General features: G+C 32.0%; 5 protein-coding genes and 2 long non-coding RNA genes across 14 annotated transcripts; 4 read left to right on the plus strand and 3 right to left on the minus strand.

The window, feature by feature from the left end:
- Positions 1–6618: 6618 nt before the first annotated feature.
- On the minus strand, positions 6619–10343 carry LOC146921764 (Pentatricopeptide repeat (PPR) superfamily protein). 2 transcript variants are annotated; one of them, XM_085715053.1, is made up of 4 exons: positions 8630–10343; positions 7942–7991; positions 7556–7846; positions 6619–6898 (listed from the first exon to the last, which is right to left on the minus strand). In XM_085715053.1, the coding sequence occupies exon 1, from the start codon at positions 10271–10273 to the stop codon at positions 8750–8752; it is 1524 nt and encodes a 507-aa protein (XP_085571179.1). In that variant the 5' UTR covers positions 10274–10343; the 3' UTR covers positions 6619–6898; positions 7556–7846; positions 7942–7991; positions 8630–8749. The 2 variants fall into 2 exon arrangements, with proteins under 2 accessions (XP_085571179.1, XP_085571180.1); XM_085715054.1 differs by lacking the exon at positions 7942–7991.
- A 6738-nt stretch (positions 10344–17081) lies between these two features.
- On the plus strand, positions 17082–17857 carry LOC146921765 (uncharacterized). Its single transcript, XR_015012230.1, has 2 exons — positions 17082–17412; positions 17513–17857. It is a non-coding gene; the product is annotated as an uncharacterized LOC146921765 (long non-coding RNA).
- A 419-nt stretch (positions 17858–18276) lies between these two features.
- LOC146921766 (uncharacterized) lies at positions 18277–23818 on the plus strand. Of its 2 annotated transcripts, none has more exons than XR_015012231.1 (2): positions 18277–19048; positions 22380–23818. It is a non-coding gene; the product is annotated as an uncharacterized LOC146921766 (long non-coding RNA). The 2 variants fall into 2 exon arrangements; XR_015012232.1 differs by having other exon boundaries at positions 23534–23818.
- Positions 23819–27446: 3628 nt separating this feature from the next.
- On the plus strand, positions 27447–31049 carry GRF12 (general regulatory factor 12). Its single transcript, XM_085715057.1, has 7 exons — positions 27447–27605; positions 28398–28704; positions 29397–29484; positions 29586–29695; positions 29782–29930; positions 30426–30472; positions 30701–31049. The coding sequence occupies exons 1-7, from the start codon at positions 27533–27535 to the stop codon at positions 30704–30706; spliced, it is 780 nt and encodes a 259-aa protein (XP_085571183.1). The 5' UTR covers positions 27447–27532; the 3' UTR covers positions 30707–31049.
- A 1560-nt stretch (positions 31050–32609) lies between these two features.
- On the minus strand, positions 32610–34076 carry LOC146921768 (putative fasciclin-like arabinogalactan protein 20). Its single transcript, XM_085715055.1, has one exon. The coding sequence runs from the start codon at positions 34035–34037 to the stop codon at positions 32913–32915; it is 1125 nt and encodes a 374-aa protein (XP_085571181.1). The 5' UTR covers positions 34038–34076; the 3' UTR covers positions 32610–32912.
- Positions 34077–36571: 2495 nt separating this feature from the next.
- LOC146921769 (chromatin modification-like protein) lies at positions 36572–39283 on the plus strand. Its single transcript, XM_085715058.1, has 5 exons — positions 36572–36849; positions 36935–37007; positions 38645–38696; positions 38803–38872; positions 38976–39283. The coding sequence occupies exons 1-5, from the start codon at positions 36733–36735 to the stop codon at positions 39060–39062; spliced, it is 399 nt and encodes a 132-aa protein (XP_085571184.1). The 5' UTR covers positions 36572–36732; the 3' UTR covers positions 39063–39283.
- Positions 39284–43146: 3863 nt separating this feature from the next.
- Positions 43147–50987, minus strand: LOC146921770 (uncharacterized). 6 transcript variants are annotated; one of them, XM_085715062.1, is made up of 18 exons: positions 50897–50987; positions 49379–49522; positions 49160–49297; positions 48767–48904; positions 48588–48680; positions 48079–48219; positions 47867–48001; positions 47565–47705; positions 47355–47489; positions 46732–46872; positions 45686–45820; positions 45363–45595; positions 45040–45258; positions 44872–44961; positions 44381–44485; positions 43972–44268; positions 43800–43893; positions 43147–43457 (listed from the first exon to the last, which is right to left on the minus strand). In XM_085715062.1, exons 2-17 carry the CDS (start codon positions 49515–49517, stop codon positions 43813–43815), a joined length of 2361 nt encoding a protein of 786 aa, XP_085571188.1. In that variant the 5' UTR covers positions 49518–49522; positions 50897–50987; the 3' UTR covers positions 43147–43457; positions 43800–43812. The 6 variants fall into 6 exon arrangements, with proteins under 6 accessions (XP_085571188.1, XP_085571185.1, XP_085571190.1 ...); XM_085715059.1 differs by having other exon boundaries at positions 45686–45823; XM_085715064.1 differs by having other exon boundaries at positions 50754–50987.
- Between the last annotated feature and the right edge of the window lie 3122 nt (positions 50988–54109).

Below are 54109 nucleotides of genomic sequence, written 5' to 3' on the forward strand. Positions count from 1 at the left end.
GTTGATTATCAATATTGCGAAGACTAATTTCTTCTTTAAGAAAACATATTTGTTTTTCTTTTTTGTTAAGAATATCCTTAACTTCATTAATCATCCTAGTATGAGGATTGGTGATAAATTCAAAAGTAATTTCTTGATTATCAATTAAAGTAGTAATTCCTCTTTGATCAATATTTTTGATGGGCATAATATTATGCAAAAAAGGGGTTCCTAATATAACTCTATGAGTTAAATTCTTTACCAAAATAAAATTAGTTGGTAAACAAATATTTTGATTGCAAATATAAGTATTAGAAAGTTTATAGTTAACTTGAAGTTTATCTCCTCCCGCTTGGGTTAGAGATTGAGTGGTTTTAGAAAAATATTTTGTAGGAATAATCCCTTCCTGAATGCAGTTTAAATCTGCACCACTATCAACTAAAGCAATTTCATTTTTTAGAACATACTCTTTGTTAATGACTAAAGTAATTTTTATAAACCACTTTTGAGAAGTAACTCTTTGAAGAGTAGTTAAAAAGGTATTTTCAGATTTTTCTTCGGAAGTAGGAGAATTAGAATTTTCAATCTTAGGAATGTCCTGAATAATTTCCTCAATTTTTAAAGTTTCTAATTTAGAAACTCGCTGAGATAATATATTATTATCTCTTTTTATCTGAGATATTTCTCCCTTTAGAAGATTAATTTCTCTTCTTAAATCATTCGTAGAGATAGGTGTTTCCTTAATATTAGTTTCGCGAAATCTAGATAAGACTTCACTAATATTATAGGGTGCCTCAATAATTTGAGGTCCTTTATCCTTATTAGAACCATCTTTGATAAGAAATTCTAACATTTTTCTCTTCAGATTATTATCTGAAATATTATCAATGGCCTTTAAAGCTTCATCATGTTCTTCAGTTAGAACATTTAAACCATTCATTTCGACTATATTTTTCCAATAATCTCTCTCCTCATTGCAGGGACAATCTGACTCTGAACTATTATCAGAATCGTCATCAGTGGTGGAATCATTAATTTGATTTATAACTTCATTGTTATCTTCTGATTCATTATCAGAATATTTAAATAGGACTTTCTCTAATTGAGAACGAAGGTTATCGTCTTCAATATCATTAAGTTGTTTCTTAGTCCAGCATTGAGTGGCATAATGACCACTTTTGCCACATTTATGGCAAGTAATATTTTTTGAAAACTTATCAGCTTTCCTTTTATTTTTAGTGCTGGGAAAACTTTCCCTAGTCTTTCCTTTAGAGAAATTTTCTCTATGTTTTTTCTTATTAGAAAACTTATGAGATTTCCTTCTCTTAATTTGAGAAGTATCATTAGAAGAACTAATTTTCTTCTTACTCTTTTTATCCACAGTAGGTTTTCCTAGATCAAAGGCAAATTGTTCACAAAATTCCCCTAATTGGTGTTTTTCGGTTAATTTCTGTTTTTTAAGTTGATTTTTTAACTTTATGTCATTACACAAAGAAAGACCTTCTTGAATACAAGTATTAGAAATTTGACCATAAGTAAGATTTGGGTAATTTATATTTATCCCATCATTTTTATTTCTCAAAGATTGCCTAACTTTCTCGGCAAAAAGATGAGGTAAACCATCAACAAATTTGGCTTTCCAGTGATTACTATTGGGGTCTTCAATCATGAAAACTCTGGATAAAAAGGTATCTTTATACCATCTAAAATGTGTTAAAGAAGGACAACGTAAATTTTGTAAAAGAGTGCAAATACGCTCTCCAACAGGTATTCTGGTACCAACAAAATTGTTTATTATAGAAAGACTTAAAGTATAAACTGCGTCTTCTTCGTTAGTATTAGTCACAGATCCTGTGGCTTCATCTTTAACAATTTTTTTATGAGAAAGAATTTCTTCTCTTTGGGCAGCTGTGAGATACGAATCCCACCATCCTCTCAGTTGACCGACAAATCCCACGGTTATAAAACTAGCAATATTTCTATCGGTATTACCTTGTTGCTTACAAATAGTAGAATACATGAGCATCTTTTGAATGACAGTAACAATTTGTCTATCATTAAGACCGTCAATATTCCATTCGTAAATGGATCTACCCGAATAAGAGGTTTGAATAATGTCATCATTTTCTTCAAAAAGCAAGTCATGTGGCGAGGGTCTATCGTAATAGATTTTATCAACTCCTCTTTTAGTATAAACAGTATTAATTTCAGTTTTTTCATTAAGACTAGAGTCATTGAACATATTAGCAAGTTCATCAACATCTTTACTCTCTGATTCGCTATCAGAATCTTCATTTTTGGAAATAACATTAAGATTTAATTTCTTAAGTTTTTCTTGCAACGTATTCAAAAATTCATTCGAATTATCATCAATTTTGAAATCCTCAATTTTAGTGGGAGGCTGAACAATAGGAGATTCACTAATTTGGTCATAAAAACCTTTTGACTCCGATGTTGAAGTTGAAGGAATATCCTTCTTTTTTAAATGGTTAATAATAACTTCTTGATTGTGTATATTTTTCTCAACCAAAAATTTCAAAAAGGCGATATCTCTATCTAAAGATAAAAGCTGGTCTCCTATCCGAGTTAGATAAGCATTAGAAAAATTTTGCGCTTTGATTATGGAGTTTAACTCATTAAGGCTGTTAAGGGTATTCCCTACCTTAGATCCTATGTTAGTGTGCGAATATGCAACAGCTTCAACGTTAGTTCCCAACGTTAAACTTTCTTCCGGAGGAAAAGGGGATTGAATTGGATCGTTACGTCCAATAATATTCCAAGATCTGGATTTTAGAGTACAAATTTCTTTTTCAGTTTGACTGAGAAAATATGTTATAAACCATTCAACAAATCTGATGAACTCTTGAGTTATGCCAAGATGTTTATAGTAATCATTTTTAATTTTTTCTCTCTCCCAATCTGGGATTTCTCTGAAAAACCATTTTCGAAAATCAGAGTATTTTTCCATCATAAATTCATCATTTATGAATTTTCTCCAAAGACTATTAGGCGTAAGGTCCATTAAAAGTCTGACGGAGTTGGGGAAGTTTTTCCTTCCTTTTGACTATTATTAGCCTCATAAACTCCAAAAGGAATTTTGTTGTCGCTCATAATTATGTGTTCGACAGTTTCGGATTCATCTTTAGTTTTAGATGTTGAAGCTTCTGAGAAAGATTTCCTAGAAATATTACTGGGAACAGAATAAAAGTTGTTGGAAGAATATCTAGAAGATATACTTCTTGGTATTTTACAAATTCTCTGAGGATTAAAACGAATTTCAACATCTCCATCAGTAGTTTGAACAATTTGTTCAACATTTCTATTCATGATAGGTTCCGGGTTAACGATACGAGGAAGATTCCAATTATCAGGGAAATCTAATTCGTCCCATCTTATAAGTCTATTGGTGGCTACCTTAGAGGTCAATAAATTAGTATTAACCAAAGTAGTGGTTCCAGGATGACTTATTTGTCTAGCCTTAGGATTAAGGGTATTTAATACCTTAAAATATATCCTATAACAAACAGTCATAATTTGACTTCCAGTTTTAAAATCATAACCGTTAGTATGAATATTCATTTGTAAGGCTTCGAATAAATGTTTATCAGATAAAGATAAACTTAAATTAGGTGCTATATCAAAATAGACTGGTCCGTGACATAAACTGGACTCAATAACAGCAGCTAAAGATTCTTTAAAATTATTGCATCTGCCATCTCTAACGTATGCCATTATACTGGTATTTAAGCCAAGCAGAGTTAAAGGTCTAATAGCAATTTGTATTAACCCAACATGTATATATTTATACTCTTTAAAGGATTCTAAATCCTTTTTACATAACATAAATATATCTTGAGAATCTTTTGAGATTCTAACATTTTGTTCAATGGTCTTAACAGCCATTCTAGACTTAAAGTCAAACATCCCAAAATTATAAATTTCTTTTTTAGGAACAGAGGGTATTACCCATTTATTTAAGTTTTCCAAATTGTTTGGGAATTCGACCAATTCTTGATTGGTGGTAAGATCATTTTGATCTGGTTCTTCCATGAAGAAAACAAAGGGCGAACAGTGTTATGACATAGTTAAATAACAAAGTAAAGCAAAGTATCCTAACTTTCTCATGATCATAATACCAGATAATTTGAACTTAAAAAACTTTTATAAAAGTCTCTAAACCTATCAACCCGCAGGGATAGAAGAGCAAAGCTCTCAACGAGACATCGAACGCAGTAATCTGACAAAAATTCTCATCAAAACAGACATCATATATCTCTCACTCCCTCCCCGGGAAAAAAACGAGATTTTTGTCTGAAACAAGAATCACCAGATCCGTCCCAAAATTCTTTTATGTTTAAAATAAAAGTTATTATGATCATGACAATGTTTTAATACTTATAAATACTAAGTTAAAAACTAAGTCATAACCACAGTTTAGCCTCTAATTGTCATTCAATTAGAGTTAGGTAGAAGAGGTACCTGGATCTATATATATATATATATATATATATATATATATATATATATATATATATATATATATATATATATATATAATCCGGCAAAACCCATAGACATTTTTGTAAAAATAAAATAAAAAAATGCGTGAGAAGATAATAGGTATTTTTTTATTTTATATTTCTCCTTTTGTTGCTTTTTTCTCTCTCAATTCAAGTATTCATTCACTTGACTTTCTATGTGCCGAAATATATAAAGGCTCTGTTTGGTAAAAATAGCGGATAGTTTATAAGCTAGCTGATAAGCTAGCTGATAGCTTTTAGCTGATAAGCTAGCTGATAGCTTTTAACTGATAGGTTGTAGCTGATAAGCTAATTAGAGTGTTTGGTAAAAATAGCGGTTGAACTAGCTGATAAATGTAAAATTACATAAAAGGACATTATTAATTCATATAAAATTTATACTACTATAAATTAATATTTAAGATATTTGATAATTTAAATATTTTAAATTTAATAACTGTTTATTTTATTTTAGTTTTTATACTTTATATAAAAAAAATTAAGCAAATCCTTTCCAAAATAAATTAAACAAAAGTTGCTTGTGACCATCTTAAAAAAAAGTTAATTGCGACAACAATATTTTTTTAAAACGTAGTGTAATTTTTTTAACTAAAAAGTAACATTTTTTTTTTAAGGGAAATGTTATGTAAAAGCAAGTCTATTTTGTAACCAAAACATAACGTGAGCATGTAATTTTATTATCAGCCTTTTTTAAAAAAAAAAATATTATCAGCCAATGAAATCTGAAATTTAATTAAACATAAGTACATAACATGTTTTTTTTAAAATAGCTATTTATTACAAAGGGTAAACATGGGATTTAGTTAAAGTGGTAAGGGTATAAATGGAATAAAACATGAAAAGCTATAAGCTATAAGCTCAAACGCTACTTGAAGTAGCTTCTGAAAAATAGCTTATAAGCTCCTGAAATAAGCTATAAGCTCGTTGTAAAAAGCGTTACCAAACAGAGCTATTTTTTGTCAGACGAGCTTATAAGCTAAAAGCTCTTTTTTGAGCTTACCAAACAGAGCCAAAGTTTGTTCCGAAACATGGCGATTCCAGATCCTCTTATTGGCGACCAAACTTAATTCTGAGCACTTGGAATCGAAACCTTGCCAATGTACCTCTGCTGGAGAGTATATTTGAACTCGCACATTCTTCACAATGCTCACTTCAAAATAATTTCCTATAATAAAAACAACCACACCAAGAAACGGACAAGAAACGCAAGAATATACACGTGGATTACTGTAAAGAGCTTAAAACGTTTATCTCCTTGTTTAACGGAAATCATGCGGTGGGTCTGTATAAATAGACATCTCTAAATTTCATATACTCGTTCTGTCGTTTAACATTTCATTTTCTCTCTATCTTTCATTCCTATCACATCAACAAACTATCACATCGATCACATCTTTTTCTATCTTTTTTTTCTATTTGTTTCAAGTTGTATACACCCACACGGTGTGTACACAAAACATTTCCCATTGAACGAAACTCATATAGTAGAACTTGAGTTGCAGGCTCCAGTAAAACAAATGAAGTCCTAACTTTCTCTCCTCCAGGCTCTAGTATAATCCAGTCAATTTTCTGGTTCAAAAGTGAGACAAATCTCGCATCATGCACAAGCTAGTTTTCACCATTGGATCAATAAATCTCACAAATATGATGTAATATTTTGATGTGACTTTTTGATAAAATTTAGAGCAATATTTGTAGAACAATTTGCAAACCTGCCTCCTTGAAAAACTATTTTGCTCATATGCAAACAAAGAGACTAACTACTCATAGTTGAGTCCAACAATCTCCCCAGATTCTCCAACAAGTGGTACCAAAACTAGATTTATAATTTTTGACCAAAAAAAAAACCTAAATTTTAATCTTGAGACTTCTGGGTTATGGGCCCATGGGACGAAAAATAAAATGTGCAACACTTATTTCCGTGTTGCAAATAATTGTAAATAGTAACATTTATTTTCATTTGTTACCGAAAAAATGTTCCATAAGAGCATATATGTAGTAGTGTACCTTGATGTTGCCCTTTGTTGATTTCAGGGAATCACTTGACTTAATGGGTAGGCCAATCAACAAGAAGAAAAACAGTAATCACTTGTGTTACTTTTCCTTATAGATCTAGATCTATTAAAGAATATAGACTTTACAATCGGTTCAGTTTCATTTCATCCTGATATGTGTGTGAGAAAATTTTATCAACAATTGATCAAAGGATATACGATTTTGATGTCTTTTCTCCACATCCACACATTTGCTAGCAATGGTTTATGATCATGACATATCCAACCATACCACATTTCTCTCTGCATTTACTTCATCACATTCACAGTTCATCTGCTCATTTTCTGTTCTTCATCATCTGAATTTGGTTAGTTGCTTCAAACCTGAAAGATACATCAAAATTATTTAGATAGTTTCCCAAAGCCGATGCACAATATATGAAATGGAAAGGACAAGAATCCTGAAATGAATTACTTTAGTAGCTTGCCCCCCCACCCCACCCCCCCCCCCCCCCCCCCCCCCCCCCCCCCCCCCATAGCTAGTTTTTAAGGTATCAGAACTGATTGTGATCAGTGACTTAGAAAGGGCTACCAACTAAGGGGGTGACCACTGACCAGAAAGGGCTGCAATTTTGAAGTGTTACTAAATCTAGCTCCAAGTATTTAGGTGCATATCAACTTCTCAGCATTATTAGCAACTTTGTGCATACCAAGATTTGAAGCAAATTGATTACATTACTACAAGGATTTAATCGGTATGCATTGTTAATTTAAAAATAAAATTACGCATGCTTTTAATCATATCTCACTATTCTGGCACTTTTGATAATTGTTCCTAAAATGTCTCTACAAACACCTACATGGTAAGATGTGATTAAATGTGTGTAATACTTGTTTACATTGACAATGCACACCAATTAAACTATTAATATAAAATTTTACAAACTCTTATGTCCAATATACAAAGTCATTACCTTCATCCAAAGTTTCAAAATAACTATAACTATAATATGTATAATAAAGCAGGAAAAGAAGCAATACCCATCCATTTCTAGCATTTGAATGTCCATGAAGCAAGCATCAAATTTATGAGGCAATTGAAGCATTTCAAGTGCAGCTTTGCCGCTTTCAACACACTTCACATCAGCTCCAAACTTTTTTAATGCATCTGCAGCTGCAGCTACCTTCTGGTTTATGCAATTGTCATCGACCACCAATATTTTCTTGCTATGGAGAAGGCTTTGTAGAAAAGAGGAGCTATTTTCTTTCCCTATCTTCCTTTTTTACCCCATTCCAAGAACTTGCTGAAGGCAAGCAGCCACCATACTAGCCCTATCAAATTCAGTGCTGTTAATATTGGTTGCTAGAAGAATCATTTTGGGAATTTTAAATATATTTTCATTCTGTTTCAAGTCTTGTTTACATACATTGAAACCACCATGTGTCCTCAACCATGACAATAATGGGCACGAACATTCTGCCACATAGACAAGTATATTGATTCAGCGAATGAACAGAACCAAATTTGTGAACTAAATTTTGTTACAGCAGCGTGTTGCAGCTTATCTGTACTCTGAACTGCAATATCCTATTGATTTTCCAATCTCAAAGAAAAGAACTGATTCTGAGAAACTTGTTGCAGCAACAACACTCAAGTAGTTATTACATGACGGTGCCAATCCTTGGTGTGGAATGGATTTAGCAAACCTATCAACAAGAAAGCCTCGCATGTACCATGATTCAGTGAGCAATGACAAGAAACTAATACGCTTCCTTCTTTGCTACATGCCAATTCAAGTGCAATGTTTGACATTGAAATTCCTAGAACTAGCTTCATGTTAAACTGGGCTACTAGAATTACAGCTACAGCCAAAGTAAAATTGCACTGCTCTGGAACCTTATCAAATATGGCTTTAATCTTCCAAAGCAATGAAACTAAGAAAATTGGCGAACTTCACCAATCAATTAACATCTCAACTTGAAGCTTGAAATATCCAGCAATCAGATAGATTTGATGAATAAGAGAATAAATAAAGTTATCTATATAACATTGAAAATCCAATGATAACACGCAGATATATAAACTTATAAAGGCAATATACGTTGATCATATACCTCTTTCAAGTCAGATTTCTCCACTACCACTAAGCTTAGAAAATGCTGACATTTCATAAATCTAATGCTTCATTTCCAACCAACTTTGGTTTCTTTACATCAATCGTATAACCTTTATATTTACATGACCTGTTTGTCATCCATTACATTAGCAGCGTCAATTATTGGAAATCTATTTCTCCTCCTATCTCTAGTTGCCATCTTCTGTCCATACCTCTCAAGTATGTCTGCCAAATCAACCAACCCTACTTCCCTCAACTTTTTCGCTACCTCCTCAAACATAACAGCACCTTCCTCATTTGAAAAGTAGTGCAAAAATTTGTTATAATCAAACCTCGGCACCTCCATCCCTCGGTTCATCACCCTCTCCACATACTTAATAGCTTCCTTTGAATGTCCAACTTTCACCATACCACCCACAAAAATAGAATCAAAATTCACAAGAGGATCAGTCCCTTTTCTTCCTCTCCTCCCCAAATGACCCTGCAACAGCATTATATACGTGTGCATAGTTGGTTCGCAACCTCTCTTTATCATCTCCCTAAACACTTGAGTCGCTTCACTTGCTCTTCTCAGTTTCAAAAGCCCTTTTATCAACCCATGATAAACACTTATATCCACAACATCAATCTTCTCCACAACTTGATAAGCCTCTCTAACCCTATGCTTAGCTAAAAGCCCATACACAACATAACCCAATGTCAAACTATCAACTCGAATACCCCTCTCACACATTTCATCAAACACCTCATGAGCATTATCCATCATCCCCTTTTTACACAACCACTTAATCACAACCCTATAAGTCGAAACACCAAGTTCATCCATCCTCTTCAACCTCATCGTTTCAAAAAGCTTCAAAGCCTCACCAAACTGATTCACCTTAAAAAACGTCTCCATAAATTTCTCGACAACATCAACATCAGGAACAAAACCTTCATCCACCATCAAATTCCAAATCTTAGAAGCTTCAATCAAATCACCCTTATCACAAAAACCACTAATCAACCACTTATAACTAACCCCATCAAGCTTAATCCAATCCTTCATTTTAAAAACAACAAACTTTGCTTCCTCAACAAGCTTCACCTTACACATTTCCTCAACAACTTTATTCAACCTCTCAACACTATAACCATAACCATTCAAATTCATCAAATGAAAAAACTCCACACACTTTTTCAACTCTCTAGCACCACCAAGAGTCTTCAAACCAATCACAAATGTCTTATCATTAACCAAACCACGACGCGCCGTTTCATTAACAAGACTCCAAAAAAGATCAATATTACGAGACTTTGCAACAACATCAAGCATTTTATTGAATGAAACATGTGTATGAGTGAAAGATGAGTTTTTTTCTTGTTGTGTGAAGAGGAAAAAGCGATAAACGGGTCGCCATGAATAAGGGAAATTGTTGCAAACTTGGAGGAAGAATTCATGGGTGAGATTGAAATTGGAAGAGGTGAGTTTTGAATGGAGACGTGAATCGGGTGAGTTTTGTTGTTGGTAGAGAATGGTGCAGACTTTGAGGAGTTCTTCGCGGTTTACCGGTGTGATGGGGTTGGTGGTGATGTGGCGGCGGAGTGGTTGAAGGGTGTGGTGGTTTTTGAAGAGAAGTGTGGTGGTTCGTCGGAGAAGCATTTTCGGTGATCAGTGAGCTGCAGAAGAGAAGCAAGGTGCGGTTGCACAGTTTTTTGGTAGGTTTGATGGTTATTTTGGAGGGCGGCTAGACTTGTGGTTTTGAGGTTTTAGTTTTTATTGGTTTTGGGGGCCCTCAGCGGAGGTTGTTTTTGGTTTGTTTTTAAAAATTTGCATTTGATGAATGAGTGTTTGTTTGAGTGTTCCGTGTATATACGACACACTTTTCCTTTGTATGTTGCTTTTAAGTATCCTAGCCTAGCATTCCTTGTGCGAGATGGGATTCTTTACGTTTAGAATAAATTTCATTTTAGCTTCTTCAAAAAAAAAAAACAAAAAATCAGATTATTTTTTAAAAAAAAATAAAAGATTGATTTTTTTTTAAATTTTAATAATAACAAAAAATCAGATTATTTTTTTTCGAAAAATAAAATAAAAAAGCAGAAAAGACATTTAGATTTTTTTTCAAAATTTAAAAAATTGGAAAAAAGTTCGGATTTTTTTTGAAACTTAGAAGATATTTAAAAATACTGGAATTTAATTTTCAAAATACAAAAATTTTAGATTTTTTTGCGAAATAAAAAAACTGGAAAATATTTAAAATTTTAAAAATCTGGATATATATTTTTTTAAAATCCAATTACAATATGAAAATTAAAAAATTTACATAGGCAAGAAGTTTTAGATGAGAATATTTTTTATTTTCATATTGTAATTGTGTTTTAAAAAATATATATCCAGATTTTTAAAATTTTAAATATATTTCAGTTTTTTTATTTCGAAAAAAATCTAAACTTTTTTTATTATGAAAATTAAATTTCAGTATTTTTAAATATCTTCTAAATTTCGAAAAAAATCCGAACTTTTTTCTAATTTTTTAAATTTCAAAAAAAATCTATTTTTCCATTTTTATTTATTTTTTCCATTATTTCAATTTTTATTTATTTATTATTATTTTAAAATTTTCCAGATTTTTGTTTTCATTTTTATTTATTTTTTTTATTTTTTTTCCTAATTTTTTCATAATTTTCAATTTTTATTTATTTTTCCAGAATTTAAATTATTATTTTTTAAAATTTCCCAGATTTTATTTTTTATTTTTAAAATTTTCCAGATTTTTTTTTCATTTTTATTAATTTTTCCAATTTTTAATTTTTTCTGAATTATTTTTCGTTTTTTAGATTTTTTTTTAAATTATTTTTAATTAAAAAAATGACAAATGCCACGTGTCCCTATAAAAAAATAAAAAATAAAATTAATTATATAGTCAGCGTGCCACGTCAGCAGAATAGGTGACTCAGCGTGCCACGTCATGCCACGTCATCTGCTGGGGGTGTCTCAAATGTGCTCAGGGGGGTTTTCGACGGAATCTTTATATTACAGGATTTGAATCGAAAGAATCTTTTTTACGGGGGGAAAACCGGAACTCGCCTATATTACAGGGGGTAAAAACGTATTAACCCTTCTTTTATGTATCTTTAAGTTGCAAAGAGTTTATATATGTGTGAATATTTGGTTCACAACTTCTCTTTATCATCTCCTTAAGTACTTCACTTGCTCTTCTCAACTTCGATAGGCCTTTTATAAATCCATGATATACAATTATATCCACCACATCAAACTTCTCCACAATTTGATAAGTTTCTCTAATCCTATGCTTTGAGAGAATCTCAACATATCCTAATGTCAAATTATATCAATTCCAAGACCTCTCTTGTGCATATAGTCAAAAAAATTCATGAGTATTAAACATCACCTCATTCTTACACAACCATTTAATCACAAGCCTATAAGTTGAAACCCGGAGTTCATCCATCCTTTTCAACTTCATTGTCTGAATAAACTTTAAAACCCTGCCAAAATTATTAACCTTAAAATGTGTATCCATAAATTTCTCAACAACATTAAAATCATGAACAAACCCATAAATTTAAATAGAAAGGACAATATTTACACGTAAATTTCTAAAATTATAAATAAAATATCAGAAATGTTGACAGTTTTCTAAGAGCATATGTTAAAATTTAGAAAGAAAAAAATTGCAATGGGTATATCCAACATGTTAAAACTTTATAAATTGATTTTTTTTACATAAAAATTATCATTTATTTTTCCTTTTTTGAGTTATAAACAAGTGACCTTAGAAACACATATCAGTATGTGTAATACCCCATTTTTGTCCGGATAAATTTCAAAAAAAAATAATCAAATTTTAATTCATCATGTTTTCTCATCATTGTTAATTTAGTCAAGCTCATACTTTGATTAATGATCACAAATGTCCAATTACATTTTTACATGAGAAACAAAAAAAAAAAAACATCAACAAAACAAACAATCAAATTAAGATAAAAAAGAACGAAATTAGGTTTGGTCTCCTTTTCATCATACTTTGGCAACCATCGTTTTCAACACCTATCATTATGAAAGCTGCCATTTCCATCTTTCACCTATAGTTTTGAAGCACCACACGCCGCTTTCACTCTCTGATTCTCCCTCACATTTCACCGTGTTTTCGATCGTTACCCACTTCAACCGCCTTCTCTGAAACACCAGCGGGAGTTGTGTTTGATACCAAATTGAAAATAAACAATAGAGAAAAGAGAAGAAGAATGAAGAGGAAGGAGTGTTCAAAGTTCATTAGAGGGAGAAATGTTGCTTCCTTTCTGTACAGCACTCTCTTTCAAATCCCTAGTATTTTGCTTCTTTACCATTTGTTTAATGTTATGTATGTTTTTGGTACAAATTACTTATTTTTTTCTTTAACTACTATTTGCTTTTTGTTTTGGAGCATTGCTATTTATCTAGAGAGTTTTTATCAAGAATTTATCAAGAAAATGTCTCAATCAATTAAATTTGTTATTTGGCGGAAATCAAGGGAGGTAATAGTGTGTAATTAAGGAAATGTGTTAGCAAATACACTGTCTTGAAATTTTCTAGATACATTTTGTCACTGTATCTATCATTTCCCTTTTGTTTTTTATTAGCTTATATCTATTTGGATAACAGACTGTTAAGATTACTCCTTGTTATAACAAAAAAAAAATTACTTCTTGTTAGGTTACTATAGTATGTCCCAATATAACATTTCCAAAAGAGAAAGTCTATCATGGTCACAAATATAAATGTACAGTGTTTAGGCACACACACATAAAAATATTTTTTCTAATAATAAAAAAGAACTTAATAATAAAATGATTTAGTCTTTTGAGAAAAAGGTTTTTTATGTGTGTGTGACCAAATACTATGCATATATATTTGTGTCCATGCAAGAATGCCTCTTTCCAAAATATATAAAAATCTAAAACATTAGTAATGATTATTTAAATCCTCTTTTGATTTGGTTGTTACAATATTTTAATAATTTTAATAAATATAAGTAGATGACTACTCCAAATTCTCTTTTGGTTTGGTCATCACAAAAATTTTAAAGTCGGTGACTACTCCAGATCCTCTTTTGGTTTGGTCATCGCAAACATTCCAAAGTTGATAGCCACGCTAAATCCTCTTTTACTTCGGTTATCCCAAAAATTTTAAAATCGATGACTACACTGAATCATCTTTCGGTTTGGTCGTCGCAAAACTCACAGCTTATAGCTGCGCTAAATCCTCTTTTTAGTTCAATTGTAGCACAAATCTTAAAATTGGTGACTACTTCAAATCCACTTTTGGTTTGGTCATCGCAAAAGACCCAAAGTCGATATCTGCGCTAAATCCTCTTTTAGTTCGGTTATTACAAAAATCTTAAAGTTTGTGACTACGCTAAATCCACTTTTGGTTTGGTCATCACAAATTTCAAAATTTATAACTACGTTGAATCCACTTTTAGTGTAGTCAACACAAAAACATTTTCCATAAAACAAGTTATCAAACAAATACATCGCAAATCCACTTTCCCGTATTCAACATCTATCTTTTCTCAATCAATATAGTATTCTCAAATCAATCTCATTATCCAATTCAATCATAACAAAAATCATTTTCTTTAAAACAAACCAACACACAGCCATTTTCTACCATAATACTAAATAGCTTTGAATTCTCCTCGCACAGAGATACGTAGGAGCAAGATCAAACTCTTGTCAAGCACAATAATATATAAAAAATAAAAAAATAAAAACCATTTTTTTTCTTCCTCTATTTTAAACATTGCATTTTCATTTAAAAACTTAAATTTAATTCACATTTAATAATAAGGAGAAATAAATATTTAGAAGTTAGCAAATATTTTGCACAATTAATTAGAGGTAACTGTTTTTAACGGATGTCGTACGGTGCTAATACCTTCCCTATGCATAATTGACTCCCGAACCTAAAATTTGATTTTAAAGACCATTTTTTCGTTTTAAAGGGTTTTTCCGACGTTTTTCCTATTTTAATAAACTTTGATGGCAACTTCATTGTTTTTCGAGCAACCCTCGAATTTTTTAGGCCGCTTCAAGATGCCCCATAAAATTATTTTTTGTAGAAATGTTTTTACTTGCCCACTATTGCATGCACTAATACATTTGCTATAGTGTTAATGAACTATATGTATGGTCTCTAGAAATTGAAAATCAATGTGAAGGCCAAGGCCTATGCTACTATGAGTGTGGGTCCGTCCTTGCCTTCATCCACCATCAGATTCCAAATGGCTTAATAGCAATTTTAGCCCCCTAACTTTCGCAAAGTTGCGATTTTGGTCCCCTAAGAAAACAAACTACAAAACCGCCCCCTAAGTTTTGCACATGTGGCAGTTTTGGCCCCCAAAGCCAATTTTGACTTGGTCTACACTGACGTGGAACCCTAAGTAAGGTGCCACATGTTATTTTTTTTATTTAAAATTGACCTTGGGGGGCCAAAACTGCTACAGTTGCAAAACTTAGGGGGCGGTTTAGTTTAGTTCAACTCCACATCTGAAAAACACTGAAAACTGAATTAACTGATGTAAGTTTGGTCGGTGTAGACATTTTTTTTATTATAAGCCGAACCCAAACCAAATTGTTCAATCCCTAGTAATATGGCCTAACTAAGTTGGCCTTAAAATCAAGTTTGCAATGTGTGGGTTGTCCTTATAATCCTTGTTCATATAAGAGTTGTAAAATTGTGCTAGGTCATATGCTGGTATGGCCCGTCAAGCCCAAAAACACACAAATTTGGGGCCTTAGGATAGGGGTGTTCACGGTACGGATTGCAATTTTATTTTCATCCAACAATGGTGTCGTCAACATAGACCAAAGTAAAAATAAACCAAAAAGTTACCCCGATAAGAAATGCAAAATACTAAAACTTTATCATTCTCTAAAAGTTCTCATTGAGTTTATATGATTTAAGATATATCTAACATAAACATAAAGGATTATTCAATCACCCGGTCCCTTAACTTAATTGATTGTCTCAATTTGGTCCCTTAAATATAATTTGTACCAATTTGGTCCTCTATCTTTTGCTTCGTTACTAGTTTTTGTCCTTTCTGTTAGTTTCTCTCAAAAAAACGTTAACAGAAAGGACTAAAACTAGTAACGGAGCAAAACATAAGGGACCAAATTGGTACATAAGTTAACGTTTATTTGAGAGAAACTAACAGAAAGGACTAAAACTAGTAACAGAGCAAAACATAGAGGATCAAATTGGTACAAATTATAGTTAGGGGATAAAATTGAGACAATCAATTAAGTTAAGGGACTGGGTGATTGAATAAGCCTAAACATAAATGTAAAAGTGCAAGTAGCATCAAGCAAGAGCACATGAACACATTTTAGAAATAAAAACCAAAGAAGAAAATTAATAAGAGAAAAATATGTCATTCTCTAAAAAATTTCATTGAGTTTCTATGAGTATTGGGCTGAGTGGCATAAGTTTAATTAATATTTCTCTTATGTTGCGGGTTGGTGCGGTTTAGTTCGGTTGGTAAAATAAAAATTGTAAACATAACCCAATCGTGCGGCTGAGTCAAAAAATTGTCCCAATACATCCAAACCAAATTCTATTTTTTGCGATTTTGGTTGGTTTGGTTTGCGGTTTTTCAAATGTGGATTGGTTCAGTTTTGAACACCTGTACCTTAGAATTCTAGCTCAAATTTTTATAGGGATTTTAAGTCTGACAAATTTTTTTTTTATTAAAATACGGGCCAGCCTATATGGACCATGGTTAGCACACAACCAACATAAATCAAAATAAACCCTTAAAAAAACTAAAGAGTCAAAGTAATGGCCTATAAGACATAATAAAACTAGCACACTTTACTAGTAAGGTTTTTGGCCATAGGGGCATAGAACGTGGTGGACCTCCTACTAGGGTGAGGACAACCATGAAGAATTATGAGTCCTGATCAAAGATCTCATAATACACTTATGTTGCTCCCTTAATTTACACTGGTAGTAAAAGTTGTTATTGATGATCCCCTATGTGTATAGAATTGGACAATGTGTTTAGATTTTGTTGTTGTATCTTCTAATATGATCTTTTGGGCTATTGTTGCATGTATTGTATTTTGAGCATGTCAGTGACTATGGATTATTTTTGTACATTGGTATGGGGTATCTAGTAAAGGCAGCAAACACTTACCTTCGTACATATATTATTTATGTTTATGTATATTATCTTTGGTATGTTGTCTACATGCTCTTTAATATTAATACATCCTAAATTTATAAATGATAATTTAGGCTAGTTACATAGGTTTCACCAATGGGATGTCTCATTCACAACTTTTTTTTTTTTCATCATTGAACAATATTATTTCTCTTTTGGAAATTTTCTCTTATTTGTCTTGAAAGGGTAAAAAAAATATAAATATATATATTAATGAAACTTTCGTAAACAGAAAAGTAATGACATCCGATGATCATCAAAAGTTTCATATGAGATTTTTGCTAAGATTAAGTGATTAATTGGATAAGTTGAAAAGATATACACAACATATTGATGTGCCTAAGAGGCACTTACAATAATTATTATTTTATGAACGACTTCTTGCAACTCTGTGAATTCTAAAACCATTAAATTGAGGTTTCAAATGAATGGTATTTTGCTTATAAAGTGATCATCCAATTTTCTATTTCTGATATGCAAAGAAGAAAGTTAAATATGGTTGAAATTCTCAAAAAATTTCATGTCTTAATCATCTTTCTTTTTTTAAGTGCTCTTGTAACGAATGCTAGTATGTGCTTGTTCACCCCTATTTCAAATTTCATTCTTTATCATATAGATAATCATTTATTTCTTTTTAGTAATCTTATTTATTTTATATGACATCACAGATATATTTTTCTGCTCTACTGATGAAGATTGTACTTGGAACCTATGTCGCCAACCATGGGTTCAAAAGTGTTGTTTGCATATGTGTAGTTGTGAGAAAGATTGAATCAATTATTTCGAAAAATAATTCTATGTTATTTCTAAGTGCATAATGTAACACCTCAATATTTTATATACATTGTGTTTGTGTGTGTGTGTGTGTGTGTGTGTGTGTGATGTATCAAATGAGATGAGTGTCTTATGTTGAAAGATGATATGATTAAATAATGACCATATGATCAAAATTATCCATTGTGATTAAATCTATTTTAAAAGTATCGCATGCACCAGCGATAACTATTCATCCATGTTTTGCTCCTTTTCCACACGACCCTCGTTCTTCTCATTCCCAAAGGCGTATTTTCTATGAGTAATGTAAATAAAATTGAACGCGTACTTTCTTGTTGATGCTAACATTGTATAAGATAAGTCTTTCAAACAAACAAACAAACTCATTTAGGTTTCTACATTGTTATTATTTTCTTTGTTTTGTAAGAATTTTTATATACTCAAAATGAAATTCTTGGCGGAAACTAAAATTAAAAGATCAAGGCATAACTCCAACCATTGCTTCTACTTTAAGATGTTGAGGCTTCTCTAAACCTTCCACGATCTTACTTTGATGGTGTAAGTTTTTCTGGATAGAGATGTTAGGTTTAAGGAACCAAAACTATGAACTGCACTTATATATATATATATATATATATATATATATATATATATACATAACATCTGCCATCAAGAAGTTACAATACGTGCAACAACAAAAAAACCGCTCCTCCACTCACTCATAATGGACAATTACTGAATTTAAGGGAAAGAATAGAGACCATTTTCTGATTAATGGGTAATTATCACTATAAACACCTAATAGGTAAATACCACTTATTTATTTAAATAAATAAATAACTTAATTAGGGAAAAAAATACAACATTCTCCCACTTGGTCGACATATTCTTTCCCTTACAACAATAAGAAACAAAACTCACGTATCATAACAATAGGTTCTCTATAGTTGAGTATTGTCTTCTGTAACGACCCAATTTTAGGATTTTATTTATTTAATTTCTTTATTTATTATTTAATTGTTTGGGTTAAATGGGTTTTAAAGAAATTAAGGGTATTTTAGCACTTTTGGGTATGACAAGCTATTTAATGAAAATAGTAGTAACTTGAGTAATTAATAGAATAGTGATGTATGAGTAATAGTGGGGTTTTAATGAAGTAATTGTGTAGTAACATTTTGTGAGTGGTAGAAAGTTACCAAGTCCATTAATGAGTGTGACTAATCCCCAAAAGTATATAAGAGAATAGTCTTTGTAAAAATTAGGTAATAGCTCATTTGTTACATTTTAGAGAAAAGAGGCCAATAGAGAGAAATAGAGAGAAAGAGGAAGAAGGAAGAAGGAAGAATTTCAAGAGAAATGAAGATCTAGCTTGGGGGGAAGCTCAAGAGGGAGAGAAGATTGAAGATTAAAGTGACTTTTGAAGGGTTAAGGTAAGAGGAAAGTTTATATTCACCATTTAGAGTTATGAGTTATAGAGTGGTTATGGATCATGTTTGATTATGTGATTTTTATGAAATTGGTGTTATGTTAAGTTGATTTTCATGCTAATTGATTATGTTAATTATGGGTATAATGAACTTTGTGAATTTAAGTTGTTTATGCGCTTAAACTCATATTTGATGATATAGAATAAGTTGTTCTTGAGATCTTGACTTAAATGTGTGAAAATCATGATGTTGTTAAATGTTGTTGAATTCATGATGAATGTTCTTGATAAATGATTGGGTATGTGAGTGTGTTGTTTGTACGGAAATTAAGTGATAAGTTCATGGATTAAAAGTGATTTTTGTGATGTTTTTAAGTTTTGAAAAATTAAATGAAGAATCATGAATTATAGATAAAATTCATGCTTTGATGTGTTTTAAATGTTCCTTTTAATTGTACTAACTTTGGGTAATGTTTATACAATGATTTTGGTAAGAATGGAAAAAAGAAAAGAAAAAAAAAAGGGATTTTGGGGAAGTTTTGGGAGGATTTCCCGAGAGGGAACCCATTTCTCGTTGTGGCAAGATGTGCAGGACATCATATGTTATTTTGTGCATTTCGGCCTTTCGGGGATGTTTTCAAACATCTCTAAGTGTTCCTTATGTGATGTTTTGATGTTGTTTTGATGCATTGAAGTTATGTAATCATGCTTGCTTGGAATGGAATGAGTTATGTGATTTTGAGACGAACTTTAACTATAATATGAACATGAACTTGGAATAGAATAAAGTAAGAATTTTCTCAAATAAAATGTTGATGTTATGATTAAACTACTGTGATAATGAATATAGAGGAAGTACATAGGTTTAGCAAAGATGTTTATGATTGTGTTATTTGGTTTTTGATGAAATATGTAAAAATAAACGAACTTTGTAAAAATAGATAGACTTTGATGAAATGATGAATTATGACATGATAACTTGTAAATGACTTATGCTCATGATAATATGATGAATGATGATTGATTAGTCATTGATATGCACATGATGAATTAATTAACTAGGTGAAAATGCTTAATCGTCTTTAAATGCAAATTGTGCTAAATGAATGAATATTGTTTCTTGATGTGATAAATGCTTGATGACGATTATTGTAACACCCCAATTTTTAAATATTAATTTATTGATATTATTGTTATATAATATTAGCAATATTAATATTTTTAGGAATTGTATGTTTAATGTTTTCAATACATGTTGTAGGTTTGTGGGTATTGAGTGAGTAGATGGATTAGTTAATTGTTGAAAAATAGAAGATTATGAGAGAATAGAGGAATATTAGTAAAACAAAGGTTTAAGTAAGTTGAGTAGTGTTTAATTAAATAAATAGTAGGAGGTGTAAATAGTGGAGTTGAATAGTAACAAACTCTAGAGGTGAAGATAGTAATCTGAAAAGATTAGTAACAAACCTAGAGGTGTAATCTGAAAAGATTAATAACAAACTCAATTAAAGCTTATAAATAAAGAAGAGAATTAAAGAGAAAGGGACCGAGAAAGAGAGAAACAAAACAGCAAAAGAAAAACTAGGGTTGTGGAGAAAGGAGTCGAAGAGAGAAGACCTTAGGGGAGATTCAACCGTAGAAATTCATCAATTCGACAAACTAGAGGTAAAGGGGAGTCATTATTCACCATAAGGGTTGCATGAACATATGGGTAGTGAAGAGTTTTGTTTTCCATTATTTTTCATGATCTTTTGATGAATTCATGTTAAATTCGTATTTTGATGTGTTAAATTCATGATTTAAAATATGATTACGTTCTGCTTTGAAAATTACAAGTAAAAGTGAGCGAGTTTGTATATTCTTTGAAGTTTCGATTATTATTAAGGGTTGATATGGAATATTTGATTTGATCTCTATGTTTGCCTCCTGCTGTTAGAATTTTTGGATTCTGCTTTTGTCGGTTACCGCTGATCAGAATATTATATAATTCTCTATCATATGCTAAGTTCAAAGAATTATTGTTCACTTCTACGTATCTTTTGATGGGTAGAACTATTGATTTCTTTGGTCTTTCCTTTGCCCTATATATTGTATAATAACTAAAGTGATCTACTTTTTATTTTTTATTTTTAAAAAGAGACTAAACTGATTAGCTTCCTTAGAAGGGCATTTACTATGATGTGTTGATGTCTCTTTCTATTGTATTTCTATGCGTTTGTTACCACTTTTTTTTTTCTCTTCCACTCATGTTATGATTATATAGTATAATCTACTAATTTGACATCTCTATGTGATATAATCTTTAGGCATATAATGTTCCTCAGTTCCTGATAATACTGTTAATATGTTGCTATTTGAAGGTTCTACTTGTCGCGTGATTGTTAATATATGATAGTTAAATTTGATCTGCTATTTTTATATAATCAAATTAACTAGTCTTTGCTTATTTTTCATTATTCACTTCTATAATTATTATCATTGCTTTATACCATGAACTTTTTGATTATTACTTGTTTTGTTTTGTTTTGTTTTGCGTGACCTGTATAAGGCTCACTTTCTCTATATTATTATATTAAAATTCACACTCATGCTAATTGCTATATTATTTTGTTTTATATACATTGAGATATATTTTCCAAGCATTATTATGTGTCACATATATCTTATCCTGGGGTTTGCAGTAGTATGATACATGCAATTATGAATTATTTGAATATATGTGATGATATAAAGATGTGTTGTATAAAGATGTGCCATATAAAGATGTGTCATTTAAAGATGTGTATTTGTCAAGTCATATAAAGATGTGCACTGTCGAGTCATTACTTAGTGTTCATGCATTCATGATCAGTCCGATTTAAAGATGTGATTTAAAGATGGGGGATAAATCAGTAACATAACTCTGATATCCAAAACTGGTACCACATGCATATAGAGTCAAGTTAGGGACATTGCATACATAACTGCAAGTCTATTTGAAGATCTGAAATTCAAGGATGTTTTATTTAAAGATGTGTTACTATTTAAAGATCGTGTTATTCAATGATGTGCTTCTATGTGGTTATGTGTGAATGAGTTATATTTGCTAAATGTCTATTCAATACTCTTAAATGTTGTTGATGCATACATGCCATTATAAGATATCGATCGATGCCTACTGATTTTGTTAAATGAATGTATATGTTTAAATTTGAATATTATCTGACCATGATATATAAATGCCTAAATGCAATTGATGTGTTCTTTTATCTGAATCTATACACGTGCTTATGCATCCCTCGTGTTGGACATATTCTCACCCTCTTAAATTTGGACTGTACTCTCGCCGGGTGCAGGTTCACAGGAAGAAGAGAATTAGTAGCAGTGAGTAGTTGGAGACGTCGTTGGTGCCTCCTCATTTATTTATTTGCATTTTTGGAGTTTTATAGAGTCGATGCTCTGATTAGTAACACTAAGAGTCGGGACATCCATTTATTTATTTTCTAGACTTTGTTTTAGAATTCATTTTGAATTCAGTTTTGTTGGAGATTTTATGATGTGACAGTTTTAGTAATGTTTTTTTTTAGAATTATCCCACTGTGATATTTTTTTTGAAGTTATATTTAATTTATTTTGGATTTTAGAAGATGTGTGACACCCTTGCGGGGTTATTTATTTGAAGAAATTTTTATTATAAAAATAAAATGTGGAATTAGGGTGTTACAATTATGGTGATGATGATTTTGGTGAAGATGAATTATTGATGATAATAAAATCATGATGCTGTGTATATGCATATGTATAAATTGGTGATGAATATATGTATATGAAATGGTGAAATTGGTGATGGTGATGTCTTGTATGAATGTATGTGTTTGGTGAGTCGCATGTTCATACATCATAAGTTATTGGATATTTAGTATCCAAAGTGGTGAAATAGGATGTTTTAGCATCCGAAGTGGTGAATAGGATATTTTAGTATCCAAAGTGGTGGGATCAATCGGTAAAATAACTCCGACATCTAAAAATGAACCGCATGCATATAGAATGGTGTCTAGAGCATTGCATGCATATGAATCTATGTGAAATGATTTATACTTAATCTTGGTGAATGATGTGACATAGGTGAAATATGTGAATGAGGTGAAGTAAGTAAATGATGTGAATTATGTAAATGAGGTGAAATATGTGAATTATGTGAATGGTGTGAATTATATGCATTATATGAATTATATGCATTATGTGGATTATGTGCTTTATGATAATACAAGCGGAGATGAGTATATGGTTATATTTCCTAAATGATGATGTTGGTGTAATTTGATGATTATGGTAAATGGAGAATGATGTAAGAATCTCTTGTATGATTAATGTTGTTGATTTATGCAAGTATGTATACGTGATATTTGAAATCCTATTATATTATACTTGAATTCGTAGTTTCTTAATGTTGAATGTAAACTTACCCTCCAATGACTTTTGTTGTCTTGCCATTGTAAAAATGGTGTAGACGTGCAGGTTGAGGACGCTTGAGATGGCGTAAATTTCAAGGATTAGCTTGAGGCTTCCTCATTTTCTTTGTTTTTAGATTCTAGTCTAGGCTCTGATTAGGATCTTTTGGGAGTTATTTTATTTATATGCTATGTTGGATTTATATGAAGACCTTGTTGCTTTAGTTTAATGTATTCTGAGATTTGGAATGTGATGTTGAGACCTTGAAATGATTTTGGAGATTGTTGTTTATTCCGTTGCGAAACTTTGATGAAAATTGTAATATGCATGTTTTGAGTTTTAATGACGTAGCACCTTGATCACAATATGAATTAATTGTTGTATTTGTATTAAATATTAATGGTGGGATTCAAAGGTGTTACATCTCTATGTATCACAATATATTATGTCTCTAACCAAATCAAATAACTTAATGAATAAACTCATATCATTTATGTTTATTCTGGTTCCAAACTTAAACGAAATTTCTCACAATCAAATATATACACTTCAGAGATCAAATATAAGAAAATATCATAAATAAAGTTTCGTAAAGCTAAAATCGTTCTTACAACGAAAATCAGATATGGGAACCAAGTCACATACTTTCTACATGATCCTTCAATTTTGACGGTGGCATGCCTTTAGTCAACGAATCAACAATAATCAATTCATAGCTAATATTATTAATAACAATTGTTTGATCTTTAACACGTTCTCATATGGCTAAGTACTTAATGTCGACATGCTTGCTTCGACTTCCACTTTTATTATTCTTAGCCATAAAAACCGCAGCTGAACTGTCACAGTACATCTTTAGTGGTCTAGAAATTGAATCCACAATTTTCAACCCAGAAATGAAACTTTTCATCCACACACCATGTGATGTAGCCTCAAAACAAGATACGAACTCAGCTTCCACCGTGGAAGTGGCGATCAAGGTTTGCTTTGCGCTTTTCCAAGAAACAGCCCCGCCGGCTAACATGAAAATGTAATCGGATGTTGATTTTCTTGGATCAACGCAACCAACAAAGTTTGAATCAGAGTAACCATTGACCACTAAATCTTCAGTTTGCCTATATATAAAAATGTAGTTTTTGGTTCTTTGAAGGTACCTCATTACTTTCTTTGTAGCTTTCCATACACGGATTACTCTGATATCTGCCTAACATTCCAATTGGAAATGCAATGTCAGGTAGTGTGCAAACCTGAGCATACATTAGGCTTCCAACAACGGAAACTTAGGTAATATTAAGCATTTGTTTCCTTTCAAAATCGTTCTTAAGGCATTGTTCCAAATGGAACCTATCACCTTACACAATAGGTGCATCAAAGCAACACTTTAAGTTTAGGGCTATGATGACATGTCATCTTAAATTATTTTCAGCATATTTTTCGGTCATTTTAGTAGTGATTTGAGTCAAAAAATAGGACTTGTAGAGAAGTTGTTCAGGGTTTAAGGGACATTGTGTAATGTTTTCATATCGAGTCATATAATTCTAATTTTTTTCCTATATTAAGCAATTCTTAAGTGTTTTGTAAGATTCTATTGAAAAATCATGTAATTCGGCAAAACAAGACACCTCATGAATGAGAAGACATGGAATGAAGATTCAATAGACCTATGAAGATATTACAAGTTTGGGAAATTTTGTCCCAAGTACCAAGACAAGTTTGGAGGAAGAAACCACTTAAAAAGTCAAAGAAAAAAGGCAACAATGCACTAAAAGGAGAAGCTACATTCCTCGGCTGTGCTGACATGTGCCTCGGGTGCGAGAAATAATGTTGGAAAACATTATTTCTAGCAATCACGCGTGAGGCCCATGTTTTTGAGATTTTTCAATATGGTGCATGATATACCCTTTCCGATTTTGCAGTCTTTCTTTTCTTTTTTGGTCTACCCGGTCTTACAAGTTATGAACAATCTCTCCAACCACACAATCCACTTTCATACCATAAAGAGGATCAGTGAAGCTTTACAACTGATGACATAGTTGTTTTGTGATCTTGATCTTAACAATGATCAATTTGATCTCACAACGACTTTTCTCTATTTCTCTCTAAGTTCAACCTGATCACCAAAAGATGAATATGAACTTTTCTATTTAAGTTCAATCTGATCATGCTAAGGTGACTATGATTTTTTCAAATACACTTAAAGTTATGCCAAAGATATAGTGGATACTTTGGTGTATTTGTGATGTCAAAATAATGTTTAAGAATGAATCTCAAGTTTGAAGATGATTCTAATCTTTTTCAAGTAATCTTGATTTTCTGCTTCTGATCTTTTTGTGATCTGATTCTAATGTCGAAATGAGAGAGATTTATACTCTACATTTGAATAATGGTACCCTTTATAGAGCTATGTCTTAGCGAGCAAGTCAAAAACTAGCCATCGAGAACTAGCCGTTGTTTAATCCTTTAGTGGGTTGCCTTCATGACCAAGAACTCTTGAGATTAGTCGTTAATCCTTATGCTTTGCTTTCCAGCTTATGATTTTCCTGTGCACATTTAGGCATGTTTCTTCCATTAATTCATTTGACATTTTTTTAATTTGTGCTTCTGATGTCATTATGACATGCTTCTGATCTTTAGAACTTCAATCTTTTGTATCTCTTAACTTGAAATTCTAATCTACCTGATCTGCATCCTCGAGCACAACTGACTTCCATTCCTTTCTTCAAAAAGCTTGATCTTGACTTTTGAGATGAGAATCAATGTTGAATACCAATTTTGAATTTTCTATTATAGCCATTTTGAAGTGTTTCTGATGTATATTTTGAAGTTCTTTTTTATCGAAGAATTTGTTTTTAAGATCGGCATAGATAAACTTCTGATCTTGTATTTCCTTAGTCAATCTAGTTCTTCAATATTGTAGTCCTTCTTATCATTTCGTGTCGTTGAAATTCATGTTTCTTGGGATATTTATGCATCTATAATATCATGTTATAAAAACACTTAAAAGAAACTTGGTAGAAAACAACACACATCAGAATCAATTTGATCTCTTTATTTCAATGAAGTTTGTTATCCTTAAAACATCAATTTAAGAAGGAATTTATGATTTTCCTCAAAAAACTTTGAGTTATAATATTGTTTATTACAAATCTTGTGTGATTTTGTTTGTTCATTTGATAGCAGCTCATGTAATGGAAGTTTCTATCCCTCATGTTATTGTTATGTAGACTTATCTTTTTTCGGGCTCAGGCCCTCTATGTAATAAAAAAATTTCAAAATTATGATCAAACAACTTAAATAACTAAACAATAGATACTACTCATTCATGAATCAACCAATTAGATTCCGTATTTAAAAGAATAAAAAAGATTTTCTTTTGTTGAATAAAGATTTTTTTCATTAGTTTTTGAAGGAATTAACCGTATTACTCACAAACCATTTTTTGTACGGAAACAAACCATTATTTTCATATCTGAACTCTTAACAAGTGTAATAATAAAAATATTTATTGGCATTTTTCATAAAATTGATTCAAACTCTAAAATAAAATAATTCGTATAGATTAGTTTGATGGTGTAGATTTGAAACCTCGAAACGAGTCTCCCTTACCATGTCAAATTTAAATCCTCTTTATGCTAGGTCACTTTATGTTTTACTCAAACTTTAATTGAATCTTCACAAATGGAAAATAAAACTAATCCTACAAATTAATCGGTTCTTAATACGAAGAATATCGAGTTAAAAAAAAAAAAAAAAGCAAACAAACAAACAAACCATCCTAGTTATTATCACAGGTAAGCAATGTTGTCTTGTCTATCTCCCACTCGCCTGTTCTTACCCATCAATCACGATTTGCGCGCTTCCTCTTTCAAACAACAAGATCCAACGGTTGAGATTTCAGTCTTCCTTTGACCCTTACAACAAGCTCGATTTTCGAACCACTATATAAGCACTTCACCCTTCTCTCTCGCATCACATCCCATCCCATTTCTTCTTCTTCTTTGCCTCCTTTGAGTTTTTCTCTGATCTCTCTCTGTAACAAACACAACACAACACAACAATGTCCGCTGAGAAAGAGAGAGAGACCCAAGTTTACTTGGCCAAGCTTTCCGAACAAGCTGAAAGATATGAAGGTTATGTTTTTAATTTTGTTATTTTTTAATGGGTTTGGGTTTTTTTTATGTTTTTTATGCTGACATTGTTCTAGATCTGTTTTTTTGTTGTGATTTGGGTTTGAAATGTGTGTTAAGATGTAAAAGATTTGATTTTTTGATTTGGGTATTTATCATTGTTTATAGATCAATCATTTTCTAGATTGGATAAATTTACATTTAATTACTATTTTATTTTATTTTAATTTTGAAGGTGGTTCTTGCTGATGCATTGATTGGAAATTTGTTTGAATTAAATTAGATTAAACTATTAATTGTTTATTGATGTGTCATTGTGTTGGATTTCCGTGTTACTTGTTTGATTTGATGCTTAGATTAGGAAACTGGATCTTCTAAATTGAGAAATTTGGTAAAATATGTTATCTAAAAATGTTGGTAAGAAATTTAACAGTTGATGTTATGTGTACATTCATAATAAATTATGGATGTGTTGGAACATTTCCCTTTGATTGCGTCGTTGAAATTGAGATTACATACTTTACCTTTTAAAGTGAATTGTTCAATTTTAAGAAGCTAAATTCAACAACAGTAATGACTAATGATGGGAATTATGCTTGGAAACAGATATGACTTACCAAAGTGATGTTATAGACCCAAATTGGCCAGTCCATTATTAAACACGTAATTTTTACCGTATCAGGGGAAGATTAATTTGTTAATAGTTTGTTCAGTTTTATTTTGTTCCATGTTGAAAACTGTATAATTTTCAAATAATATTGTTGACGCTTCTGAAAATATGTATTCAATATGCAGAAATGGTTGAATGTATGAAGAAAGTGGCAAAACTTGATGTTGAACTAACTGTGGAAGAGAGGAACCTCCTCTCAGTTGGATATAAAAACGTCATTGGTGCACGAAGAGCTTCATGGCGCATTATGTCCTCAATTGAGCAGAAGGAGGAGTCTAAGGGTAATGAACACAATGTTAAAATGATCAAGAGTTACTGCCAAAAGGTTGAGGAGGAACTCTCCAAAATCTGTGGTGATATTCTGACAATTATTGACCAGCATCTGGTTCCTGCTTCCACCTCGGCAGAAGCTAATGTTTTCTATCATAAGATGTGAGTCATATTTGCTACACTGCTTCTGTACTACTTGATTGATTGATTCAAATCCTTTCCGACTTGTTGGCCATCAGATTTATCGCTATCTTCGTTATGGAATACTTTCTTCCTTTTAGTAGACATATTATTTTAGATTCAAAGATATCATCATAGTTCTGACAAACATAGAATCTGTATGACTGGTGGTTTCTTTACTTCTTTTTTTTTGCCTTGCATATTTGTTATCCACCTGGTAGATGAGCACCCGTTTCATGATTAAGTCCTACTATGAATGAGTCATTGGATTTGTGTGTTTATATTCCGCTCAAGTTATAGGGTTTCAGATAAAGATGGAAGTAAATTAGACTTTGAATTCTAGTTAATTATGGATTATAGATATAGATACTACATTATAGGTTATAGATTACAGGTTGATATGATTGATGATACGATACAAAAGACTAAACACTATCCCTTGTTTATTAAACTCCTAACTAGAATCTAACAGTGAAGAACTCATGATAAGGACTACGAAATATGGAAACTGGAAAGATAGTTTAAGTTACTCTAAAGATAATATCGAGATATTATTACATATTCTCATATTCTTTAACATATTCTGCTCATCCTTATGTGATATGAAATCTCTTTCTGGCTCACACGTACTTTGGCTCTCTATCCCTGATTTCCTTATGCTTATTTTGATGCAGGAAAGGGGATTATTTCCGGTATCTTGCTGAGTTCAAGACTGACCAAGAGAGAAAAGAGGCTGCTGAGCAGTCACTGAAAGGATACGAGGTTTGTATTTCAGCACTAAAGTGATTCATTAATAAATTATTTCTGATGGTTATCTGTATATTGTGCTGTTTCTTGATTTTCACAACTGTTTTGATTATTAGGCTGCTTCCGCCACTGCAAACACTGATCTTCCATCAACACATCCAATCCGTCTTGGACTTGCACTCAACTTCTCTGTCTTTTATTATGAGATTATGAACTCTCCTGAAAGGTAAGCAATCGATTCTCTCATACTTTGCATGGTTCTGTTGCTTTTGTTTCTATCTATTGTCTAAATGGTGGTGATAAAACTTACAGGGCCTGCCATTTGGCCAAACAAGCTTTTGATGAGGCGATTGCAGAGTTGGATACCTTGAGTGAAGAGTCGTACAAGGACAGCACTTTGATCATGCAGTTGTTGAGAGACAACCTGACTCTCTGGACCTCTGATTTGCCAGAGGATGGAGGTAAGGGATAATGACTAACACTTGATTTAAGATGCATCTGTGTTGCACGTCCTTCAAGATCTCCAGTTTTTTGCTTTTAAAAATTAGGGATATATTGCCCTGAGATCCAAGATTTTTAATCTGGATGCCAAACCAAACACATTGAAAGTATAGGTATATATTGTTGGGTAGGTTGGCATTCCATATCCTAGTGGGGACAAATGCTCCCATTGTCCACCAAGTTGACTTGTCCCTAATCACCGCAAGAGTAATCATCCACTCGATTTGTATCCTTACCCCAACCTTGTCAAAAAATTAGGATGAGTATAAACTAAGAAACTGTGCCTGCTATTGGATAAATTATCCAGAAAACCATAGTCATATTGTTTCCAGAGTGAGTTTCTTCTAGTGAATCGTTCCTAGTTAATTGTGTAATTAAGCTTTTGTTATTTGGTTTATAATACACTTAGAACTGCTCCTACTAAAGAGGTTCTAAAGGTTAATACTCTCTTACAGGTGAGGAGACCATAAAAGCTGAAGAAGCCAAACCCGCTGAGCCTGAGGTATGTATAAGATTGGTTTCGGCTATATTTACATTTGTTTGTTTTCTGAAGTACTATGTATGCGAAGCCATAGTTATAGATCTATAGTAATAAATTTTTAATGATGTAGAATAATAAATTCTTTTAAGTGAAAAAAGGGTATCTAACTATCTACATATTTTCTGAAGTCACTGTTTTCTAAACATCCATTAATTTCTACCCCCAAAATTTGACATTATGTTTTTGCAGCATTGATAAGATTTCATTGGATCTCTGGCCCCAATTCGGTAGTGATGTATCTAAGATACTCAGTGAAGAGGGGATTTTTTAAGCTTTTCTTGCTATGGATTTGGACTAGACAAGGTGGAATTTGGCCACTTCATAGCTCTCGTGCCCTCTTAGTTATCCAACCGAAGCCGGAAGATCTGCACCTGTCTTTGTGTTTTTTTTTTTTTCTTCCCTTCAAACTTATTTATTTATTTCTATTGCCTTATGTTTCTAAGTAAAGTGATCAGTTGTAGCAATGAACAATTCACATTGACCTTTTAAGCACATTTTTCTGCATTCATCGAGTCTGAATTGGTTCTTCTGATTAAAATGTTTTTGTTTTGATGGCTGTTTTACTGAATGGTGTAATTTGAACTTGAAATCCATGACTCGTTTAAGTGAAAAACAAAACGTGGGAAATACATTTTCTTAATTGGTGAAAATACAACTTGCAACTTCTATCTAATATCACAAATATATATATATATATATATATATATATATATATATATATATATATATATATATATATATATATATATATATATATATATATATATATATGGGATTTGCTAGAACACACCCACTAGTTTTTATGTGGGAGTGTTTTAGCAAGCTACACCTTAAGGTGTGTTTAACTACTTTTTAGTTATATCTTTGCTAAAACACACCTTCTAAAATATAAGTGGGTGTATCCTAGCAAATGCCTATAGGAATTGCTAACATACACCCACTTATTTTTTAGAAGGTGTGTTTTAGCAACATTCACCTTAAGGTGTGTTTAACAACTTTTTAGTTATATCTTTGCTAAAACATACCTTAATAAAAACTAGTGGGTGTATCCTAGCAAACCCCTATATATATATATATATTTGTGAAAAGGGTATGGTGACTTAATTAGAGATATAGAGGGCTGTTGGATTTGTAGTTTTTCTAAAAAAACTGAGATTTTGTGGTTCTTTTCTTGTGGAGTTGTGGGGAGTTATGCAAGGTCTGTTATTAGCTCAGTTCAGCGATTTGATTCTCTAGTAGTTAGTTACTCGAGTGTTATGGGAAGTTAGAGTGAACAATACTTACAAATAAACTAATAGATACGTTTCCATTGCGCTAATTTTGGAAATCTGGGATGATATCGAACAGAGGGATGTTACCATAAAAGTAAAATTTAATTTACATTTTCAGTTAACACTTGGAAGTCATAAATATGAACCCGGGTACTCAAAAATCAGTGTACTAAACTCTAGTTATATCGCTTCTTGTGGTAATCATGCACAATGTTAAGCATTAATAAGCTGGGTAGTAGAAAGGGCATTCTGGTGTAGAGACAAGTACTTTCCCAACCCTTGTGAACATATCTTGTTATTTACACAGCCAAACCAACATTTATCGGCTTCATTTTTCCAATCTCTCTTCTCCCATCAATGATGGTACAGAAGAACAACTGTATTCTTTTCTGACTTGTGTGATTACTTATTTTTGTCTAAACAAATTTATCCGTGAAGAATTTTGGTGGTGCACGACATGGTTTTAAATTGCAATTGTTGCAATTTTGATTTGAATCTTATTTATAATTGCAAAAAAACACAGCCAATGCAATCAAAATTGTAGTTGCAATGTTGTAGAGACCTCAACATCATTAGCATAACGAGTACAATTCCAGTTGCGGAGACCTCAAATTTGTAACACAGGCAACTACAATTCCGATTGCAAACTGCAATTCAAAACCATGCTATCCGACACGATTTTTCCAAAAAGGTCTTGGACCCTAATCCAGACTACATCAGCCACATTTAATTCCTCGCAGCATAAAAAATGCCACTGGAATTTAAAACTTTAATTTGGTATATAGTCTTCTGATCTAATAATCATATTGTTCAAATTCTTGCTTATGTTACACATGAAAGTAAGTTTATAACTATACATGCAAGTAATCAATGAAATAATTTATATCTACGTGAACACAAATGGTTAAAATCTATTGAGGTTCCATTCTTATTACAAATTGAAAGCATCAATAACACTATAACCTACGCCATAGCTTGCTAATCAGTTAACAGCAGAAAATTCTTATTCTTTCCTAATCAATATATCATATCATCCTGCTTGCAAAAGCGCGAAATGAAACAAATATGAACTAAATTCTGAATCGAAAACTAAAATGTAAATGAAAAAAATATAGTAATGAATCAATCACCTAATGAAAAACAGAGAAGTGAGAATGTTCTGCAGGATTATGTGCACGATCGTGGTGACGATGATCACGGTGATGGCGATGATGATCAATCTCAAACGAAGTAGTTTCTGCATCCTGAACTGGAACTTCTTCTGATCTAACAGTATCCAAAAGAATGTCTCCGATTCCATGAACAACAAGCCAATCACTAACATACAAATCCGGAAAAACCACAGGAACACCGTTATTCAGCAAAAACAAATCACTACCAGCACTAGTTTTCACATTCAATGTGAAATCTCTCTGATAAGTCCAAATCAACGTTCCTTCCTCTAACACAACCAAATCATTCCACACAATCTTACACGGCACCAGATGACAGCGAAGTATATCGGAATATTCCGTCACGTTTCCGACGTGACTCACCATAGCTTCGTCGATCGGCGCGAAAACAGTTAACTGATCAGGTCGTTCTTTAAGACCTAGAAACTGTAAATCAAGAAACGCCGCCATAACCGAACAACCTCTCGATCTCAGAACACCGCTAGCTTCCTTGAACGGAAACGTTGATGAATCGGTGATTAACCGTTTTGATCCAAAACCGCCGTCGCCGGAGATTTTTCTTGATGAAAAACAACCGTGTCTGGAAGGACGAGGAAGCTGAAAATAAGGATCAAAGAAGCTTTCCGTTTGAAAAATAACGAGATATTCGTCATCGAGTAACGGCGTTGGATTAACCGTTACGTTGTTGATGGAGAGTTTACGGTTGGAAGTAGTTGTGACGGTCAGGGAGTGACCGGGGAGAAGAGTAGCGATATTCGCGCCGAACGGAAGAGAACGGAGGCTGTGGAGAGAGAAAGCGTGAGGTAGGAGTTGATAACGGAGGAGAGAGAGAGGAAGCTGAGGAATCTGGCTGAAGGCGAAGTTCGTCGGAGCAAAGACAGTTAAGGAGCGAGATTGACGGCGAGCGATGAGAGAATGGGAAGCGAGTTCGAGGTTGAGTGCCATGGCTTCGTGACCGGCGGTGGTGAGGATTTCGGCGGCGTCTAGGATGGTGGAGGAAGGGTGGGAGGTTACGGTGGAGAGAGAAAGGAGGAGGAGAGAGAATGTGAAGAGTGTAACGGTGGTGGTGGTGATGGAAGCCATTGTTGATGTGAAAATCGAGTTTGTGATTTTTGGTGTTAGTTATGTACTCCCTCCGTCCCGGAATAACTGACCCATTTTCTAAAAAAAAGTGTCCCAAAATAACTGACTCATTTCAATTTTCAATACAACTTTCATCATTCCCAATACAATATAACACTAAATAATACTACTTTTATCATTCCCAATACAATATATTTCACTTTTCCCTTTATTTATACACTTTTCTTAATCTGTGTGAAAAACCAAAGTAGGTCAATTAAACCGGGACGGAGGGAGTAGTAGTTATGGTTTCGTTTTGTTTTTGGAGGGAAAAGTTTGACACGTGGAGGATTTTGATTTGTGGTGAGTGAGGAGGTTGTTGTAATTTCGTTGGTGGAGGCTTGTAAGAACTAAGATAGTTATGAATCTTATCATCTATCAGAAGATGATGACCAAAGAGATCTTCAATAATCTTCCATTCAATACGAGTATGATTAAAATATAATATTTTTACGGTAAATTCAATAATTTGACAAGAATGTATCACTTAATATTTAAATGAGTTTCTTTTAAAAAAAATTATAATTAAAATACAAAAATGAACAAATTATTTTTTGATTTACAAAAATGATCGTTGATTTATTGATTTGTTTTAACAAAATACAACAATTTATCAATGAATATCGAAGAAGCTCTTTTAAAATATGCATGTTTAATACTATTTTTTTCTCTTGGGTTTATAGTCTTTTTTGTTAAGTTGGTTCAAGTGGTGTTTGAATTTATACTTTAAAATTTTCTCCCAATTTTACCATTGTTATCTTTATTTAAAAATTTGACCGTTTAATTTTTTTAACTAAAAGAGGATAGCTAGCGTAGTTGTAAAATTACTTTTGCAAGCATTAGAGGTGGTAATTTTGGCAGTATTAAGAGTGGTAGATGGATTAGAGCCAACCATAGTTATCATCTAAGAGAGAAACAATGCGTAAATCGATGAAAATACAGGTCATTTGAATATAAGCATGTATTTTCAACGGTTGAAACCCGAAACTGAGACTAGATCACGAACCAGAATAAAATTTTGAGTCTTGAGAGACAAACGACAATCAAAATGGCGCTAAGGTATGCTTTCACGGCCAAATGCGATGGGCGACACATGTATTAATGTGCCAGAGAGACGGACGACACATGTGGGTTAGTGCTGGAGGATATGGGACAACACTTTCGGGGGACTAGCTGATATGGGATTGCAACTTGAATCGTGTGGTCGGTTGCCATAATGGTCACTGAAATGGATGGCGGGAGCAGAAGTTGTTTGTGAAGAAGTGATGAAACTAGAAACTAGAAAATGTCACAGCGATAGAGGAGGGGAAAATCGGAGTTGAAACACGACTCATTGAAAACAATTCTCACTGGTGGACAATGTTTCCATCAGACAACCACGATATGATACGATGTAGAATGAGAGAGAGAGAGAGAGAGAGAGAGAGAGAGAGAGAGAGAGATAGTCTGGAAATTCTGTGTTTAGGCTGCACTATGAAGATTGTATAATATAGGAATTATAAAATAAAGATCATTTAATTTACAATGGAATATGCTAAGGAATAATATAAGTAATATGTTATTCTAGATTTCTCTACATTATATTTCCAAATATTAGCAAATACCTTAAATTTTCCTCATGTATTGCTACGTCTTATGTTGCGATGTTATGTCAAATACTTATCTTTTAACAGATTACAAATACCTTTAGAGTAAAAGGATGGTGTCCCAATTCAAGGGAGAGAATAATTTAAGACTCACAGAGCACCTACAAATAAATTTGGCTTAATTGATTATCCAATCCCTTAACGTTATTCTTTGTTTCGAAGTTGTTCCATAACTTTAAAAAATCTCAATATGGTCTCTTATGTATTTTGATGCCAACCTTTTTGGTCATCTCCATTAATTTTTAATTTTTTTAACATTTGATCAAAATGGATAACGACAGAATACATTAAGGACCTTATTGAGACTTTCTATAGTTATGATATCACTTTTGAAATAAAAAATTAAGTTAATGGATCAGGTGATCAGTTGATCCAATAAAGTTACATATATCTCTTTAAAAGGCACTGCCGAGGCTAAAATACAAATAATTTGGATCCAACACCTTTTTTTTACCACTAGATCAAACTCATGGAGTTGGTTTGATTATATTTTTAAAATGTGTACTGATATATCTACAACCGTTTTATGACAACTTTTTAGACAACCTTATTCTTCTAGGACAAAAACAATATTGAGAGAGGGAGGGTTATTATGAGAGTTATCCTAAAGTGATCGTACCAACATCATTTATCTTTTAAAATATTGGTTTTTTGTTTTATTACACAAAGTTTAGACGAGTTAGACTCTGTGACTCATGATAGTCAGGACATGCCTTAAAGCTTAGCAAACACTTACAAAATACTTATCATTTATGAAAAATATCATTACATCGACATCGGAAGTTGAATCTATAAAGTTAAAGGTGAGTCAATTCCTTTTAATTGAAAATATTGGTTCAAATTGAATTCAAATAATTTTGATTTGATGAATCCATATGGGTTTTTCCATCCGACCCAAATTGTTCTCGGGTTAACAACAAATCCCCCATGGGCTTTTCATATACACCAAAACCCTAACCCTTCAAAAATCAGAAAACGTCTCTGTTTTCCCCCATTTTGCAGTGCAATTCATGATGAGTAAGAGCAGTGGCAAAGAAGCTGTGAAACCCAAAGAGGACGAACAAGATGGCATGTCTGTTCATTCTCCCTGCAAACCTCCTCCTTCCTCCGCTTCCTCTCTCAACAAGGTCTCTCTTTAACTTTCAATTTCAATTTTTAATTTCAAATTTATCTGAATTTGAATTTGAATTTGATTTATGATCATGGTGTTAGGATATAGACCAGGTTGAATTGGAGCTGAGACTATTGGAAGCTCTTGAAATTTATCCTCCATTGAAACTTCAAGGTGCTTCATTTTTTTATTTGTCTTCAATTTAAGATTTTTTATATGCTTATGAAATTTATATGAAACTCAATTTTGTCCCGAGTAGGTAGCTCAATTTGTAAGTAAGAGATGCCAAATGAGTTTTAACTCTACAAATTAATATAACCTCTAGTTTACGAATACTTGGTTAAAAAATATTTTATCCTCAATTTCTTGGCAAGGCTCTGATCAATTCAGTTTATAGGGTAAAATGAGTAGTATCAATAATATATGAAGACATGCCGACACTGTTGATAATTTGAGTAAATCACACAATTCAGTATAATTATATGTGTGGTGTTGTGTCGGTGTCCGACACCAGGACACGTCTAATCCGAGAAGTGTCCGTGCTTCATAGTCAATAATTCATATTATATATATACTCACATGACAAATCAATGCTGGTTACAAATTACAATATCAATCCTTGATTTTTGAACTTTGCTAATTACTCACTTTAGATGAGTCGAATCCGAATATCTACATGAATATTTTATATTTTTTGGCTTAGGTTTAAATATGATTTTAGTCCTTACAATTACAACTATTTTATTTTAATCGCTCTATTTTTTTTGTTTGGGTTTAGTCCTTGCAAATTCAAAAACTTTTACTTTCTTATTCCCCGACGTCATGTGGTACCATGTGGCCCAATAAGGTGACATTAGGGACTAATAGGTTTTGAATGTGTAAAAGGTTGAATCCAAACAAAAAAACATATAGGGACTAAAACCAAAAGCGTTATAATTGCAGGGACTAAAATCATATTTAAACGTTTGATTTATGCGTAATTTACACTCACGACCTATTGGGAAAATGTAGTTAGGCCCATGTCCATGCCTCAGGCCCTTTTTTATGTTCTGGTTTAAATGACTTCAATACCATTTTAGAGAGTACAGACTTAGGGTGCATTTGGAAGAACTTATTTACAGGTTATATGGGGTTATCTTATGTCATATGCATCTGTGCAAAATGTTTGGGTGAACTTATGAAAATCATTTATGATATGTCTTGAGTTAATTTTAGCTTATATCGATAAGCTCCTTGAAATAGCTTAGGAAATATCTTACAACTTATCTGAAAACAATTTAATTATATTTCATCTTTGATTATAGAAATATTTCATACATAAGTTCTGATATACTAAGCATTTATTCATTGAACGCTAGATTAATTTGTTTATTCAAACACACCTTAAGCAAAGTGATATTTGGCTACAGTTTGGAGGTTAGGTAACAAACAATGTGAAATCATCAATTACTTGTCTTTATTGGTTGAAAAGCTTTTGTCCATTTTCACATATGAACCTGTCAAGTGAAGAGTAAGCATTTGTTGAGGCTACACTACAAGAACAATAATGAATTGAGCATCGTGATTGAACTTATTATCATGTCTGAACCTGTCACATGTGATCAGTGCTTGTTTCGTTTTTATTTCATACTGTTTATTTGAGTAGTTGTGCTAAGACAGAGGATCACTTTTTTCTTGTGGATCTTTCCTTTGTTAGATAGTTTAAGACTAGTAATAACTCATAAGAGATCACCATTCTTCATATATTTATTTTATCTCGGCTTTGAGATTCATCCATTTTTATGCTTACCATTAATATTCATTTCATGAAGGAGTACATCGTCACTTTGTCCTTTATGGTCTGATGGAGTATCTAAAGAGGAGGTTTGTTCTTCTTTCCACTTTTATGTCTTTTTGATTATAAAGATCATGATGTGCCTGATATCTATATTCTGACATATGATCTTACAACTATATACGCTTCATTCAGTTTTGACAGACACTTCACTGCTGAAGAGGTCCTTGAATTACTGGGACGGTTCTACAATATAGAAATGCTGGTATGCTGTCAACAAGTTTCAATTCTTCCCATTCACATAACATGTTAGTTTGTGCTTTATGTTTTAACATGGTACTTTTGATTTGTTTATCGTTCAACCTCAGAAATCAGACGATGATGAGATCGATGTGCTTAATAATGAAGAAGATTTCAGCTTGCCTCAGAGTTTCTTTTCCAAGGACGAATCCTGAGCTACAAATTTTGTAAAGATGGTTATTATTCTATCCCGTCATCGTCTTCTCCCCTAATTTTGGGTTGGATTATGTTTCGATGGTGGTTCTTTTATCGTTTCTGTTAACTTATGGTGGTTCCGATAATTCTGTACTCAGTATAATAATCTCTGTTTGGGCTTCTTAATAATGTATTTGACTGCAATGGCTTGGGTATAATAAAGCATTTAAACTTCAGGGTATATATTATCTGATAAAGAAGAGTACATATTAATCTCAGTTTTGAATCTTGCATCTAACATTCAATTATATTTTCCATGCTACCGCTGAGTCATTCCAATTCCAATTTATTGGTATGATTTTTTTTTTTTTTTTTTGGTTGCTAAGGCTAGCTATGTTTGTGGGAAAAGGGAGGGGAAAGTTATGAGGATAAAGGAAGAAGAAGTAAGGAGATCAGAAGGGTTTTAAGTAATCCCTCCACATTACATATTTATTTTTTCATGGGACCAAAACTCTCTTATATGGGATTACTAAAAGATGCATTGAGAGAGGACTTTGGAGTTCCAACATCCTCTCTTTTTGATTAAATAAAGGGAAATACTAACCGGTGCATTATAAAAGGAAATTATATAATAGTTATTGCATTGAAAATTGGCTAATCAATTTATAAAAAGTCAAAAGTTTCCTTTTTTAGTAATGACTTCCTTTTTTGGTATCATTAACCGGTTAGCATGACCAATAAATAAACAATACAGTTTTCTTTTTGATTTTTGGAGTTCAAACATCCTCTCTTTTCCTATTAATTCACAAAAAAAGCCTTAAGTAGACCTAAATATAGACCTAAATAATAAATGGTCACCTTTATTTTATGTAATCTAAAAGAAATAAAATATTCTTTTCATTCATTTTGCTTTCCCTAATTATGAGACATACAATGTTTATATAAATTGATGCATACATATGATAAGATAAATAATCAATCACACGATAATAATGCCCCCTTCTAGAATAAACTAGAAGATTCATTATTATAACCTCCATGATTCTATTGGTCGATTACAAAATTACCGGTTGTTTTGGTGAATTTGGTTGTTCAACCATAGCTCTTAAACCTAAAGTACAAGTCTTCCAAATTTAGTCACTTCAACTGCTCTGGTGTTTTTGCCTAAATTTGAATGGTCACTAAGTAAATTCTAAATAACCTCTAAAAAAAAGTAAATTCTAAATAAAGATACTTAAATCACTATATCACAGGTATACATATTTTTTTTTTTGGTAACACATACATATTATTATTTAATAAAACAATGATTACAAGGGACACCGTCACCCTTTGATAATTTGGATTCTTGACTTTGACATTTTGTGACGAAAAGAAAATTATGTCATTTCACTTTCACTAGCGTGACCAATCTTAATCTTAATCTTAGTATATATAAATGTTAAACAGTGCCGCCTTTTTTGAGGGTTTAAAAAATCTTTTGCAAAGAAAAAACTCTTTGCAAGGATTCGAACCCACAACATTATGGTTCCATGTAAGCACTCCAACCACTAAGCCAATAATTGTTTTTGTGATATAATTTTGATTCCACTACCTCATATCCAATATCAAACACCCTCATTAAAAAACTAATTAATCCCTTTTTCTTTCTTTACAGAATTGAACATTGAACGTTTCTGAACCCTTATTCCTTTGATCTCAACCCAGAAGGCAGCGGTTTCCATCCATTTCTTCCCTTTTTTTTCCTTCGATTTATCCTAAAAATTGTGACTGTGATGCATATTTCGTCCATACTAACTTATTAATGGTATGATCACTAAACTAATTTTGATATAAATGCTATTTTATTCATTTTGATTTTGTGGATTGTGATTGTGTCAGTTTTGATGAAAGTTGATGCTTGAAATCCTATTGTGATTGTGTTAATTTCCTTGGTTGTCAATGCTTTAAATAATAAGACACTTAAGGCTTTAAGTAATAACACACTCATGCTTTAAATTGTAATGGTTACTATTGACACTTTCAATTCCAAATCGTATTTTCGAATGTTTAATATTTACTTATCTACTCTTTTTAGACTGAATGTAACTTGATTTGTGATATTGAAAATGATTTTAATTTGAATTATTCAATAATATAATTGTAGTATTTATTGAAATCTAATACAAAATACATTTATCCAATTTGATGTTTATATTGTCAAAAAAATTGAAACAAACAAAAAATACCCGTGTATCGCACGGGTCAAGGTCTAGTACAAATAAAAATGCGATCATAAACTTGAATACAAGTCTTGTGTATACTTGTTTTTGTTTGAGTGAGTTGTTATATTAGCCTGCTTTTTAGAGAACTATTAATTATTGATCCACCACTGAAATTTTATTGTGGAAATGGTTAAAACAATGCACTCTTGTCTTGAAATCCAACTAAATGATTTATGAACAACTCATGTGATAACCAACAACATACTTTGATATATAGGTATGGAGAAATGATATTTCTACAACCATTTTTTGACAACTTTTGAAACTACTCTCTCTCTCATACTCACATGTGGTTTTATTCTCTCTCTCTCTCTCTCTCTCTCTCTCTCTCTCTCTCTCTATTGTTTTTATCCAATAAGAAGAGAGGAAAAATGGTTGTCATAAAAGTTGTCTAAAATTAGATGTACAAATATCACTCATCATACGGACAAATATCACTCCTTATGCATATAGTTTTTTTGTTATTATTTTTTATATCTTTTGATTGACCTCGATTTCCATGCACATCCACTTGAAGAGAGAATAATATGGATAACACTTGTGTACCATTAATGTACCAATGTTATATAACATTGACCAATTAAGGTGTGCCACGTGGCACACCCTTTAAAAAAATTATCAAATAAAACACTTATTAAGTAACATTGGTATGTGGCACACTTTAATTGGTCAATGTTATATAACATTGGTACCTTAATGGTACACAAGTGCTATCCAGAATTAATATACGTTGTCGCAAAAGGTTGTCCCGATTAAGTTGTACAACTAACTATCTAAAAGCTTACCCCTCTATCCTTGTAAACAAAAGAGAATGTTGGATGTAGAAAAGTCTTGGCACACCAAGTTTTCATACACATCTTGATACACATTCAACCCAACAATATCGTATTGATTTGCTTGTAAAAAAATAAAAATATCATATTGATTCGAAAATGTTGCATCAATATTGCACTTAATAAAGGTGCATTTGTTTTCTTCATCATTTAATTTGATGCCCAAACGCTTTTCTTTTTCCATGTCCGTTCTTTTGAGTTTGGTCTATGACTGTTTTTATTTGGTCACACAAAACGTGAAACCATATTCACCATTGTACAAAATATACTCTCCATCTATTGTTATACTATACGGTAACGATGATAAAGAGTACCCTTCATTTCTTTTGAGAAATTGAAGAAATCTCAACAATTGTTAAGAGGCCAAGAGGCAAAACTCACTTTGATTCCATATTCTTTTAAACTTTTTTTCATTAATGTGTGTCAAAGTAAGATTTCCTCATTTTTCCAATTGCATTTCAAGGGTTCAACCATGAAAAATAGAAATGCTTGTTAATATGGTTATGCATCATTCATAAAAACTAAAAATTGAAGACCAGCTAAAATCATCATAACTAGTATTGTCAAATTTCCATACACTCTAAAACTCTAAGGTTTTGTTTGTGAGTTGTCGATTTTGAAGTGGAGAGGGTGACTTCTAAAAAAGATATCAAAGACAAAAATGTTATTAAATATGAATTAAGTGTGATAATATTAAGTTCTTTCAAAAAAAATATTTAAAAGATATATATCAAAATATATAACCCTTCAAAGCTCTCCACTACAAAAGCCAACTCACAAACAAAGCCTAAATTTATGACAAAAGTTGCTAACTTTTTTTTTTTTGGGATTTGTAGACAAAGTGACAAACACCACATGAAATTTGCAGACACAACCGTGATGTACCAAACTCAAACCCGAATGAAGATGTGCTGCCTAACAATATCGTTATTGCAGTTGAGTTAGACCTTACGGACAAATAGTTACTAACTTCCTAACAATAGTTACTAACAAGAACGTCATTGCAGTTAAGATAAAAAACCATTTCCTATAAAATATAAATGTAAATGAACACAAGTTACCATTATTTTGTCCCTATGAATCCATCAGTATTAAGTGTAGACCGTACTGAATTATACAAACAAAAAGGGAAAGCCACCCTCATGTATATAAGGCTCAAAATCAGGTAAACAATTACTTGGGAAATCTTGGATGCCAATAAACTTAACATTGAACAAATATGACCAAGTACTTCCTCCAAATAGGGCCGACATACAAATTCACTACATCAGAGCATCCTCATGTATCACCACCATGCCCCTATATCAAAACCTTGTTCCTACAATAACAATATTACTCAGTATGATTAGTCACATCAAACCTATTTCACCGAACACTGGCAGTTAAAATTTGCAGCACGGAAAAAAGGGTAAATAAATTTGTTTCGCAAAGGAAATGAGATGCCAGTTACAACCTCATTGCTTGATACACTTGAAAGTTTACAGAGAAAAATTTTCATCAAATCAATGAGCTCCACTTATTGTAATTCATCATAATCTTTAATTAAAATAGGGAAAAGCTAAGAGAACGGGATAGCAATAACAACAAATGGCCCAAGAACAATTTTCCAAAGTGAAAATGCATTTCCATCTCATATCACAACAAACTATAGTTTACTCACCAGTATGGCAGTATCAATTTTCCCAATCACTGTCACTTGTAGTTGGCTGATCCTTACTAGAGAAATCATTAGGAGTACTTGGAGCATTAGGTACCTAAGTGTAAATCATCATAATCATTATTTCATATCATAGTTAAATTTCTTCAAAAAGTTGAATTATAGGAATTTATACCTCTTGAGCTATAGCTTGCAAAACATCATTAATTTGTTCGTCTGCTGAAAATCGTGTTTGAAGAACAGACACAAGATTCCCAAGCAAATTTTCTAATTTGTGGACCCTATTTTCAACATTAGATCTTCGAGATGAACCACTTGAATGACGTGGAACCTTGCCAAGACAACGTACAGATCCTTTCCTTTCAGGGCCTCTTACTCTTGAGTATACGTCATTCTCCCAATTTGTAGAATCTTGAGTCTTTTGAGGAGTTCGTGAACTTGTTGCCTCCACCATATGCTTTTTTAATTCACCCTACACAAAATATAAGACAAAACTTACTATGTACAGTTCAACTGCAATGCATTACAATCAATAGCTTCAATCATCGGCAATTCAATTTATTCCTGAAAATTCAAATTCTTACAATCACATTAGCTGCCTTCTCATTCACAATACTGCCATCTTTACGAGTACGAGTCTCAATATAAATTTCAGCTCGTGAAGGTTGTGCTCCATTAGCCTCAGTTGTCTAACATTTGAAATAAAAATGTCAAATCCCATTCATATTAAGAAATAATTATAAAATGAGAACACTAACACTCTTTTTAACACACTTTTGATTGCACTCTTCATGGTTGATTCATTTTTAGAAAATGTCAATTTAGTTGATCACTTATAAAAAAATGTACCCACTTTTTCAGTAATAAACAAAACATAAAATGTGTACAACAGGGTTTAAATAAGAGTATTGCTAACATTACAATTAAAAACATATTACTCATATAAGTAAACAAAGACATGATTTTTGATAGAACACTATGGCGTCGTTTGATTCATGTAGCCGACCCCACTTAGTGGGATAAGGCTTGGTTGTTGTTGACAGGTAAACAAAGAAACAATAATGAAATAAACCACCTCGTGAATGAACCTTGGAAGACTCTTGGTTCCCATGCAATGAAAATCCTCGTATTTTGAGCGATTCCTTTTGTTGATGTTACTTATTTTCTTTAACATGGAAATAAAAAAGTCAGTGTTGTACATAACTTCTATATATAGTGAAGGTCAATGACATTAGAGATGTACCTTTCCCTCCTTGGAACACCAATGATGTACTAAAGCACGATATTGAGAAGGATCAACTCTTCTATCAGGGATGTAGGCAGCCATTTCTTCCTCGGTCTTGTTTTCATCATATCCCTTTGCTTTCAAGTCATGTTTGAATTGCCTCCACTTAGCACTCAAGTTATCTTTTAGTATTTGCTTTGTTTGCTCGGTCAATTCAGGAACAAAGTGAAACTTACTCTATTATTGAGATAATTAGCAAAAAAAAATAAAAATCGTAAGACATACAGTAAAAAGGAATGTTCAAAGAGTGAAATCAAACAGAACTTAAAAATTTACAAGACCTGTATCCACTCAAACATATTAGTTATGTTCAACTCTGGCATGTCTTTCCAGCTTAGAATATTGATGGGAGCATATTCGTGCTTCCTTACCAAGCAGCCCAGTGCATTTAAAAGTTTTTTACCTTCCCACCCTATAGGATTACCTAAAGTATCCACTTCAACACATATGAATTCTCCATCTGGTAGATTCCACACATCCGACATTCGGGTATAACCTCTTACCCTCTTCTGACCTAAATCATGTATGGATGTCACGTTACAAACCATACATCATATGCAAAGGTATATACTTACATATTTATTTTAAAAATTCAAACAGTTACCTTTAGTTAAACTTTTACTCATTCTACTAACAGAATTAGGAGTTTCAACATGATTTTCCACTGGTATTTGTTGCTCTGATTGTGATTGGTCACTTTGGAGATTAGGACTTGCTACCACTGGATTTCCTCTTGTATCTACTATGAAGAATTCAAAATAAAAAATTATGAAACTTCAAGACAAAAGTATAAAAGAAACTGTTATGATATAGGATAAGGAATTACATCCTCTACAATGAAACTTCTCTCGATCCCTCTCCAACATTTTCACTTTCTTAACCTTTTTCTCAAATTTTCTCTTTTCTCTCTCTCCTCTCACACTCATTTTTCTTTGTTGGAGAGGATCCAAATCCATAAACTAGTTCTCTCTCCTGAATGGTAAGCTTGTAGAACAATACTAATTGTCAACAAATTTGATATGACTACTAACTTTCTTAATTCTCGTGATTTAATCAACAGGGTTCTGTATATAGGGATAAAGGTAGTGATTGACTAGATAGGAAGTATCATGTATAACAAATGAATCTTCTATACATGTATTGTACAAATGATACTTTCTAACTAACTACTTATTACTTTCTAAAAGAAAATTTGGTGTAAATATATATGCTTGGATATCAAGCATTTAACGTGATTTTGGGGGCCAAAATCGATTCAAGCTGAAGCAAGAATGTGTAGCTTCTACGTTTATTAGAATTGATTCCAAGCATTTATGGTGCTACACTTTCATTTATTATGTATTTGCCCTTTAACAATTTGTACAATTAAGTCTTGAATAACTTTTTAAAGAAAAAATTAAAGTCCATTTTGGTAATTTCACATCCAAAAGCAATTTTAATTCAAACTATCCAAACAACATGAATTGATAAGAATCAATCTTACATAAATGTATCCAAACATAAATCAATTTACACTCAACTCACTTTTAACTAAATCAATTCTCTCAAAATCAATTCTATCAGACTCAATTCTCGCCACCGCACAACCAAACACACACTTAATCCTTATCCTATTTCCTAACAAAAACTGAGCAAACAAAAATTTCATACCTCCAACAAATTGGTCACACTCTTCATTTATATTGTGGTTGTTTTGGTTGACTTCAATAGAGCTATCAATTAATTGCTTTTCAGCTTGTAGTCTCCCACTTTTTCGAACAACATTCGGCCTTTTGTTCCTCTCATTGGTATCTATCATATATAAAAAGCCAATTTATTTTTTAATGTCTACAAGTGGTTTAAAAGATAAAAAAAAAAATTATGGTTCGCACACAATTGATTACAATGATTGTGTATTCTAACCTAAATGATACACATGTAATAATACCAAAATTACTTACATAATTTTAGAAAAAACAATACTCTTGGGGCTTGTTTGATTGTGTTTTGGACTTTGGTTCTTGTAAACTATAGTATAAATCAATTTTTAAAAACGATTTTAGAGGACAAAATAAATAAACCAATTGATAAACAAGGAAATAAAAAAACTTGCTTGGTAAAAAATATTTATACACGAGGAAATAAATACTTTTGTTCTTAGTTTTTAAAATGATGAAACAGGATTCAGTTTTGTAAAAGAATTTTGAAACCATTTCATCAGATTTTCTTCTTTTATAGTAGTATTTAAAAATAGAAAACAAAATTTTAAAAACACTATTCAAACAGGCCCTTACCTTTAAGTAATCTTTTACTCATTCTACCAAATGAAGTAGGAGATTCCACATGACTTCCCACTTGTACTTGTTCTGATTGTGATTGGCCATTTTGGTGGTTAAGACTTGCTACCATTAGGCTCCTTCTTGTAGATACTATAAAGAATTCAAAATCAAAAAGCATGGAACTTCAAAAGGAAGAAAGAAACTTAACAGAGTTAATTTTCATACCTCCTCCAGATTGTGCACACTTTTCACTTATATTGTAGTTATTTTGGTTGACTGCCTTAGAGCTATCAATTAATTGGTCTTCAGCCTGTGCTTTGCCACTTTTTCTAACAGCATTCAATCTTTTGTACCTCCCCATGGTATCTATTCATAATCAAATTATTTTTTAATTTTTTACAATTGGTTTAAAAGATAAAAAAATCAAGGTTGATAAACAATTCTTTACAAGACCAAACCTAAATGATACATAGGTAAACATATAAGAAAATACCTGCACATTTATTTTTAACAAACACTACACTTACCTTTCGGTAGACTTTGACCTATTCTACCAAAAGAAATAGGATATTCAGCACGACGTCCCACTTGTATTTGCTGTTCTGATTGTGATTCATGATTTTGGTGACATGGACTTGCTACCATTAAATTCTCTCTTGTATCTAAAGAATTCAAAATAAAAAATAATGAAACTTCAAGACAAAAGATGAAAGAAACTAAGCAAATAAAAACTTCTTACCTCCTCCAAGTTGCGCACACTTTTTGTTTATACGATGGTCGTTTTGGTTGACTACATTAGAGCTATCAATTAACTTCTCTTTAGCATGTGCTTTGCCACCTTTCCCAACAGCTTTAAACTTTATGCGCCTCCCTACGGTATCTATTATAGATAACCCAAAGTCAAATTATTTTTTAATTTCTACAAGTGGGTTAAAAGATAAAAAAAATTAGGAGGGCAACTCTATGGTGCACAGGTGAGACAAGTCTTGCATCATGCACAAGCTAGTTTCCACCATTGGATCAATAAATCTCACCATTAAAGTAAATGAAATATGATGCGACTTTTTGATCCAATGGTGGAAAAGACACTTGTGCATGGTGCAAGACCATTTTGTTTGTGCATGTTAGACAAAGACAAATTAGGGTTGATAAACAATTCATTGCAATGATCATGTAACCAAACCTAAATGATACATACATATGTAAACATATAGGAAAATACTTATTTTTTAAAAACACTACACTTACCTTTAGGTAAACTTCCCACTTGTATTTGCTGTTCTGATTGGGATTCATGATTTTGGTGACTCAGACTTGCTACCATTAAATTCTCTCTCGTGCCTATAAAATTAAAAAAATAAAAAATAATAAATATGACACTTCAAGGCAAAAGGAGAAAGAAACTGACAAGAATAAAAATTTCATACCTCCTCCACAATGTGCACACTCTACATTTATACGGTGGCTGTTTTGGTTGACTTCATTAGAGCTATGAATTAATAGCTCTTCAGCTTGTGCTTTGCCACTTTTTCGAACACTCAACCTTGTGCGCCTCTCCAGAGTATCTATTATAGATAATGCAAAGTCAAATTATTTTTAATTGCTACAAATGGTATAAAATATCAAGCTAAATGATACACAGTTAAACATAGGCACAGTTTTTTAAAATATAAAAAATAAATGATACACAGTTAAACATATCAAATTAGGGTTGATAAACAGTTGATTATAATGATTATGTAACCAAACCTAAATGAGACACATGTAAACAAAGAGGAAAATACTTGCACAATGACTTTTAAGAAAAAAACTTCACTTACCTTTAGGTAAACTTTTACCCATTCTACCATAAGAAATAGGATATTCAACATGACTTCCCACGTGTATTTGCTGTTCTGATTGTGGTACATCATTTTGGTGATTCAGACTAGCTAGCATTTGATTCTTTCTTGTATTTACTATAAAAAATTGAAAATAAAAAGGTATGAAAATTCAAGAAAAAATGAAAAAGAAATTGAGCCAACAACAATTTTCCACACCTCCTTCAAATTGTGCAAACTCTTCTGTTTTACTGTGTTTGTTTTGGTTGACTTCATCAGAGCTATAAATTAACTGTTTCTCTTTAGCCTGTGATTTGCCACTTTTTCGAACAACATTCAACCTTCTGCGCTTCACCATGGTATCTATTAAAAATAATCCAAAGTCAACTAAGTTTTAAATTGGCGCAAGCAATTAAAAAGATGAAAAGTACTATGGCTGTAAACTTCACCTAGGAAAAGAAAATAAAAAAATGTTCACCTTTCACTAAACCATATATGTATTGTCATTGGCATTAGTGAGCAAAAGCATCATGGATTAATCTATCTATGTCATGATCAAACCTCTGTTCTATTTGATAAGTACTTCGAAAATTTTGATAGGCCCATTAAGAGGAAATGGAGTGAGATGGTTATAAAGGAAGTGAGGGGCATGTGTGAATTCTATTGAGTGGTTGTAGCTGCACAGAGAAGCTGGTTCTCTGTTGAGTGGGTTTATCTTTCACTTCAACTTTCTGAGGCGAGTTTTATTAGACATCTAATTCTTATCAATTTTAACTTAATTCAGTTCAGGTCCCAATAAAAGAGACTGTATTCAACTAATCAACCAAGATTTCACAATCCATTTTTACGGAAACACCGAACAATTTATCTCGGAAACTTGATATAATTTTCTATCTCTTTCTTACATTTCTCTAGCCTTACATTTCTAATAAATGGGGAATATAGTGGCAAAACTATGGCACAAATCACAAATGGGGATTCTTCCAGGCAATTACAGTTACATCATTTATGCTTACAGTTAACGACTCCTAAAAAATGGGGAACATAGTGCCAAAACTATGGCCCAGTTCAGACACCTCGTATTCTTTGTTCAATAAATCTGCAGCCGTGTGACGATCCTATTTATACACCTCTTTCAACTATAACTCATCAATTTGACTGGAAAAAAAAAACTACAAGTCATTTCTGTCACCACAATGATTTAAGCTTTTAAAATTGTAAGGTATTTAAGTTCCTGTTTGGATAAACAGCTTATTTACAGCTTACAGTATAAGCCCTTATTTTTCTTATAAGCTTTAAATTATTTTCCATTTTCATTAGCTATCTTGGAGAACGTATGCAAATAAGCTAAAAACAGCTCATTGTTTTCATAAGTTCTCCCAAACAGTCTCACAAAATTTATACCAATAGATAAGCTAAAATAAGCCAATCCAAACAATAAATTTTTATAAATATATTGTAAATCCAAATGTAATGAAAGATCTAGGGTTTTGAAAAGGAAATGACAAATTGGATAATCACTAACCCTAGCCTAACCTAACATGTAATTTCAAGTAATTTCAACTTATGATGTAAATCGATCAGCTTAATTTACAGCTTAAATGGGGAATCACGGTGCGGCATGGAGCTATAATCTGCTGTGACGCAAATCGTGGTGGAATTGCATCCTCGCACGTGCACAAAGAGAGGGAAATGAAAATCCGAAAGAAGAAGAAGAAGAAGAAGAAGAAGGAAAACCTGAACTATGTCGCTGCCTTATTTGCTTTCAGTGTGATGATGACTCTAAGTTGACGGAGTTGCTCAGTTTTGTTTCTAGTGACGGTTGGGTGGGCATGTCATTACATTTTGGTGTTTTTCTCTTCCCACTCAAAAATTAATTAATTTTTCTTTTTTAAATATACCCTTTTTGAATTTTAAAATTTGGATAAAATTTGGATGATATTTGTGTATTTTTTGAATTCCAAAACCGTGCAACGCACGGCTGGAACACCCTGACTACAACACGTTAGTTTGGATTATAAGGCAGATTAATTTTTAATTAAAGTTGAAAACAAGAACAGCAGACTAATTCTACACCGTCGTAGATTTACTGTCATCATCTGTTTAGAATAAATACCATTACTTAACAATAACTGCAAGAATACAAAAACTACAACAACACACAACCATATTAAAGTAAGCATAAAGGTGACATAAACCAAGTGGATGAACTCTAGTGAGCTAGCGTTGCAGACAAATCGAAGTACAAAAGGGCAAAATTTGTTTACACAAGGCATTGTACACCCCATAAAACATACTCTAAGTCAAAATGTATATCAAAAAACAAACAGATGAATTCGCATAAACCTAAACCCTTATACAAACAAACAAAACAAGAAATTTGGATGGTCATCCGTTCATCTTCCCCTCGCATAACATTTACAACCACCGCTTGAAAAAAACTCAAAGTCAAGCTTAGGATTCTGCAAAGAAGACGAAACCTTTGCCTAAGTCTCAACAAACGTAAAAACACAGTATATGAGATAAGTGTGGAATAGCAAAAGAAAAAAGCACGTCACCTTCCCATTGAATAGATCAATGATCACTGGATTGTCACAAACCTTTACGACTCTATAACAACAATCCAAGGTTGGATAGGAAGTAGACTCATTTTCCACCAAAAAAGCAAATTCCTCCCAAACAATGACTGGAATTGAGGTGGGTAAACCTTTGAATGTTTTCCCTATCAGTTTAAGTACAATAATAAATCAAGACGTTAAGTATTTCTCAACAAATTACCCAACATGTTAAATTTTATTATCTGAACTATAAAAGGTGAACCAGGCGTTAGTAAATAATTTTACAACCTTTGTATTCTGAAGTAAATGGGCGCATCTTTCTTCAATCAATCCACTAAGATCATCGTCGAACAATGAAATTAAATCTATTTTTCGACTTTTAATTTTAGAAAATATCAATATATTGTTTCAAAAAATAAAAACTCAATATAATCAATATTTACTATTATGAGTAATAAAATTTAAAAAATAAAATTTATTTCCCCGACACTTTTTATAAATAAGATTTAGTAATCATAATTGTAAATGTTGAAAAATAATATTTTTAATAAAAAAACACATTTAAATATTAATTTAAAGATCGGGTGTATCAGTACACTCAAATTACTGAGTGTACCATAAAAATTGTCACTTTTTAGGATTAAATATTAAGATTTTCCCTTTTATATCCCCTCATACATTTTCCCTTTATTAATCTCTAGTTTCTATTCTTAATCTCCATATTTTGTTCGAAAGAGTCTATCGGCGAAACTCATACACTTTAAATGTTGGAAAATGGAGAATTACAGACTCAAACTTGTGTTACAACATATCCGACATCCCTATAACTGTTATTTGAATTATAATTATTAGATCGTTAATCTCCATTTATATGATTCTAATATAATTAACAAATATACACATCATTGTTGCTACATAATGATTAATAATGTTACATGGATAAAACATCAACTAAAATTACAATTGGTGTTTAAGTTTGGCGTCTTTAATTTTTATAAATGGAATTTGAAACGAGCTTCATAATTTTACGTTCTTATTTTTTGTCATTATAAATTCAATTTTTATATAATATTAAATCTTTTCACCAACCTTTATTTTCTAGAAAATTCATGACTGTGGACGAAAATTTCTAATAATTGGCATTGGTCCAATTGGGTGTGTCCCAGATTTTATTAATAAAAAATCACTTTCAAAAGATTGTAATGAAGATGTGAATCAAAAGCTAAAGCCGTTCTCAAACAAACTCTCATGTAAGCTTCAAGAGTTGAAGACCAAACTCTCAGGTTCACAGTTCACTATTTTGGACAGTTTCAAAATGTTCAATAAAATAAAAAATTCCCCTAAAAAATTTGGTGAGTTAATACATTTTTTTTTCTTCAAAAGAAATAAATATTGTCGAATGTTTTTCTTTATTGTCTTTGTTTATTGATTAACGCTTAATTTTAATTTTTCAGGGTTTACAAATATTTGGGACCCGTGTATTGGTAAAGGTTCAAAACCATGTGAAAATCGAAAACAATACTTTTTTTACGATTTTGCGCACAACACTGAAGCCACAAATGAAATATATGCAAATAAGTGTTTCAGTGGAAGACATGCATGTTTTCCTCTAAATATTAAGCAGTTAGTTCGTGCACATCGATATATTTGGACCTTGTTTTGGATATATGCTTACCCATAGTTGCTTTAGGTGGTTTAATCCATCATTTTATTGCATGGGGTGTGGTCTACCTGTGCTTTTTGGTTCTCTTTTTAATGAAATTTCTTTGCATTTTCAAAAAAAATTAAATATGCAGTGGATTTGGGAACTGGAGTTCAAATTATAGTCGAGTTATTCACATCAAGAAGTTGAGAATGGAGAGATAATTTCCTCCTCAGTCATTAGAAATTAATCTCATTATCAATCCAAAGAGTTATAAATTTAGTGATATACTCTAATGGACTCATTGGAGTCCAAAATGCCTTAATTACATTTGCTTCCAAAATCAAAATTAGAATATATTACCATATTGAAAGTGTAATTCAAGTTTCTTCCTGAAAAGGGAGTGAATTTTTTTTAATATGTTTTAAATGATAGGGAAAGGAAGTGTATATTTTAACATAAGAGGATAATAAAGTGTAATTCAAGCAACTTTCACGAAAGGAAAATGTACCCTTAAGATCTACCCTTCCCTCCCTTAACATTTTTCTAATTTTATTTTAATTGTTTATAAACAAAAACCAAATGCACACAAGTCATTGAAAAATTGTGCAGATCCATTTTATTATAATCAAAATTCAAATAATATTTTTCTCTGTTTTTAATATATAATATCATTAAGGGGAGTGTAATTTACTCATAAAACTTTCTACAAGATACTTTTTTTCAAGGAATCAGACACTGAAACATTGA

This window comes from Medicago sativa, chromosome 5 (assembly GCF_051527215.1).
Source record: "Medicago sativa cultivar Bolivia chromosome 5, Bolivia_mono, whole genome shotgun sequence".
NCBI classification, from domain to species: Eukaryota; Viridiplantae; Streptophyta; class Magnoliopsida; order Fabales; family Fabaceae; genus Medicago; species Medicago sativa.

Coding starts and splice junctions, on each gene's coding strand:
- LOC146921764 (XM_085715054.1), bottom strand. CDS start 10,273: ATGCTTCTCCGACGAACCACCACACTTCTCTTCAAAAACCACCACACC.
- GRF12 (XM_085715057.1), top strand. CDS start 27,533: ATGTCCGCTGAGAAAGAGAGAGAGACCCAAGTTTACTTGGCCAAGCTT. Junction 27,606..28,397: donor ACAAGCTGAAAGATATGAAG/GTTATGTTTTTA, acceptor TTCAATATGCAG/AAATGGTTGAATGTATGAAG. Junction 28,705..29,396: donor AATGTTTTCTATCATAAGAT/GTGAGTCATATT, acceptor ATTTTGATGCAG/GAAAGGGGATTATTTCCGGT.
- LOC146921768 (XM_085715055.1), bottom strand. CDS start 34,037: ATGGCTTCCATCACCACCACCACCGTTACACTCTTCACATTCTCTCTC.
- LOC146921769 (XM_085715058.1), top strand. CDS start 36,733: ATGATGAGTAAGAGCAGTGGCAAAGAAGCTGTGAAACCCAAAGAGGAC. Junction 38,697..38,802: donor ATGGAGTATCTAAAGAGGAG/GTTTGTTCTTCT, acceptor CGCTTCATTCAG/TTTTGACAGACACTTCACTG. Junction 38,873..38,975: donor TCTACAATATAGAAATGCTG/GTATGCTGTCAA, acceptor GTTCAACCTCAG/AAATCAGACGATGATGAGAT.
- LOC146921770 (XM_085715059.1), bottom strand. CDS start 49,517: ATGGTGAAGCGCAGAAGGTTGAATGTTGTTCGAAAAAGTGGCAAATCA. Junction 45,596..45,685: donor GAGTAAAAGTTTAACTAAAG/GTAACTGTTTGA, acceptor TACATGATTTAG/GTCAGAAGAGGGTAAGAGGT. Junction 44,962..45,039: donor GGTGTTCCAAGGAGGGAAAG/GTACATCTCTAA, acceptor TCCATGTTAAAG/AAAATAAGTAACATCAACAA.